The 62,127-nt window shown below is 33.9% G+C and overlaps 2 protein-coding genes across 7 annotated transcripts; both read right to left on the reverse strand.

Annotated features, from left to right (window-relative positions):
* Positions 1-8,892: 8,892 nt before the first annotated feature.
* Positions 8,893-20,775, reverse strand: LOC106761938 (paired amphipathic helix protein Sin3-like 4). Of its 6 annotated transcripts, XM_014645566.2 has the most exons (25): positions 20,460-20,772; positions 20,079-20,367; positions 19,537-19,689; positions 19,217-19,403; positions 19,026-19,124; positions 18,723-18,884; positions 17,955-18,267; positions 17,409-17,545; positions 15,554-15,629; positions 15,442-15,474; positions 15,032-15,315; positions 14,775-14,929; positions 14,453-14,580; positions 14,082-14,336; positions 12,909-13,604; positions 12,699-12,769; positions 11,883-11,997; positions 11,365-11,810; positions 10,740-10,840; positions 10,494-10,632; positions 10,258-10,410; positions 9,990-10,153; positions 9,797-9,902; positions 9,493-9,675; positions 8,893-9,291 (listed from the first exon to the last, which is right to left on the reverse strand). In XM_014645566.2, the coding sequence occupies exons 2-24, from the start codon at positions 20,153-20,155 to the stop codon at positions 9,517-9,519; spliced, it is 4,209 nt and encodes a 1,402-aa protein (XP_014501052.1). In that variant the 5' UTR covers positions 20,156-20,367; positions 20,460-20,772; the 3' UTR covers positions 8,893-9,291; positions 9,493-9,516. The 6 variants fall into 6 exon arrangements, with proteins under 6 accessions (XP_014501052.1, XP_014501051.1, XP_014501050.1 ...); XM_014645565.2 differs by having other exon boundaries at positions 11,365-11,997; positions 18,003-18,267; XM_014645564.2 differs by having other exon boundaries at positions 11,365-11,997.
* A 19,186-nt stretch (positions 20,776-39,961) lies between these two features.
* Positions 39,962-48,285, reverse strand: LOC106760264 (casein kinase 1-like protein 1). Its single transcript, XM_022780220.1, has 7 exons — positions 47,576-48,285; positions 47,425-47,495; positions 47,034-47,118; positions 46,771-46,938; positions 43,179-43,317; positions 41,649-41,737; positions 39,962-40,021 (listed from the first exon to the last, which is right to left on the reverse strand). Exons 1-7 carry the CDS (start codon positions 47,600-47,602, stop codon positions 39,962-39,964), a joined length of 639 nt encoding a protein of 212 aa, XP_022635941.1. The 5' UTR covers positions 47,603-48,285.
* Positions 48,286-62,127: the final 13,842 nt, after the last annotated feature.

Raw genomic sequence — 62,127 nt, forward strand, 5'->3', positions numbered from 1 at the left:
TAAAGAAGCCTACCTATTTTCCTAACAACTAGGAATCCAAAACTTTGTTAACTGGGACTCCTTATTAAGTCTAGTCTTGATTTTAGGACAAATGACCCCAGACAATGATTCACTTTTTGTTCTGTTACTTGCCCATCTCTTCATCAAGTAAAGCTGGATTTTCTCCATCATGCTTATGATTGGCTTAGACCTTGTATGCACCATAACACTATTGAATGCCTCTAACATGTTGTTTACTAATGTATCACATTTACATATTGTGGTAAACCTTGATCTGGACCAGTATCTACATGGGATCAAGTTATGCTATATTAATATCAACTTATGAAATATTAGAACTATGCATTGCATCAAACACAACATATATTTAAAAACAAACCTGGGAGGTATTTTAATCAGATATTTATAAGCCTCATTGTTGACCTCTTTTATAGTTCTCATTTCTTTTTCCCATGTTTCTGGATGGGTTGTTGTAGCTGCCTTCCACATCAACCGCTTGAGCTGCTTGCCAGAGAATTTTTTTTTTTGAAATTGTCGTATAAGTGCCTAACGCAAAATCGTTGATAAACTCCTGGAACCACTTCTTGAATAGCTTGCAATAGGTCCTGTTATTTCAATAACAATGTAAATAACCATATTGGGGAAATAATCATATGCATTATTAGAGGTTTTATTTCAATTACCTTTTGTTGATCTGATATGAATGTAAAAGATGCACATACTGACACCCCACCGAGGTCTTCAACCAAAAGTTCCGTAAACCATTTCCGTGTGGCCTTGTTCTCTACTTCCACAACGGCGTATGCAATAGGTAGCATTTGGTCGTTTGCGTCCTTCCAATAGTAGTTAACAATTCACCACCATATTTACCTTTCAAAAATGCACCATCCAGCCCTATAAATAGGCCTGCAGGACACGAAATTGTCCTTGCAGGCCTTCAGAAAAACATAAAACCTCCTGAATATAGGTCCACCCTCATTTGGTTCAACTTCAACTCCATCCTCAATGCCTTCGCCATGAGGATTCTAAATAAATGGCGTTCGGTATGGTATTTTTTGTTCGGTTTGTTTTATTTAGTAAGTTGTTGTTAACTTAGCTAAGTTTATGTTTGTTTGTTAGGTATCATGTCTGCCCTGCCTCTCCGCAAATCCATCTTCATGTCTTCGAGACCTAACAAATAGACAAAAACTTAGCTAAGTTAACAACAACTTACTAAATAAAACAAACCGAACAAAAAATACCATACCGAACGCCATTTAGTTAGAATCCTCATGGCGAAGGAACTCGACGAGGCCGCGGACAAGAAGGCGACCGGGAGACCGTTGATGATTCTCACGACCTCCAAGTCTGTTGAGTTCAAAAGGTCGACCGGATAAGCCTTTATCTTCTTAGGATTCCTCGTCCAATAAAAGGGGAACAAAGGAAGTTCGGTCTCGTCGTGAAATTCGGGATGGCCTACCTCCCTTATGATGACCTTGAAATATTGGTCTTTGAAATTCTTGTACAAATCAAAGAAGGGCCTAAACAAACACCTATCATTGACGGACGTTAAAGAAACCCAACCTCCTTTAGAAAGAGGACGAACATCAAAATAATGTAAGAAAATGGGGACGAAAGGGGTTATCCCAAGTGTTAAACACATCGCCACGAACGCCTCGACCGAAGCCCAAACATTCGGGTTTAATTACGCGGGAGCAACATTGAGCTCACGGAGGACGGCTGATTGGAATGCCGTAAAAGGCACCCAGACAATGGTTGAAAAGATTGACATACATGAAAAAGAAGTCATCGAGACTCGACTCTTTCCCATTGAAAACCCGCTTGTTCTCCCTACTCATGCCTACCCTTACTAGACGAGCGTCCTCCATGCCTTTGACGATATACGACCGATCAATCCTCCACTTTAACTTCCTCTTCATATAATATTCTGACACTTACAAACTCACATCGTCTGGTGCCCAGTCGTACCCTCGGACGACAGGTAAACCACAGGCCAGTACTAGGGGAACGTCGTCGACATGAATGCCCCCCCCCCCCCCCCGAGTAAGTGGATGACCACCCCGTGGATAACCCTTTCCCCTCCATATATAGGGCACTAAGGCCCCGAATCCTCTTCCCCACTATTTACAGGAGACAGAGGCCTTGAATCTTCATCCCAATCGGACCTTTCGAGATACGAGGATAACACCGAACTAGGAGAAGAGGACCTTGTAAGTCTTATTCATATTACAACCTACAAATTTCATGCTCTAATATAAGTAACAATAATATCATTAACAAGATCCATTGCACTTCAAGCTTCAAGGGAATATATATGAGGTTACAAATGAAGTTTAATGCCAAAAATATATGAGGTGATATCACCAAACTGGCAAGTGGCAACCGACCTTCTTACATTCATCCTGCCACAACAAAAGAAGATCAAACAATGACGGGAAAGGGAAAAAAAGATTTCATAATCCTTGAATGGGCAGCTGAAACATAGAGCTAAAACTGTATCAAAGATCAAAAGTTGCATTGACAAACCTAAAGTGAAATCCTTGAGGTTCTTCATTTGTGTAGAGATTCTTCATCTGTGTATAGAGGATTTTACCACTTCTTTCTTCTGTATCCACTTCTTCAATTTCCTGGAATAGGATTGTGGAATAGGATTGTGAAACCATCAATATTAGCTTTAATTATGAAATCTAGTGTTGATTTTGGACAGAGTCTGTCTGTGCATATTCACATGACTTGGCATGTTTTCATTCCTATATATGATGTTACTGTCTTTAACCAATTTATTCATATGTCAAGATAAATATGGTACTGACTTCTATAACCATTATGGCTTATGCAAATTGGTGAATCTACTAATAACTAAACAGAAAAAATTATTTAAAATGATATGCAAAACCTTAGCCAATAGGAGTGGGAAAGGACATAACCAGAAACAAAAGAAAAGGAAAAATAAAAACTGAGCATAGAATATCATATGTGATAATGAGAATTAAGCAAATTCAACCACTTGAACAATATCCTCTCCCTTGATGACTTAGGCAAACACAATAAGCTTTTCACTTAGATCAGATATTGGTGCAGTTGTGATAAAAAGATCAAATTCTTTGTTGAAGTAATTACCCTTCGAAGTTCCAAGCATGAATGCTTCATGTCTCATACTAGTTAATCATCACAACATTTAGTAACTAGAAAAAATTATTCAGCTCACAGGTAGATTATCAATGGTCTAATGATATCATAAACATAAAATTGCAATTAAACAAAAAAAAATAAACGTTGCATATTTCTTTCCTAAAAAGTTCCAATCTTCAGTAGCTCTGGGCCCTTTGTTATGACCAACCTGAATTACATAATGCTTAATTACTTAGTGAAAAAGCATTCCTTTAATGAAATCTGACATTACAAATCATATTCATACCAAATAGGGTAGAAAAGTCACAGGAAAAAGATGAACTGATGATGCCTTACATTTTACGCCAAATCCATATTCAAACACATTCCTTAATTTTGAAGTCTCCACTTTCTCTCATCAGATAACAAATAGAAACATTGAATATAATTTCAAATTTCAAAACAGAATTTGTGTATGTGTAGGCCCTGCACTACCACCTCAAAAGCAACGCTAATTAGAAGACTATTCATGAAATACCTCTTTATGTTAACCTTCAATATCAGCCAAATCAATCACCATTCCAACACATCTAATGCTAAATCTAAACATAAAACACAATGTCACATAAAATCATTAAACAAATTAAACATTAAAAGACATAAACCTTAAATTACCTATGGAGCAGACCTAATTGTTATATGTTGAAGAAAATATGGCTGAGTTATTTAACTGTAAAAGGATTTTGAATTCAAGAGTCTGCCAATGAATACAAATTTATTAGTGTTGGTTTTCGCATAAAACGCTTGGCAGATATAATCGGAACTGAAAGTACAAGGACAATTAGAAGTAATGTCAGAAATCAATATTTGAAAAAAAGGCACTAATGGCTACACTGTAGTAATCTGCTTCACTATATAAAGAAATAAAAGAATGCTATATATTAAGAAAGAAATGAGAATTATCACTAACCATACCCAGGACGTCGACCCACACGGCGTAAACGACGAGCATGCCTAGGACGCCACTGGGATCGGGGCGCCTGAAATGCGAACCCTTGAAATACGTGATGAGCTCGAACCCTAAGAGCACAATCACCACCACGAGGAAGACGCAGATCGCGCGGTAAAGCCGCGACGAGTCCACGATCCGACGATGTGCGGTGCGGGCGAGGTGGAAGAAGCCGCCGTAGAGCCAACCAAGCGAGGCAGCGAGTTGCTGGCATTTGAGAAGGCATACCCAGGAGAGCTGGCGGGCGCTCTAAGAGCGTTCTTTTTTGGATGCAACGGAGGAAGAGGAGGAGTCAACGTTGAGGGCGGTGAAGGGAAGCAGAGTGGGAGTTGTTGATGAGACGAGGGAGAGGGAGGGAGCGGAGGCATTGGGAGCGATAGTCCGAGCTTTTCCATTTGATGATGTTTTGGGGCTTGGGGGCTGATCCGGCCCTACTTCGTTTACATCTCCTTTGATGGGGTTTTGGAGGCAAAGGGCTTTATAAAAAACCCCTAGGATATGGGTCAATAAAAAATAGGCTAAATATAAACGAAAATGTTTCTTTAACACCCTTATTTGACACAATTTTGACACCGGCCGGGTGTCAAAATTATATTGGGTTTTTTCTTTTAAATGGAATTGCTTTTTCTAAAAACTGACGAGGGTAGAATAGGAATTGTGAGTATATAAAATTTCATTTGGCGGTTTGGTTTTGTTCTTTTTCACTTTGTTTCTGAAGCTTGTTGGCTCCTGACTCCCATCACTCTTTCCATTCCCCGTTGCTTCATTTCTCCCATCCTTTGGTTTCTCCATTGCATCGTTTGTATCATCTCTACCCAAAAAAGCTATCTTTCGCAAGATAAGCTCTATTTCGCGTTGGCTAGTTTTGGGTGGCTTTGGCATTGTGTGGGTGTGTCGTCATTTCGTTCCCTTCTCGCACTGTTTGGGTTCTCTTTCTGCCCTTCTCGCATTGTTCTCTTTGACGTTATATATTCATGTTGTGTTTTATGAACCCTAAGCAAACATTATTTTTTGGTCTCTTTCGTGTTTTCATTATTCGTCTCTTTCGCGTAATCGTTTACAGCTTGTTTGTAAACGATTACAAGCCTCATTTTCACAGCATCCATAGCACATCCTCACTTCAATCAACATTCTGAACTTGGGTGGTCCACCCCTACATCATGAAGGACTTAGAACCTTAACTTCAAGCCTCTCCTCACTCAAGAACCTAAAAACACACTTTAAACCATTGGATTTGGTAAAAAATTGTGGTCTCCTATGTTACCACTGATGGCTCCTTCAGTTCAACAGGATGTCCAAATGCTTGTTCAGGCTCGCGTAATCATTTACAGATTGCTTGTAAACGATTACATGCCTCATTTTCACAGCATCCATAACACATCCTCACTTCAATCAACATTCTGAATTTGGGTGGTCCACCCCTACATCATGGAGGACTTAGAACCTTAACTTCAAGCCTCTCCTCACTCAAGAACCTAAAAACACACTTTAAACCATTGGATTTCATAAAAAAACACATTGTGGTCCCCTATGTTACCACTGGTGGCACCTTCAGTTCAACAGGATGTCCAAATGCTTGTTCAGGCTCGCGTAATCGTTTACAGATTGCTTGTAAATGATTACAGGCCTCATTTTCACAGCATCCATAGCACATCCTCACTTCAATCAACATTCTGAACTTGGGTGGTCCACCCGTACATCATGGAGGACTTAGAACCTTAACTTCAAGCCTTTCTTCACTCAAAAACCTAAAAACACACTTTAAACCATTGGATTTGGTAAAAAACACACTGTGGTCCCCTATGTTACCACTGGTGGCTCCTTCAGTTCAACAGGATGTCCAAATGCTTGTTCAGGCTCACATAATCGTTTACAGACTGCTTGTAAACGATTACAGGCCTCATTTTCACAACAGAGGTACCAGAACTGCAGTTGTGGTCCCCTATGTTTTACCATGTGGCTCCTTTTGTTAAACAGGTTGTCCATAATCTTAGTAAGATTCACGTAATCGTTTACATGGCCATTGTAAACGATTACATTGCATAGTTTTCCCCCATTATCTTCTCCAATTCACTTATATTCATCAAAGCACAACAATTACTTCATTATTTTTCACAATCCTTATCACTTGCAAATCAAAAAATAAAACACTTCAATAAAAGACACAATCAATTTGCAATTATGAATTAAATAAATTGATTCAACCAAACATGGAAGTTCTATTATATTGAACCAAATATGTTAAATTACAATGTCCTGTTCTTGTCCTAAGACTCAAGTCAAATACAATAATTACTCATTTTTCTTTCTAACAACTACATTTGCGGTGTACGGTGTCCTAAGTGTCTGACTCTTAAAACGCCTTCTTGAAAAGCCATTTACCTTCGTCCAACGAAGGTCAAGTCCGGAACTTCCCATATCACCAAAACTCCGACAACGACAGAACGACAGAATGCAATGGAGAGGATGAGAACGCTAGGAGATCGACAGCACCAAACGGAGAAGACGAACGGAGAGAACGAAGAGATAACAAAAGGAGACGTCAAAGAGAGAACGAAGTCTGCAATACAAAAGGTTAAGAAACTAATAAAGGACACAATTTGAAGAAATAAATTTTGAAACCTTTTTCATTTCACAAGCCAAATTTGAAATAAAATAAAATAAAATAAATCAACCAATTGGAACTTGACACGTGTGAGTGTCAAATGTGTGTAAAAAATTAGGTGTCAAAATAACGGGACCCAAATATAAAAGGGTCCGGTTAGCCCAAGCATAACAAAATTTGACAACTCTATTATTGTTTTTATATCCATAGGGTCTGACTTGAGGATATAAACCTTTGGAGGGATTGTCTTGAGAGGGAGGTTCGAAAGCCTTTCCACCATTGCTAAATGCTTCTTCTGTTTCTCTGTTTTGTCTTCCACGGAGAGTGAGTGTTCTTGTTTCTGGGATTCCTCATACTCAATTCATAACAGAGTTATGGAATTACATGTTTCTTCTGCTCTGTTCCTTTTAAGAATTTATGTTCCTTAAAATATAAATCCAGATAAAAAATTAATTGTAAAATATTATTCAAATAATATTGCATAATAAATCACTAGTGCAAACAATTTGGTCCTTCTTAAAAAACAAACGTAAATAATCTTCACTCGTATAAGTTTTAAAAAATCAACATTTCTAAATAAAAAAACTTTAAATTTTTAAATCTAAATAAGAAAAATAAATAAATATAAAAAGTGAATTCAATAATTAATATTTCTTTCATTAAAAAGTTAATTTTGATAACTTGTTTTTTTTTTATATGTCCAAATAAAAAACTTAGTAACAGTAATTAGTGAATAATAAATATCCAGGAGGTATCATAATATGTCTATTTAATTTGTTATCCAAATTGCTTTCTTTTTACATTCTTAATTTGAGTAATTTGACTTAATATTAAGAGTTCATAAAAAAAAGTAAAATAAAATATGTAATTTAAAATATGTTTCATCAATTCCAGTATTTAAATCTTGTATTTACTAGTCTACTGACCATCAGTTGACTAACATAATTAGTTTTATTAAATTGCGTTTTATTAAGAATGACAAATAAATATTTTTTAGTCAGTTTTATTTGAACATGTTTTGATTTTGACAGATTATTTTTTAATTGACTGGATAAATGTGTACGGATAATATATATTTTTAAAATTAAATATGGAAACTAAAATAATATATATATATCCTCTCTTCTCAACATTTATCCAATACTCATCCTTATACTCTCGTTTTAAATTTTTAAAATACCTTTAATTTATTTAATAACTTAAAAACTTATGTTAACTTTAATTTAATTTTTAATTTCGTAATTTATTTATACGAGAAACATTTAGTCAGTTTTATTATTTTTATAATTATTAAATTTTTATTCAATTATTATTTGATGTTATGATTTAAGATTTGTAATTATGATCTCTTTTTTTATATTTTGATATTGAAAAAAAATGGTATCTTTAGTAAATCTTTTATAATATCATATTTTCTTATTTATGGTTTTTATTTTTTATAAGATAGTTATTTAATTAATATCTAGGTTAGTAAAGAGAGAGATACAAATATACATCCATTATGACAAATTTTATATTTATTAAATATGAAAATAAGAATGAAGTTTTATTATGAGAATAAAGATGGAAAAGTATAATTCACGACCAATTTGAATTTAGATTGTGTGTTCACACAACTTGTCTGTTGTGCATAACTCAATGGCAACAGTGTTGTTATACAGTGAATGGAAAATTAACAAGCTAATCTATCACACATATACAGGAAACTCAACACTTGCTTGACTCATCAATTAAAAAGCAAAGCAAGAAGCCTGTGATCTAAATAGAGTTTATCAGAAATTATCATTACACAAGTTCATCAAGCAATGCAAATATCAACAAATTAAACAACATATAACTAAGACATAATGTTGATTTAAAAAAAATTATGTAAATTTTAATTCTTTCATTGCACCATCACACACGCTTCTAACAAATGATGAAACTTGTACAGTAAAATTCATTACCTTTTTAACTAACTCCTTTCAGAGTGATCCTTCTAGCCTCATTAGCTACTACCAAAAAGTCCAAATGTACCATATTTTTCAAAAAGAATACTCTTGTAGCAAGTTGCCCTATTCAATTCATCATTACACCGACCTCCTATGATAAGTAGCTTTCAAGACAAGCAAAAATACCCTCAGTATGCTACATTCTTCTCATTTTACTGTATCCATACCAAAAGAGAAACAAAAAGAACAAGGAAGTTGTGGGCAGACTCTCAGTCTACGCTTTGTATTTGAAACGGCAGGCCAATTGCAGCCACCGAATGTTCCATGATCAATAACCTCAATATTTTTAGCAGCTAAAGTGAAAGGGGTAAATAAAAAACTAAATAACAAAAATATTGATGAATGAAATAAAAAGTCCTCTAGTTACATCACAAATTACCTTTATTTACATTATTGTGAGCCATCAGATTACACAGTATACAACAATCTTTCCTCAATTCCACGCCCCCATTCTGTATGATTTATTAGGTTGCTCAGAAAAAATTTCAAAAATAATTTCTGATAAGCATCCCTAGATCATCTTGTATAGGGTGCTGTTTTCATGCGCCTCTGCCAATGACATTTGGCAAGTATTACTGAAAAGGGCAACCATACAACTGTTATCAGTCAAACCTTTTGTTTATTACTACATCTAGAAAAGAACAAATGATAGATGAACTTTTAGCTTGCATTATATTATATAGATATAGCAGTAAGGGATATTATATTGGTTGGAAGTATGAGTTCTGCATGTTTAAAAGCATGACACATTTAGCAATATATAGAATTTTGCATACCATGTCCAGCTCAAAATGGACAATTCATGTAATGGTAAACATGTTGCGGAATCGTTGCAGTCTTCTTGAACGAATGTTTGAAGACTGTGCCTGTTCATGGGTGCCTGAACTCCTCGGATGCAAGACTCTTCGTTTCCTTCTCACCCGATACAAAAAGTCTTCAGTATCTAAAACGTAAGAGACCTGAAAAACAGGTACCGAGGAGAAATTGTAAGGCTGGAAATTCAGAAACAAAATCCAATAGGCATCATACTCTAGCTTAAAGTGGGTAATACAAACTATGAAATCTTATTATATCAAATACCTTCGATGAACTGCAAGCTATCTTGCACTCCAGACCATTAATAATCTGTAGTCCTTCCATAGCCTGGCTTGAAAATTCATCACCACCAGCATATCTACGTTTGTTCCTGACAATATGAATAAAATAAAATAAATTCACAAAAATAAACAACAGAAGGCAATTAAATTTATAATTCTACTGACTAATCAAATACCTTTTCAAGAAAATCCCTGACTTCTCTTTTTTGTCAGGGACAACAGACAGGAAGTCATTATGTAGATAGGTTGAAAAATTAGGGTCCATCGAAACAGCAGTCACTTCAGGTTTATCATGTCCAGAGTCCATCAGTTGAATAGATAGTTTCGTTGCTCCAGGTGACTGCAACGGAATAAACAAGGTTACCGCTACAGAACTTGTAATACTATTTAAAACTTCATTCAGGAGCAGACCTAGGTAGACAAGAAGGCAAAATAAAAGCTTACATATTCAATACGATATATGTTCTCATCATGGAGAAGAACACGGGCATTTTCATGATAAACTATGTCGACAAATTTTCCAGGTTTTCTTGATTTCTCATATGCATGTAGTTGTAGAAGTTTACTATCCATCTCATCAGCAGCAACAGCTTGAAGCTGAAATAAAATACGAGATCTTTTAATGGTAGGAAAGATAATAAGCTTTGCAAACGATAAAAGGTGGAATTTATGTATGCGACCTGTTTAACGAGTTTATATATCAGCTTGTCTAATGTGAATAAGACATATGACTGAATTCCAATTATAGCTCGACAATCATCCTCAAATTTTGTATTATCAGAAGAACCATCCAGCAAACTGAAAAGGGCATTCATGAATCTACAGCATAAAGGAGACACATCAGTCTTGCATAGATAGATATTTACGTTTATGTTCAAAATTGTAATTTGTAATTTGTAATATAATAAATTTCATAGGTTTATCACCTGTCATATTGATCAGTGGAGCTTGTATCACTCGAAGCCTTCCATTTCCTATCAGCAGATGATGAGTTAATCTTTGCGGATTGTATCCTCTCATACAATGTCTGTCAGATTAATAAGACAAAATATTATAAAATGAATATACAATAGATGCACACACGTTCACATTAATAAGAGGAAATACTTATAAACTAAAAAACATCTATTTTGTCCAAAACCATACACATACGCACTGATACCCAAGATTGACATGCATCCATACACATAAAATGTTCCTCTCACTTCCTCAAATTTCAATTAGTACAAACACCACCTTTCCAAAGACAGTCATCTGGCCACACTCAAACACTTTGGAATGAATCTACTGGTAACAGATACCCAATCACTTAGAAGTAGTGAGAATTAAACTAGAAAAAAACAGAGAAGCAAAGACAAAGTGAGAAGAGTAGCTTAGACACCACTACATTTCTGACAAACTATTCCTAATTTCTTGTTAATAATAGAATAACACAGATTAATAATGCTAAATGAAAATTAACTTTGGTGTTTGTACAACAGAAACTGCAGAGATCCACAGTGTAGGTTATGAAAAATGAGAGGGTGTATTTCTAAATAGATATTTTTGTACCTGATGAAGTCTAAAAAGAACATAAAAGGAATCATTTCCATAGAAAACTCGTGAATTCCTATCCTTCTCATGTAACACGGGAAGAACATGCTTTGCCAGTGGCTTCACAGTTAGGAGAAAGCGTTCAGAGTACGGCAATGACATTCCATCTCCTTCAACGTCATGGGCATCAGCTATTCCTTCAGCTTCACCTTCACTCTCAGCCTTGTTATCATGTTCTCCATCCTCATGCTCTTCTCGAGAACACTCCTCACCATCAGCAGACTCGCTGCCAGAAACATCAACATTTTCAGATGCATTTTCACTGTCCTCTGATGACCTGTGAGGACTTTCTTCACCTTCATCATCAGCATCAACATCATTTTCTCCTCTGGTTTCACCACAAACATCGTCCCCATGTCTATCTTGATATGGCCGACTCATACCACCATCCTTTCCTTTATGCACTGCATCCAAACCATTACCTCCATAAACTGCAAAGTTATCTTCTTCAAAGTCTCCATTAGGAGATAACTCACCCTCTTCTCTTTCACTTTTGAAGGGTCGAACTGATTCCTCTTGGTATCGGTGGACTTTGGTGCCTCCAGTGATGGCCCCATTTGTGGATGTACCTGGTCTTGCAGAATCACCACCCTAAGTCATGATAAAGAAACACAAAAATCACCAAATTAATCCGTATGATAACTGGTGTATAAAATTAAACATTATGAGTAACAATGCATAGAATTACAAGTTTTAAAAGGAGAACTAAATTAATATTCAGTCAACAGCTTTGCTTTCATTATAATGCAGAAAAATATTTGAAGAACAACGGTAGTCATGAACTTTGCAAGGATGGAAAGCACTATAGTTCTTTACATAATACAAAGGAAAGAGTGTTTTTCACACTCTGTTCTGAAAAGCTAACAACTTATGGCTTACCACTCAGATCTTCATATTTACAATCTGAGAGATCAATTCATTTCATCAACAATATATATTGCAAGATGTTCATGAACATATTTCTATCACAATCAACTTGATCAAATTAAAAGAGAGAAAAAACCACCTACTAAAAATCTTGTTTGCAATATAATGCTTCAAGATTTCTAAGGCAATTGGTGTTGATGCTAATGACTGAGTAATGCCAGTCATATACCGTAAAACAGCCTCTTTGCAAATGAAAGGACAAGACTGCAAACAGTGACCCTCTCATACCTTCACAAAGGAAGAGGCCTCTAGCACCAGTGCATATTAGTTTAATGATAAAATCTCAAAATTTATCCTAATGATGAATGTACAACAAGAAAAATTTAAATTGAGACTGACATAAGCTGTACAGAGTTAATCCGTACCTCTGAAGGTGGTATATCAGGTCCTCCTTCAGCAGATGCATTAACAGGTCTAGCAGGAGTGGCAGTGAGTCCTTGTACAAAAAATTGCATCTCAGTTCCGCACATTCTCAAAAAGTAACAGTTGAAGATTATGAGAAATAATTGACAGATTACATTCAATTAACGGAAGGGTAACTATCAAGAAGTAGCATCATTGTTTAAGTTGCTAACCTGACAAATTATCTATGTTTGTCCTTCCATTGCTTTGTTCCATTCCAGATGCGGGAGAGACATTTGCATTCACTAACCTTTCACTAGACTGGTCTTGCTTATTATTAAATCCTGATAGTTCATTAGGTGGGAAAGCAATATTATTCATTTTACCATGCTGTGTATTATTTCCCAAAGTTTCAGTTTTAAGTAATACACGGTCGTCAAGATACCTATCCTCTCTAACCCCACTATCACCATTTGATTGCCATGCTTTACTAGAAGTTGACTGATCTATTGGCATACAACCATCCCCATTTCTGGAAACATTTATATGCTTTTGATTCATGACGGTAGCACCCACAACAGGGCTACCATCACTTTCAGCAACACTTGCAGTGCCATTCTTGACACTATTATTCTTAGTCTTGACAACATCTTCTGTATCCTCTGCACCCTGGGGTCGAGAAGGAACACAAAGCATGGGCTCTAAAAATGTTGTCCAAACCTTCATAACTTTATCCACATGTTCGGTTGTGCAAATTTCTCCACAGGAATATTTTATGAGCTGATACAAATCTTCATGAATATCTAGATCAGAATACTTAAACTCCAAGTTTGGTAGAATTGGTCGTCTGTTTCCAGCAGCAATAGCAAGAAGAACATCATCTTCTTTGCGTTTTTTTTCACTAATTTCTTTGATTTCTGCCAGCAAGGCTGTAAAAAAATTGATAAAAGAAAGGTGTCAAGAAAATAGAAAGGTGTCAAGAACATGGAAATAATTGTTGTATCATAACCACCAACATATACTTAAAACCCCAAATAAGGGAGACAACTCATGAAATTGCACCCAAAATAGACCTTAAATGACGCAGTATTGTATGGCTAAACAAGGGCTTTCAACCATTAGTCAAGGTTAGGCATTTTAATGCAACAAATAACCCAAATATGGCTATGATTTGTGCCACCATAGCTGCCACAACAGCAAGCAGTGACTGATGGACTTTAACAAAGTGGCCCAAAGCTGCAAGGCCCACATTGCAACAGCAGCACTATAGGTTAGATTGGCAACTCATGTTTAGGTATATCCACAGATTATCTCACATAATTAAAAATTTGCAAACATAAGAGAATATTCAAACATTAAAAGCTTTGAGAAATTCAACATAATCGAAATGAAACATTATTTGTTACCTTTGGTGCTAAGGCTTTTTGTATCCTGCTGCTTAAAGTAGAAGCTACGATGATCAAGAGATTTGTGATAGTTCTTAGAATATATTTCAGCCCAAACTTTACTAAAATCAGCACGGCACCTAGCCCACTCTTCCTGTTTCTGCTTCAAGCGTGTTAATATCACTGGCAAAGCTAGAGGTGCATTCTTCCTTAACACTTCCATCACATCAAGCCCATGATCACCATATAATCGTTCAATACACCTAAGATTTATAGCTAAAACAACAGACAGAAAAAACAATCACATAAAGATATGAAAAAGTTCAAGAAATTACCCTACACTGTATATCTGCTGTAACCAATTCCCCTGATTAATTGAAAAGACCATATACCTGTTAAGTGCTCCTCAATACGAATTGGGATGTCTCCTTTAATTGTATTATTATTGATCTTGTCTAACAGTTCTTCTACTCGTTTGGTTGTCACATTCACTGACTCTAACAACATGTCAAGTTCAAACCTGCAAAGCAGTTAACATAATATCAGCAAGTGCAAGTGATAGACAACTTACTGAAATCATGTTTTAATCAACCCAATGATGGCAAAAACAAAAACTACAATAATATGGAAACTGTGACAGTGATCACCCCTAGAAGATTAATCAAGAAAACAGGTATTTTAAAATGTGCTTAAACATCACTAAAAAGATCTTACCTGTCATCTTCGCATCTAAACAAGCTCTCTTCATACTGATTTTTGCGCATATGTTTGAAGGAGTAATCCTCACTTCCTGAAGTGACAGACACCCAGTGATCATTCAACACTTCAGCACCAAGTTCTGTTTTCTGGCTAGCTATAGGTATTGGGTACTGCGTAAGCACAGACAATATACACGCAAAACAATCAGCAAGAGGATCTCAGAGATTCCATCAGAAAAAGACAATATACAAAGAGACAGATAAAATAACTACATTTTTTGGTAAGAGCCGATAACTAGGTGTACACTGGTCGCAGTTAGAAAGGTCCAGCTCATTTATAGGTTTTGATAAATACTTATCCTTGCTGGGATATAGAGACATCTTAGAACCTAAAACATCTTTGTTGGCAATCACAGTGGATTTATCCCGTTCTCGAAACTCACGGTCCCTTTCTTTCATCCCATCATCCCTATAACGGTCTCTATCTCGATCCCTTTCTCTTTCCCTGTCTTCAACCTTCATTTGTTTCAGTCCATGTCCATCATTCCATAAGGACTCTAACAAACACAAACGAGGACATTTTGGGATCAGACAATAAAACTGCACAAGTTCCTATGAACCCAGATCATTTCACATAAAACTAAAAAGGGGAGCATATATCAGAAAACTGAAAAACATCTTACTTTTATTCATAACACCAGCAAGAAATCCACCATCTGTATCATAGGATCTGATTAGACATAAATTTAAAAATTGAACTTCATGGAAAGTAATATACTATTAGTTTGAATATACCATTTTTTTCAGATTGTAGCAAAAATTCATTAAACCCCTCCATAAGATCTGGATAGCTTCCCAGTAAATCGCCCACCTGGAAGAATAAATGACCAAGAGTCAATCATATAGCATCGCACAAGGAGTACACATCAAGGTAAATATATAGTATGAAATACAGTAAAAGCAGGTTGAGCTGTTTCTCATATTGATCAAGAGAAAAACCATTTATCGTCATGTTTTAACATCATATTCTACATATAAGTTTTCAGGAGAGGAATGAAGTTCCAGAAAGATATCAATGAACTAGTCTATTATAGTTTCTCATAAACAAATTCAATTAACACAGTGTAGCAAATTATTGAAGTTGAAGCAGCAAGGTTGTCATATTTTATAGATAGACAAGGGAAGAAAAAGGGGATTTAGAAGGAACAGTATGCCAGATCTGTCAAGAATAAATGGTCAAAGACTGAAACTACACACAAAGAAACTAATCACTTTATAAATAACATAAACCATAATTTATTCAACAGCAATTGTATCTGATGTAAACATTGTGATTGAAAAGCTAACTCTAACACTTCGTAATCTCTAGCAGTTAGCTGTGTAGTCCTGTCATTTTATAGACTCAAAATAAATTTGGTCTGGCCCAACCATTCAAATCAGGTTGGTCATCCCTATCTCGCAAGAAAAATTAACAACTGCATTGTGGGCCAGAGGATTTGAATGTTTGACTGACAGTCCAAGGTTTACATTACTGTTACAATTACAAGACAGGAACTGTAGTCTTTGGCCCAAAATTTGTGTCCCCCAATTACAGTCTCAATCCCAAATCCAGGAAACCCCAATTTTGTGGTCTTTTGACAAATGTGTTTATCCATTCCAGCTGCTCCTTCTGGAGCTACTTGTCTTCACTCTCCAAATCAGAAAGCAATCTTGCAAAATGGTACCAAACATCTCTCTCAGATAAAATTATTAAGATAAGCTAATGCAAATTGAATGGAATATCTTAAAAGGATTGAAATCAGGGTTAATGTCAGATCTATATTAATCTCGACCTCGAATGTGACTTCTGTATAACGCACAAGGTGATTTGGGCAAAAGCATATCAAGATTCAGGCCTAATCTGGTTGAAGGAAGTTTCCTGGTTTTCTTTTTTATTCTGATGACATTTGGAAAGACAACTTTTATGGGGATGATTGGGAGCATACAGACATGGTGCAACTAAAAGGGGATAAACTCTCTTGTTCCAGATTTCCTATCCAAATGAATTACAAAGTGAAACCCACTAGAGTCAACTTGGGTGTGGCATGGGTCATAGATTCTAACTTTGATACAACCTCTGTACACAAAAAAACTATGAATGGTGCCTGTGAAATGAGCATTGCTACTGAGCAACCAAAGCATACTACTTCGATAAACATGCTAGATTTTTCACTGTCGACGTAAATTTCTTCAAAGCCATTGAAATCCATTCCTTCAATAGCTACTCCAACACTCTGCTCAAAACGGTCTTCCTTCAACATATTTCCTTAATAGTATTAACATTTATTGCATGGAAATTGATTATTTCTTCAACTTTTTTATTCTATTCTAAGTCCTGGGACTTCATTATCCATGTAGATTTGTCCCCCTGGTCCAAGCCAAAGTTTGCCTGGCACAACTTTATTCTCCGAATTGATAGTTCACAACACACCACTTGTTTCATGCAAATAAACTCCGTAGTTTCCAACACACCAATTTTATAAGGAATTAAGGTCAATCAATGTTCATTGCCAGCCAAACCAACATAGATTAATAAATTTAAGTCACTCATCTTGACAGAACTTATCACTAAAATCGAGTATCTAATAAAAGTAAATATGCAAACCCATACCAATGACTGCAACTCATGTCGGGTAATTATTTCCCTGCTGTAAATATGTAAGCACTTCAAAAATTCCTGATAGTCATCAGGATTTCGTAATTTTTCTTTGACTTTTTCGCAGAAAGCAAACTCTTGACTGTACATACCTGAAATCACAAAATTTAAGGTATGTAACAAACCACAAAAGGAGGGGATGAGTTTAAAATATTTGGAATAAATTAGGTCCTTCATTTACACAAAATAAGGAAAATACTTACATAGCCCTAGATAATAAATATAAAGATTCAAAGCACTTTTTTACTATAGATGATTCCATCACCAAAAGAAATCAAATCTTTTTCAGTTTAATAGTTTAGCATTGTATGAGGCAGAAAAGTGATGACAATTATTAGCAGTAATTGATTAATTTTAAGTTCACATGTTTTTTGGATTTTCTTTTCGTTCATTTATTTCTTACCCGATTAAACAGCAAAACAGGTTCCACAATTAGTGATTAATTAATTAGGAAAAAGGTAAAATTACACAAAATAAGTTCATAAGTAATGTCATACTCACTTTTCAGAGAATTTTTATCATCACAAGCTGTTGACATAGGACGCATACCAAAATTTTCATCAGCATCAAGCAATGGTTCAGCTCCAGAGTCCTCAACCTTACGATTCCGTTTGTGAGGAAATCGCTCCCTATCATGCTCATAATCTCTGTCATCCTTTTCACGTTCTCTCTTGTCTCTATCTTCTCTGCGTTCCTTTTCCTTCTCCGCACGTCTCCTCTCCTTTTCTATCCTTAACAAACCTCTGTCCTGATCGGGATCAGGACGATCAACACTGGGGTCACGATCCCCATGTGAAGCCATGGTCCTTTCTCGCTGGCATGCAGATGAGTAAAATGTTAACTTGATAAGCAACCATAAAACTCATAGGGACAAAGCAACAAAGGTCATCAAAGACAAAAGGTGGGCTCTCAAATAATCAAAGACTGACTGCTAAGCATGACATTTTCAGTAAAAAACAAATGATTTAGATGTTCAATTTACAAAACCTATCAGCTGGCAAGACTTCCAAACACCAAGTGTAAATTTTATTTTATTTTCATCATAACTCTTTTACCCAATTTTGGCATTTTAGGTTCATTTTCAGATATCAGTAATATGTAGAGGGTGTGCTTCACTGGAACCATAAATGCACCAGAGGCAAGAACCTCACTGAAGGGGCAGCACTTCAATGTGCAAGGGGTGCTGACCCCATCTGCCACCTCGCCTCATCTCCTTAGGTTTAGGTATTCCTTCAACAACAAAGAGGGGCACAACAATTGGAGTCAAACCTTTTCAACATGCATTGGCCGTACTGTTGGCATCGAACTCCTATCACGGAGAAGAGAATTTCTTGCAGACGCATAATGTGTAGAGGCAGCTGCAGAAGCGTCTGGAAGAAAATGAGTAAACTCATCAAGAAGATCAGGATGGTCCTGGAAAATAGCAGCAACCTGAAGAAATCCAAATGATTAAAATGAGAGTCAAAAGAAATATTAGCATTACAAGAGGAACAAAAAGAAAAGAAAAAGGATAATATAACATATTTACAGGACAATAGCATTACAACACATCACATAGGCAAACACACATACCTCCTGGTAGACCTCGGTAATAGACTTGTTTTCCTTTCTGTACATATTCAATATGTCAAGAAATGATTTGTACACATGATCGTCGCCTTGAAAACGAGTCTGCATGATAAGAAACCATCAGGCTCAAAACAAAAACAATACATTGGTTGAAAACAAATCAGTAAAGGAAATATTAATAACAGTGCACTTACCTTTATTTTGTTCACAAAATTTATAGCTTCTTCAAATTCAACAGGTTTCTTTGGAGCAGGTTGTTCATCCTCTGACGGAAGTGTGATTTCATACCCCTTAGGCAAGAAGGTGTTAAATCCCAATATAAGATCTCTATGGCCTTTAAACAGTTCCTTCACTCTTCCAATGACACCCGCGGTATCAATTCTACAATGCACCAAAGGGAAACACAACTCAAGTTCCACTAACAAAACCATGATCCTCTTTCCCAATATGATACAAAAATAATGAACAGGCAGAAGGCGAGGTGGACAAAGAATATGTTACAACATGATCAAACCTTTGAGCCTTGAAATCTTTCATAACCTCCAAAAAGTCGTCATACTTGTCCCTCTTATCTTGAAATATATCCTTTACTGCTTTAAGATATGCTAGGGCATCATTAGTTGTCAATTTCTGAGCACCTCCATTTGCCATCTGCGGTTGCCCAGACCTTCATTCAAAAAAATTCATAAAATTTTTAGAACAATAACTCAAGACACAAATAAAACCTAAAAATCAACTAATGATGAGAACGATTCAAACATTATCGCAGACAAGAAACATCCGATCTCATTTCACAACGTCAAACAATTCAAGGAAAACAAAACTACACGCTTCACTAAAGCCTAAACCCGCAAAAACAGATTATAAAGCAGAACAACCATTGAAACTCCTTCGATTTCACGTAAGAACACGAAAACAAAAAACTTCACGGTACCAAAAAATGAAAAGCCTCACCACTCGATTGAAGAGCCAAATGCTTCATCAAGTACGAAAAATAGCAAAATCAAAACACGAGCACAGTCTAACAAAATTGAAGATAACAAAATAAAAACTTACGCTTCTCCTCGGGCAGACACCACAGGCCGTTTGAGTTGAGAACAACTCGTGAAAACTTCATCTCTAGACCTCTTCATCTTCAACAACAAAGAGCAGAAACAGCACACTCTCCCTCTTCAACTTCAAATCATATTTCCAAACTCCAAAAGAATTCAAAATTCTAGAACCTCAGGCTTCTCATTCAAACAAGAGTAATTAGTACACTTCAGATCTATCCCCGAGGAATCAACGAGAAGCGAGAATCCTAACCGCTAACTCCACGAAGAGATCACCTCAGAGGAGCCAAATCCTGAAATATAAAGAGAATCGCAAGCAAAATTCGCATTACTTCAATGTAAAGCAACGTGAGGATGAATTAGAGCGAAGGAAACCGAAATTTACAGAGTGATCGCCAAGTCCCCGAACTGCGAAGTCCTGAGAAAAAAAGATAGAAAATCGAAAGAGAAAAAAAAAAAGATAAATAGCAAAAATGCTTTGTGTAACAAAGCTTTTTCCTGTTGCCTTTGTGATTCCTCAGAAAGCGTCAACGTTGAAGTGCTGAAGAGAACAGCATGGCTTTCTAAGAAGAAGTTTCTCTTTTTTTCTCTCTCAGTTTGAATTTCAAAGAGGATTATTTTTTCTCTCTGATTTTCTGGGCAAACAAAGCGAGAGAAAGAAGAGACAACAACGCGAAAATAAAAGAGAGAACCAAAGAGAGTTAACGATGTGATATAAGAACAAGAGAAAATAAGGGTGGCGTGGCGGTAGTAAAATTTGACCTTCATTTCCCGGTCACCGCACTATTTACCGCCTATAAGCGGTTAATCCTTTTCCCTAAACACGTTTTCTTAAATTAAATTAGGGCAATTCGAGATTCTATTGCTAGATTGCCTTCCTATGTAACTATTTAAAAGGAAACTATGAAAATCATGCAATGGCCATTCGGAAATTTTTGGTAATAATGTTTATAGGGTTATTTATTTTTCTCTTTTTTCTGTTTGGTATGAGTTTGTGAGTAGTAGTTGTTGTTGGTGAATAGAATGTATTACAAGACTCATTCTAAGTGATTGATGATGATGAAATTAGGTCTAACAGACAGTGAGAGAATAATTAAAACTCTTAATACTATGGTTTTTCCGCATTTTATTAAATAAAACTTGGTAATTGCCCTTATCCTTATGGTAATAACCTATCAATATTTTTATTTACTATTAATGATTATTATTATTATTATTATTATTATTATTATTATATATTATGGTTCAAAAGTAGAAAATATAATGCCTCTAGGTATAACTTATATTTGTAACTTTTAAGGTCAATTTGTTGATATTTTGGTTATTGGGCTTTGCAGGATAGAAAAGTGGTCACATTTGCAAAGTTCAAACCCAAATAATCCCTATGTCAAGGCCCACTTGGTTATGACCATAACACAAAGAAAAGTTCACTCATTTTTTACTATTATTTGCTTGAAGCCATAAACGAACATATCTTAGGGTTGTTTGTGCGAACAATGTCAAGGTATATCAAGGAACAATGTTCATTTATGCTTGTTTTTATTAATGATGGTGAAGCAACACGACCGTTCAACACATTCAAACATGCACGATTTATTATGCAATAATTTTAATGCCCGATAATTAATGTTAATAATTAATACCACTACTAATAATTAATAATGATTTAATGTGTATGTATGCATAATGCATTCATTATTTTTCAAATTGGGAAATACATTTAGTTTTAATTGCTATATTTATCCCATTTTTACTTCTAAAATCTTTTGCTGGACCTCATTAAAAAAACTATTCAAAAATATATATCTAAAGTATTTTTAGTAATGTTAATCAAATTAACAATTAGCTTATAAATTAGTTTCACCAATAAACAGATATTTGACAAATTATCTTAAATTAATATATCTTAAAAGTTTATAGTTTATAATAATTGGTAAATTACTTCGACTCAAGTTTAACTTGCATTTTGTAACTATTTAATGTTTTTAGTGCCTTTTTTTTCAAACATTAATATATTTTGGTTCTTAAATTTAAAAAATAAAGGAATATAATCATTTTAATCTAATAAAGTTAATTTTTTAATTTGTAAAACAGTGTTTCGGAGAATTAGGAATAATCTATAGAATTAGGAATAATTTTGAGGATTAATCACTAGAATTAGGAATAATTTTGGAACATTTTGTCGGAGAGGACGTTGTCAAAGAGATAAAGGTTTTTGAGACGAGAAAGGTTGGTGTTGAAGAAATTGTCATCGTGAAGAAAGGGAAAAAAAGACGATGGAAAGTGTAAGAAAAAAAAAACAATCATTTTAAAAGAAACCAAGTTGAAATGGGAAAAAAAAATTAAGAATCATATTAAATAGATTTCACAAATATCCAAACTAAAAAAACTGAAGATTTAATTTTGTAAAAGTAATTAATTATTATATTATTTTTAGCCTTTTTAAGTTATTTTTTAATTTTTTATGTAATTTTTCTTAAAAAATATTTAACATTAACGGTTGAAGTAATTAATGTTTCCTTACTTGATACTATGTGAAAATTATAGGTGATAAAGTTTTAAAAAATGAATGTAACGTCGGTTTAAATTATAAATAAAAATAAATAAACTTATAAGCATAAATAAAAACCAAAGTTGATTAATACTCATTAAATCAACTCATTCAAATAAAATTATTTGTCAAAGTAAAAAACATATATAATATTTAAAAAGTAAATAGAAGTATTAAAAAAATTAATCAAAATTTAATTATTTAAAAGTTTAAAATTATAATTACATAATAATATTCCTAACAAAAAATAAAAAATTCATTTTATACTAAATTTTCTATAATTACATTTTTTTTTATATTATTTTACTTTTAACGTGTAGTTTATCACTTTACTAAATACTTCAAATTTAATATAATAATTTATAAGTTATAAATTAATTTGAGATATCAACTACTTATAAATTACAGTTCTGTGACAAATTATAAGGTAGTTGAGATAAAATTAAAAATTGAAATATTTTTCTTTTAGTGATGGAATATGATATGAGTCAATTATCTAAGAAAACAATATTAGAAATATGATAAGACACAGGTTTTTAGCTATTTATTATTTAAATTTTTCGTCCTCTCTTCTTCATTAAAGGTGACTATTTATTTAAGTCTTGGTTCTTCAACCTGTATTACTTTTCTGGTCCTTCATCTTCTTATTTGATCATTATGGCATTGAAGTTTAGGTAATTAAACTTGTATTACTTGGTTCCACTTCTTATTCTTTTTCTTCAAAATTTGCTCTTCTATGTCTTTTTGGATGAGTATCAACTTGAAGGTTAGGTCTTCTTCAACCATATTTCTTTTCGTCTTATGGTTCTAAAAGAAGTTGTTTCAGGCTCTTATTATCTTGTTTTTCTTAGCTTCAGTTTTTAGTTTTCATGATATGGGTTTTTAGTTTTTGTTTGGACGGGATGGTCAGGCTGAACGAGCTAGATTCCAAAATCTATGAGCTTGGCCTTGGTCCTCTGACCGTGACCATGATTATGAAATTACAAAATTCAAAGAACTGTGAAGTTTCTTTGTGACCTGAAATCTTCAATAGTAAGTGCTTTTTGCTTTTTGATTTTGAATGATTATATCAATGGAATGTAAATATTAGGGCTATGTACCAAAATAGGTTCATTTTCTTTGAAAATGATGTATATAGCATTGACGACTATGATAGACTATGGTGACTGTGAATTCTCGATTATGCTTCTGTTTTAGGTTACTATCTTTCTTCTTTATACTATCTCAATTCTTCTTTCTTATTTGTGATGGAAGAAGGGAAATTTTTGCTTCCTAAATTTGCAGAGTTGAGCTTTATCATAATATTTTAAAATTGTAATTGAACACTAGCAGGATGGAGGAACGGTGAAGCTTATGGGCTTATGATATGGACGGACTTACAGAATGGTTGGGATGGCTGAGATGGATAGGCTAGCCGGGCTGATGGAATGATTGGTTCTAGCGGTCTCCGATCTTCAATATTATTAAGAAGTCGTTTGTGCCATTGACAACTTCTTCAGATGAAATCGTCAACCCCATGTAAGACTTAGCTTAGATACGTAATAAATTCAAAAAGCGACCTAGATACGTAAATTTTAAAAAAAGATTGACCCCCTTCAATACAAAAGCCAAATATTAGTCACTTTTGTTTTGGTGTTTGATTGAGTGTGTGTTTTGGTTACATATGTATTTTTTGTTTCAATTCATTTTATGGATTATTTCCTGGTCTTACGAGATTTTGTTTTGGTGCCCGACATTGACATTTTACTATGTTGGTAACTGATTTAGCAGTGTGAAAATGCATCTATTTCTTTTAGCTTTTATCTTTGGTTGCCTTTGAATTTAGCTTCTGTTAGATTAAAATTTTGTTATAATGGTGAAATATTTTGTTATCAGTGAATGTCAGTTGATTGTTAGAGACATTTAGTTTAGAATTGTTTTCTCCCCCACCCATTAGTGTCCTTAATGAACTTATTTATTTCTCATCCTTTGGCAGAGCTAGATCTGAAACATGTTTGCAAGTTTTAAGTTAGCATATCTCTTTATATAGTGATGATTCCTAATTTATCTATGTTTTATTTTAGTAGTTCATCAATATTTACTACCATATGGCTCTTCATGTAGTTTTTGGTTATGAACCACATTCGATTTTATCGATTGGAGTCGACGCATTAACTAACAACACATGTTTTATATTTTCATCCTTTTTTGATGACTAAAAATGTTTATTATTTTAGATATAATATCATAACTAATGTCAAGTTACATACTTTTGATTCATTTTATACATGTAATAGATCTAATTCACGATCACTAATGTGATATGTGGCAAGTTGACTTCCCAATAACACTATTAAGGTAAAAATGGACTGTGATGACCGCGAACTCTCAATTTTGTTTCCAACATGTTAAGTTGGTATCTTTCTTTATATTATCTCAATTCTTTTTTCTTCTTTGTGATAAAAGAAAGGTCATTCTTACTTCCTAAATTTGCAGAGTTGAGCTTTATGATAATATTTCAAATTGTAATTGAACATTAGCAGGATTGGAGAATGGTGGGGCTTACAGGCTTATAGGTTTATGAGATGGTAGAGATGGTCAGACTAACAAGATGACTGAGATGAATATGCTAGTGGGGCTAGCCGACTAGCCAATCAGCCTGGTCCTTTTTGTTATCTCTACTTAACATGAGTTCTACCGGAAAAATATCTGATTTCTTAAATAAGATGTAATGTTAATAAAATGTGTTGATATACACTGAATGACAAACAATGATATATTTAATTATTCATGTAATAATGAGTATTGTCATTAACTTTTATGTCATTTACACAAATTAAATATTTAACAAAGTATTTTATGGAAATAAATTGGAAAATTAGAAAATAAGTGTGTAATCAAACAAATATATTTTGGTCTGTTGAGATTAAACTAAACTCTCAACTATAATAACTGTCTTATGACTATTAGTTTTCTTACTTCATTGCAACATATATTGTTCATACATTCTTTCTTCAGTTAATGAGAAACTACCTCCCTTTCTCGTCCTCTCTTTCTATACACTATTTTACTACCCTTCTACATAATTCCATCAAGCACGTTGGGCTAACAGTGGTATCCAGAGCGTTAGGTTGGGAGATCCAGTGAAGAGTGGTGAAGTTCAAAACACATTAAGAAGAAGAAAGTTTTGTGAGAAGCAATGGCTGGAATGGTTCATAGCAATTTGCCAATGTTTGATGGCAAAGGTTATGACGATTGGTGTGTTAAGATGGAAGCAATTTTAGGCTTCCAAGAAGTGGATGAGATTGTAAAGAAAGGTTTCAAAGAACCTTCAAAGGGTGACTCAAAAGAGATGAAGAAACTATACAAGGAGAACAGGCAGTTTGACTGCAAAGCAAGATTTCTATTACATCAGTGTATCTCTACTGCAATCTTCCAGAAAGTTTCAAAAGTTGTCACGACCAAAGAGGTTTGGGACATTCTGCAAGAAGGTTATGGCAACTCTGGAAAACTGAAGAAGATCATATTGCAGTATTTACAAAGGCAGTATGAACTCTTGTGCATGAGAGAGCAAGAAATGATTGTGGAGTATATTGGAAGAATCCAAATATTGGTGAACACAATGATGGCCTGTGACAAAATCATGAAAGATAGGAAATTTGTAGAGAAGATACTTAGAACGTTAACTTCTCAATATGACCATATAGTCATGGCCATAGAAGAATGCAAGGATCTTAAAACTATGAAGGTGGAAGAGCTGCAAAATCCTCTGGAAGCACATGAGCAAAGACTGATTGAAAGGAATAATGCGGAGAAAGGTGTGGATCAAGGCACAAATCAAGCCTTACAAGCCAGAAATGATCAAAAGTTCAAAGGTCGTGGAGTTGGAAGGGGCAGAGGACGGTTATGAGGTGGACGAATTGGAGGTAGAAATGCAAACTCCTCTGAACAATCTACTGAAGATAATGGCAGTGAGCAAAGAGAGGGAAACAAGAGAGGTGGTAGGTAGTCAAGAGGCAGAGGAAGAAAGAACTATGATAAGAGGAACATTCAATGCTACACATGGAACAAATTTTGGCACTATTCTGCAGAGTGTTGGCATAATGAAGCTATGAAGAAAAGCAAGAATGATGAAGCGGCGAATCTTGCACAAGACACATGGGATTCAAAATCTGATCATGTGCTATTAATGAGCACTATGGAGCATGTTGAAGAAGATTTACGCTGGAGGTTGATGCAGGACAAATATGAGCAAGAACCAAACCATGCGTTGGACTAGTGTGATCAAGGTTTGAATCATGTGCTGAACAAGTGTAACCATGAAGTAGACCACGTGTTGCTGTAAAACGAAACGAGCCATGCAGAGGATGAATCATGTTGGTACTTGGACATGGGGTGTTCAAACCATATGACGGGTAGGAGAGAATGGATGATCGACCTGGACACAAGCATAAAAAGTAGTGTGAGATTTGTAGATAACAGTGTGATCATGGCTGAAGGAGCGAGCAAGGTTTTGATCACTCGCAAGGATGACAAATCTAGTTACATGAATAATGTGTTGTACGTTCCAACAATGAAGAGTAATTTGCTGAGTCTGGGACAACTTTTGGAGAAAGACTACACAATAACAATGCACCAAAGACACAAAAAGATGTTTGATGAAAGGCAACGTCTAGTGCTCAAGGCCTCCCTTGCCAAAAACAAAACATTTAAGGTGAATCTCAATGCTACTATTGTTCAGTGTTTAGCTACTTTTAATACTGAAGAGGAAGGATAGTTATACCACTATCGTTTTGGGCATTTGAATTTCAAAAGCTTGAGTCAATTGAGAAGCAAAGAACTGGTGAAAGGGCTTTTAATGATACCTATTCTTGACAAGGTATGTGAGGGTTGCGCTATTGGGAAACAAACCAAAAAAGAATTCAAGAAAACTATATTCAAAAGAGCAAAACAATCTCTTGAAGTTGTCTACTCTGATGTGTGTGGCTCTTTGATGTGCAATCACTCAGAGGTAACAAATACTTCTTGATCTTTGTAGATGAGTGGACTAGGAAAATCTGGATTTATTTGCTGAAAGAAAAGAAAGAAGTGTATTCATGTTTTGTTAAATTTTGTGCCATGGTGGAGAGGCAATCTGGTCTACAGGTCAAGATATAGGACCAGTGGTGGAGGAGAATTCAACTCTAGTGAGATGAGCAAATTCTACAATGATAAAGGAATTGTGCATGAGGTGGTTGCTCCTTATACACCCTAGCATAATGGCCTGAATGAAAGGAGGAATAGGATGTTGCTTGACATGACTAGGTGCATGATCAAAGGAAAGAAGTTGCCACACTGTCTATGGGGAGAGGCTATTTCCACAGCAGCCTATTTGCTGAATAGAAGCCCAACAAGAGCCCTACCGAATTGTACTCCAGAAGAGGCCTGGTCAGGAATCAAGCCAGCTGCAAACCACCTAAGATTTTTTGGGTCTGTGTGCTGCAAACACATTCCATATGAGAGAAGGAAGAAGCTCGATGATAAAAGTGAAACCTCCATCCTTGTTAGCTACCATCCAACAGGAGCTTATATGTTGTACAGTCTAGAGAAGAAACAAATTATTGTCAGTAGAGATGTGATAGTGGATGAAGGTGCCACATTTGATTGGAAGAAGACTGAGGCAGATGAGAAATCAGGATCAGTGCCTAACTGGTTAGAAGACAGAAACTCTGGTGTTGAACAGGCTGCTACTAATGATGAAGCTAATAGTAGAAGATCTCAAAGAGTAAGATTTCCCTCTACTAGACTCGTAGACCATGAGGTGTTTGCAGATAGTGATATAGCAGATTTTGGTGATCATGTCCACCTTGCTTTCTTGGTTGATGCAAAAAAACTCTTACTTGAAGGCAAGAAGTTGTTGTAAAGGAGTGGGAAGAAGCAATGATGTGAGCTGAAGGCAATTAAGAAGAACATAACCTGGGAGATGGTAGAGCTACCTCAACACAAACAACCCATTAAGGTAATTTAAAACCAAGTACAAACCGAATGGAGGTATAGCAAAGCTTAAAGCTAGATTGGTTGCAAAGGGTTTTTTGCATAAACCTGGAGTTGACTTCACTGTGTCTTTCACCAATTGCAAGACTTGAAACAGTACGATTAGTGGTAGTAGTGGCCAGTTTTAAGAGCTGGAAAATTTGTATAATAGATGTGAAATCAATGTTTCTGAATGGTCCACTAGAGGATGAGTTTATGTGAGACAACTCCCTGGATTTGAGAAGAAAGGCAAAGAATATAAGGTATATAGGCTGAATAAAGCCTTATATGGGTTTAGACAAGCACCTCGGGCCTGGAACAACCACATTAATGTGTTGCTTCTCAGATTGGGATTCCAGAAATGTTCTGTGGAGTTTGGAGTATATGTGAAGTCAGTTGGACAACAAAGTACTTTGTTGATTTGCTTGTATGTAGATGATCTTCTTGTGACTGGAAACTCTGAAGGTGAAATTGAAGAGTTCAAAAGGAGAATGAAAGAAGAGTATGATATGACTGATCTCGGTAACTTGAGTTACTTTCTTGGGCTGGAGTTTGTGTAGACAACGAATGGAGTGTTCCTTCATCAAAGAAGATACATTAACGAGGTTTTGAAAAGATTCAATATGAAAGACTACAACAACACCTCAATTCCAGTCATGGAAAATCTAAAACTGTCTAATCAGGAAGATGAGAGGTGGATGCAACTTTGTTTAAGCAAATAGTAGGATCACTCAGGTACATTTGTAATAGCAGACTTGACATTAGCTATGGAGTTAGGCTGGTGAGTAAATTCATGAGTGATCCAAGGCAGTCTCACTTTGCAACCCAAACACATTGCGCTTCTTAAAAGGGACACCAAGCTTCAGTCTTTTCTTCCTTAAGAAGTCTGACAGCATAAATGGAGTATTGAGGCATGGTTTGATTCAGATTGGTGTGGTGACAAGGTAGATAGAAAGAACACATAAGGTTACTTGTTAAAGTACATGGGAGCACTAATTTCTTAGTGTTCTAAGAAGCAAAACGTGGTTGCTCTTTCCTCATGTGAAACTGAGTATATTGCCTCTGTAGAAACAACATGTTAATGTGTGTGGTTGGAGACAATCCTTGATGAATTGAAGCTTGAGTATAGAAGACCAATGCAACTTTTAGTAGACAATAAATCTACTATTAGTTTGTCAAAGAATCCAGTTTTCCATGGAAGGAGCAAGCACATAGAAACTAAGTTTCACTTCTTGAGAGATGAAGTCAGCAAATGGAGATTAGAGTTAATACATTGCTCTACAAAAGAGAAAATTGTTGATATATTTACCAAAGCTTTGAGGAAAAACATATTTGTAATGTTGAGGGAATCACTTGATGTTAAATCTTTAGAGAATTTAGTTTAAGAAGGGTGTGTTGAGATTAAACTAAACTCTCAATTGTAATAACTGTCTTATGACAGTTAGTTTTCTTACTTCACTGCTACATATACTATTCATAAATTCTTTCTTTAGTTAATAAGAAACTACCTCGCTTTCCCTCCCTCTCTTTCTATACACTATTTTACTTTCCTTGTGCATAATTCCATCAAGCACATTGAGCTAACATGGTCTATTCGTGTGTTTTTGTAGTAAAAAACATCCATGTGTTTTTAGAGTAACTTATCAAATCCATTTCAAACTCTTTAAATGGAATTTTGTATCTTAATTGCTAGATTATCCTTACATTTCAAAATTAGAAGAGTAAGCTTCTTGATAACATAATCTATATTTCCCAAATAAGTCTAATTGAATGCAATTTTTATAAGTTTATAAGTGTAAAATATTTAAATTGGTCAGGAAACCATTGATCCAAGATTTCAAATTTAAGCAATAAAAAATTTAAAATTAACTACGACAATTTGTACACTACCTAATGAGTTTGAAATGCCTACATAATATAAAACAAGACCTTATTCTTTTTCTTCTCTGTGTATCCTCAATAGAAAAAAAAAAGTAGAAATGTAAAGTTATTTAAAAAAAAAAACTCTTACATTCTATATATAGCTTTCTATTAAGAATAAATAAACACAAAAGAAAAATTATTATACAAAACACAAATAGAAATAATAAAATATATAGAGGCTTAATAGCACTAATGGTCCATATTTTCGTCACGTGCGTTCGTTTTGGTCCTCATATTTTTTTTTGTTCAATGTTGTCCTAAAGAATGTAAATTTCGTTCAATTTGGACCTTTTTGCAAACACCGTTTAAATCGTTAACGGCAGACAGTCCAGCTGTGCAGAACAGTGTTGATGTGGCATTTAACTGCCCACATGGAGTCCTTCAGCCATATTGAGGTGGATTTTGAAAGAAATGTGATTTATTTAACGGAACCCAATTTTTGACGAGGGTGAAGAGTGAAATTGGGGTTAGGGTTTCGCGGTTTGCCAATCTTGTTCGCAATCTTGGTGGTTGATGAGTGATGAAGGTTGAAAAACAATGATTTTCATATGTCAATTTGGACCAAATTACACCCTTTACTACTCGGAATGAGCTTAGAATCAAGCAAAACTCAATAAATGAGTCTGGAGAGAGTCAAAAGTTGTTTTTAGCGATTTTATGCTTATTTAGCATTGTTTTGCAGCTAATTTGAGAAAAGTAAGAATGGAGTTGAAGATACAGGTCGTTGACTCAAGAAATGCGCAGAAAAATGAAGTTTTGAAGAGTCGACGTACCGCCCAGCGGCACACTTAAACCGCTGGGCAGTCCAGGACGAGGAGCCGACAGGGCATTTGACACTGAGGGAAACCGCCGGGCGGTGGCGGCAGGTTATGGGAAACTGTCGGACGACACACTTAAACCGCCCGGCGTTGGCTCGCTGGACTTGGGCCTGATTTTGACGCGCTCCTCACCTATATATACCCCTACTACGAATTCAGAGTCATTCTTTTGACAGGGGAGAACGGCCAGACCTAATTTTGCTCTCTGGAGAGGATCTCTTGGATGCTTAGGCTCCTTTTCATCTTTTCTAGGGTTTGCTCTTCCATTCTTATTCCATTTTTCATCTAGTTTCACCATGTCTATGGTGAACTAAACCCTATTGTTGTTGGGGAAAACAATGTAATCTTTTGATGCTCTCTCTTATTAAAACTATTGAATATTTATATGGTCTCTATATGTTTTGATTGATTATTGTTGGGTTATCATCTGTGCTTAAGGCCTTTATCGTTTAACTCATTCGGTATATTGATATTTGTCGTTATTGATATGGGGACGTACAGTAATGACATGAACTGGTGAGTAATCTCTTGATTTTGCAATACCACCTAGGGATAGGGGTAGGACGATCGATTGCGCTAACTTCTGTTTATAATGCGGTATTAATTACTAGGGGAGGCTAGGGATAGTAAGCCAGTAGTTAATATTAGGCCCTTTTCGCCGAGGGATCGGGTTAAGAGGAGGCTAAGAAAGTCGCATAACAATTGAATCAATCTAATATTCAAGGGTAGTATGTAAGAGAAAGCGGAATAGATGAAATTGTTAGTACCCAACAACATCCATTCATCCATTATTTTCGTTTGTCAATTGAATCAACCTTTATTTTGCATGTTAATATTTTTGCTCTCAAACCCAATTTATAAATTTTAATTTCTTAAGTCTTATTATTTTAATTCACGCGAACGAGGAAGCCATACGAGTCTCTTGGGAAACAATACTTGGTCTTACCATTTATATTACTTGTACGATTTTGTACACTTGTCAATTTGTCAACAAGTTTTTGGCGCCATTGCCAGGGACTCGAGGTTTATTTTTCTAGTAGTGTGGATTGATTGAATTTGACTTGATTTTATGTTCATTTTTATTTTTATTTAAATAAATGTTTTCTAGGGTTTTGTGCCTAACGTTTACAGACTGCAGTTTAAACAAGAACTTGATTATATGGGCACTCAATTCTTCCAAAAGGATTTCAACCACTGTGGGGATATATTTTCAAATATATATCGAAACCACTTAGGGCATCAGTCCTCCTCACGAAAAGAAACTTTAGGGGAAGCTAAAGAACGTTTACAACAGGAATTATTCTCTGTACCAGAAGAAACGTTGGGGGAAGTCCAAAAATTTTTGCGGCAGTACGTAGTCTCTTGACCAAAAGAAACGTTGGGGGAAGCCCAACAACATTTACAACAAAAACAATCTCCTGTACACAAAGAAACATTGGGAGAAGCACAAGCACTTTTATTGCATGAACAACACTCTCATGCCCTGAAGGCATTGGGTATTATTAAGGTTGATATTGAAGTCAACCCTAAAGAAGAATGTCAAGCAGCTATCTTTGCATATGATAAGGTTCTTAATGAGGAAAAGAAAGAAGAAGAAGAGTTGGAGATGTTGGAAGAGAAAACAAAACTAGAAGAAGTTGTTGTTGAGAGAACTATAGAAGAGATAAAAATAAAAAGTTTGAATGAGAGTGAGAAGAAAGATGAGCTAGGAAAAGTCATGGTTGAGAAAAGAAAAAGAAAAAAAAAAGAAAAAAATTGAAAATAAAGAAAGGGAGGAGAAAGAAAAAGATAAGGTCAAGGAAAAAAAATTAAGAGAAAGAGGAAGAGAGGAAATAAAAGAAAATCATGTAAAGAACCATCTCCTCATAAAAAGAAAAACCCTAGGAAGGAAAATAGGGTTAAGCATTTCAAGGAGATCTTTGAGAGATTAGAGTTCAAGGCTCCTATGATTGATGCTTGGAAACATGTGCTTGGCGTAATCAATTTCTTGAAGAGGTTTAGCATAAAGAAGAAGAAGAAAAAAATACCGAGCACTAAGGAGTTTGACACCTACTGATGGGTGTTTGGGGAGACTTTCTAATTTGCTAGTTCATTATTTGAATTTTTGTTTGTTTTCTGTTTNTCAAATTCTGTTTATTACATTCTGTGTGTGCACATGCATTTGAGTGAGGAAAATCTTGTGTTTGGAAAATCTAGGGCATAGATCAGGGGTCACCAAGGGATACCACAAAGAGGCAAACAAGAAAAAGGGGAAGGAAAATTTTAAGCCATCGTCGGGCGGTACCACTTTGCCGCTGGGCGGTGGCGGCGGACAACAAAACCCGAGCTCTTTAAAAGCTGGGTATTTTCAGAACTTCCTCACTTTTTCTTGCCCCTTTGAGTGTCGCCAGGCGGTCTCCTTGCTTCCTTGCTCCAGATTTGCACTTCCTAGAGGGTTTTAGAGNGATTTNTATACACTTTCTCAACACCCATTCACAAAAANGGTTTTGTTCTTGCTCATTTTTGGGTTTTTCTTGGTGGGAGTGTGTATTTTGAGTTTTCCATCATCTATTGAAGCAATTGTTGCTAGCATTCATTTCTCCACTCAAGTAAGTTGTAAAATTTCAATTGTTAAGTTCTTGATTTTGAAAATTTTGATGAGCATGTTTAGAACTTAGGTAATTTAGGGTTTTGAGATTCTTTGCATAAATTGTTGGATTGGGAACTGTTTTGGTACAATTAAACTGTTTGGAATCAAATTGCATGTTAGGGATTAGTAGTTGAGTGGAGAGTAGGTGTGTTTTGTGGAAAAATTTTGAAAACCCCCTTACCGTCGGGCGGTATTCAAGCTGGATGCATACCGCCGGGCGGTAAGCCTCTATATAAATGTAATAAGTAAGATATACAATAATAAGTATCATATAAATGTATTTGTGAATAGTAAGATATACAATAATATATATATATATATATATATATATATATATATATATATATATNATATATATATATATATATATATATATATAAAAGAATAATTAAATAATTAAAATATTATATTCACCTGGGCATATGTCTGAAATTTTTTAATAAAATAATATAATTAATATTATATATATATATATATATATATATATATATAAATTATATATTATTATATAAATAAAGAAATGAAAATAATACTTACATGATTATATTATTATATTTTAACATATTTAATATAAGATTTTTTAATATTAAAATGTATAATAATAATAATAATAATTAAATAGGTGTGTGATTATGAGTTTAAAAAATTGTTTTAGATTAGATAAATGAATAATTGAAATGAATATTTATTATAATTAAAAATTAAATCTTATTGAAATATAATACCTATACCATAGGTTGAATATAAAGATGAGTATAATTGTTGAAATGCAATAAGTATCATATAAATGTATTTGTGAATAGTAAGATATACAATAATATATATATATATATATATATATATATATATATATATATATATATATTATTGTATATCTTACTATTCACAAATACATTTATATGATACTTATTGCATTTCAACAATTATACTCATCTTTATATTCAACCTATGGTATAGGTATTATATTTCAATAAGATTTAATTTTTAATTATAATAAATATTCATTTCAATTATTCATTTATCTAATCTAAAACAATTTTTTAAACTCATAATCACACACCTATTTAATTATTATTATTATTATTATACATTTTAATATTAAAAAATCTTATATTAAATATGTTAAAATATAATAATATAATCATGTAAGTATTATTTTCATTTCTTTATTTATATAATAATATATAATTTATATATATATATATATATATATATATATATAATATTAATTATATTATTTTATTAAAAAATTTCAGACATATGCCCAGGTGAATATAATATTTTAATTATTTAATTATTCTTTTATATATATATATATATATATATATATATTTAAAAATCCATTTTAAATTTATTATTATTCAAGATTATAAATTAAAAAAAAAAAAAGACGACAGAAAAAGCCTGTGCATACGCACAGTAAAGAGAGTAATAAACACTTAAAATTATTATGTTTTGTCATTTTGAAGAATATTTATCTCTTGGAGTGAATACCAGGACGTAGTAATTTTTCCTCCTTGCATGTTACTACTATTAATCTATATATAAAATTTACTAGGTATATGTTTTCTAGATTATAATATGATTAAGTGTTAACATAACATAGAGACATGTACATGTGTATAGTACACAGATTATAACTATTCAGGAGACATGATTTGAAACGTGGAAAACTGACCTGAAATTTGAATTCCTAAATATCTGTTTCTATAATATCATAAGAAAAAGAAACTGTAAGGATTGAGAAAATTTGACCATGAGGGAGAGACATACGTGTCAGCTTGTGAGTGGGAGAATAATAATAAAACCAAAAATTAAAAAAAAATAAAAATAAAAATAAAACATAAAACAAGTCACTTCCAAATTCATTTTTCAGAACCATGAAAACTTTCTCAAAAACTAACTTCCTCCTTCTTCGCTTCCTTCCATTTTATTGTCACCAATTTCCTTCACTGATCCAATCTGTTCCAACAACAGAAAACAACTAGGAGCTCCAGTGTTTCAAGCTTCAACACCATCAATTCATCGTCTTGTTCTTTGACCGGTAAGTTCATCTTCTTCCTCTATGCTTCTTAAATTGGGGACTCATGCATCAATTTCAGATTGCATGTTTTCTTGACACCATTTTTCTTCAATTTCCCTTCAATTCCAGTTTTTTTTAAAACTGTTCTGATCACAAAATTGTGATCCTTAGGGTTGGGACAGAATTCTGAAAAAAAAAATTGGGGAACCTTGGTAGCAAGCTTTGAGCTGTTCTGTACAAAGCCAGGTAAGGGAAGCTTGATTCTTCTAAGTTCGGTTGTTTAGTGATAGATTATTATCTCTAGGTGTAGGAAAATTTGTTGAATTGAAATGCATGTGTGAGTTTGTATGACATTTTTTAGTTCTTGCTTGTATCAATGAAAACGTGTATTGAAATTTATATTATTGGTCTGTGATTGATGAGAACTGATAATAGATAAATTCTGAGTTGTATGATTGTGTACGTGTTGCGAATTTAAAGTCTTAAGAGCAGAATTCAGTTCTGCATATTTTCTGAAAAATGGTTAAGTTAGTTTTCAGCATTTGAGTTAAAACTAGGGAACTTGGGTAGTGAAATTTTAATTTAGGTGTTCAGGTATGAAATGGGTATTTGGGACAGTTTAGTTAAGTCACTTGTGACTTATAGACAATGCATAAATGGTCTAAAAAGGTGTCTAGGTAGTAGAATTAATATTTGATTCTTAAGTTCCTCATAATAGAGTTTTAGATCCAAATTTCATGCATATCTCTTAGAGTTTTGATTTAGGATGGTGTGTGAGACTTCAAACAAGTCAGATTCAACTTGTATTTCGAGTTAGGAGTGTCCAAAGTTCACCCAAAAGGCCTAAAACGAAACTTAGGGGGTAGAGTTGCTCAATTATGCAGAAAAATCTGCATAATTCACGCCGGGCGCCCAAAAAGGGCGCTGGGCGCCATTTCCTGCTGTTTTCTAGCAGAAATTCACGCTGGGCGCCCATAAATGGCGCTGGGCGCAGGTTTCTGCTGTTGCTTTTGTTTTTGACAGTTTGGGGGGTTCCGGACGTCCGTTTTGGACGTTCTTTAGGTCGTGTTGGGGGTTTTAGACCCTTCCGGAGCTGTTGGTGATGGTTTCGGAATCGTTTGAATTACTTAAGTATAGGTAATTATAGTTGATAAAGAAATTGGTATTAATAAATGGTGTTTCTGTGAAAATATGTAATGTATGACTTATTTCTAGCATTGTATAATTCTTTTTAGTATTGTATGAGTTAATTATGTAGGATTTGTATGGAATTGAATCAATCTAAACCCAAAATGACTGTGTATCAAATTAAACTAAGTTAACACCAAAACTTATAAAAACTTAAGAATCAAAGTGAGTGAAGAATANTATGGTATGAAGTGTGAATCAANGANTTAANTACATCTCTTGGTGAGATATAAGTTAAGTTTCTGGAATGAATATAGGTAGCTCAGTCTTGGGGGTTGCCCTTAAAGCTCTAATGACTATTCAATCTCACTTAGAGAAGATTAGTTCATGTGGTGAAGAGCAGTAGGGGGTCCTAGTCTTGGTTGTCTCCATTTTATATGGGTCAAGGTGAGTGATAACGTACTAACCTTGTGTGTGGTAGGGTGAAACCCATTGGCAATGGCTTTGCAAAGCAGTAGAGGCCACCACAAGTGCATAACCCGCCATAGCTCGATATTCATCCCGGGTCCGGACGAGTCTAAAACTAACACCACTTAATCAAACTAAAATCCACAACTTAATATCATTGTCCTTCCATGATTAGCTTGCTTGTATATTTACTTCTTTCTAATTGCTTGTATGCCTATTCTACTATGTTTAATTGTAATTGATTTGTTTTCATTTGAATTCTAGCTTACCCTTGCATGTGTGTTGTCTGTTTTGTTTGTGGTTGTTCCTTCTGCAATGATCATCCAATTATGGATGTGAGCAGAGGTAGGAGAGGCACCTTTGGAGCAGATCTTAGAGGACCCTGATGTTCCAGTCACTGCTGATGTTGTAGAGTAGTGTAGCTCAGTTATTTTGTTGTATANAGATCTTAGAGGACCCTGATGTTCCAGTCACTGCTGATGTTGTAGAGTAGTGTAGCTCAGTTATTTTGTTGTATATATAACTTAGTTTCCTTTACTCTTTTCTTCTTTTGAAAGACTCTATGCCATATGTAGAGCTTTACTATCTTATTTTATTTTGGATGACTGTATATCATATACACTTCATCTGCTATCACTTTTAACTGTTTTACTTTATTACGCATGTTGCATTCCACTTGATATGAAATTATACACATATTTTTGGGATGTTACAGAAACTCTTGAACATAAATTGGAAAATAATCTTTTATACTGTGTAAATAAATGTATAAAATATTTAATAAAAACCTTTCATTTTTAAATGTGAAATAATGAAAAAATCATATGACTTTATTTAGAAAAATAAATAGATAAATATTAATATATTTATTGTTATCAACATTTTCAGCTAATATGCTAATAAAACAATTTGATATATGATATTAATTAACTATTTAATTAATACGAGTATACTAAATTATTTTCTTTTAAAAGTATCTAACAAACAAGTTAATATGAATGTTTTAAATTATTTTTTTAAAAGAGGTATGTATGAAATAAGTAAGTTTTAGTAATAATAATTTCTTCCACATTTAACGAGGATAACATCTAAAAGATGAAATATAATTAAGACTGTTTTTGTGTGAAAAATATTATTTACACATCTAAAATATTCAATAAGGTTTAAAAGAAATTGTTTTTAAATAAATATTGTATTTTCTTTTAGAGAAGAAATTGTTATGTTTTTTTAGATATTGAGTTTGAGAATAAGAATAAGAGAAATAATCAGTGTTAACTTCATATTCGATTTATATAGTTATCTTAGATGAAACAAGTTTGTCACTTTTAAGTTCTTAATTTCTATAAAAACAAACTCAAAATTCTCAAGAACATGTATTTCATGAGTCAGTATCCTTGTGGAGATCCATGAGAGAAAGGAGAAATGTCTTTCCAAATGATTGTATAGTATTTCTCCAAAAAAATGAGAAAGTTCAGTGTATGATGAAAGATGATCCTATTACCATTCATCAAGCTATGCAAGATCCTAATTTAAAAAAATAAATTGAAGCACTGAATAAAAAGTATAATTCCATGCAAGACAAAGGTTTAGGAACTTGCCCACCAGAATGTGTAAAGCCCATTGGATGCAAGTGGATATTCAAAACCAAGAGGGATTTTAAAGGTAATATGAAGAAGTATAAGCACGTCTTGTAGCAAAGGGCTATACTCAAAAGAAAGGGATTGATTTCAAAGAGACTTTCTCTCTAGTTTCATCAAAAGACTCTTTTAGAACAATCATGACTCTTGTTACATATTATGATTTGGAGCTCCTTCAAATGGATGTCAAGACGACGTTTCTCAATGGCAACATTAATGAGATGACTTATATGGTGCACCCAAAATATGGTTTGCAAACTGACAAAATCCATTTATGGGCTAAAATAACCATCTTGTCAATGGTACCAAAAATTTCATCAAGTAATTATCTCATTTGGTTTCGAGATAAATGTGGTCGATGATTGTGTGTATCACATGTTCAATGGGAGCATGTATATCTTTCTGGTCTTATATGTTGATAACATACCACTTGCTACTAACAATATAGACATGTTGCACGAAACCAAGAGATTTCGATCTACAAAATTTGAAATGAAAGATCTTAGTGATGCCTCCTTTGTATTAGGAATTCAGATACATCGAGATTGATCTTGAGGTATTATAGGTTTATCACAGAGGAATTACGTCGATAAGATGCTTAAAAGGTTTAGTATGCGGGATTGTAAAGCAGGAGATACTCTAGTCGCTAAGGGAGACCAGTTCAGACTCAATCAATATCCAAAAGAAAATCTAGAAATTTAGGAAATGCAGAAGATTCCCTATGCTTCAGCAGTAGGGAGTTTGAATAATGCCCAAGTATCTACCCATCCAGATATAGCCTACATAGTTAGGGTTTTAGGCAGATATTTAAGCAATCCAGGAATGAATCATTGGAAAGCAACAAAAAGAGTTATGAGGTATTTACAAAGAATAAAGGATTATATGCTCACGTACATGAGTTCAGACCAATTAGAGATCACTGGATATTCTGATTCATGTAGGATGCCAAGATAGTTTGAGATCCACTTCGGGTTACATTTTTATGCTGGCTAGTGGTGTAACTTTCGAAAGTCGATTAAGACTTCACCAACTTTCGAATATCAGTTAACATTTTGCCGACATTTGAAATACGTTTCAAGATATTTTATCATCCCTTCTTCTCGATCTCTCTACGCATCACTCAATACCAACAATCAACATATAATACGATGAATACGATTTTTTGCACGAGGAAGACGAATTGTTGCACCACCAACAAGACACTACAAACAATGATAACCACCAACAACCATTGCAACGATGTTTCAGGCACCAACAAAAATTGGAGGTTGAGGAAGAACGAGGCAAAGGAGAAGGCCAAGAACTCACGATGGAAGAAGAATAAGGCATGGAGGTGGAGGCTATTGCACTAGGATTTTTTTAATAAATAGAATATGAGAGAAAAGAATACGAGAGAATAAAAGTGGTCAAATATTCCTCATAAGGACAAATCTACTATTATTTGAAAAATTGGGTGTGCAGAAAGAAAAGAATGAGATGTAGGAGAAGTACTCTATAAGACTAAAACTTGGAGTACTAGAAAATAAACTCCCGAGAACTTGAAATATTAGAAAACAAACTCTTCTTTTACTTTGTTAAACCCCTTAATATTTTGACAACCAAATATCTTTTTGAAATTGGTGTAAATCTATTTCTTGATTAACATAAGTTGGCCTAATGGCTATCTACAATTAGAGTTTTCAACTTAACCCATGGTCCGTGGGTCAGTCCTAACTCATTCTTAAAAAGCTCCCTTTTAGAAAGCCCCTCTAGTTGGGTAAAAAAAAGCCTTAAGCCCTAGAGCCCCTTCTTAAGTGAGTTAAGGTCAGTGTTAAAGTGGGTTTAGCCCTAACCCTACAAAAGTTTGTATTCCCTATATTTGCAAGAATGATTAATTTTTTTTTCTATTTATTTGATTTCTATGTTTTTTAAAAGTATTTAATGATCTCCTTTTGTTATTGTTTAGATACTATTTTGATACAACGTTTTACAAGAAAATATGTTTGACCAAATTTATCAGAAATGCCTTCTCATCAAAGAAGTGAAATTTTAACTTTTTTTAGTTAAAATTGTTAAACAAGATATGCCTTATATCTCAAACCAAGAGGAGGGTGAATTGGATTTTGCTTTAAAAAATTGATCTTTTCAAAAACTTTGTAAAATCTTTAGTTTTCTTGAAATCAATAGAACAACAAATGATGAATAAATAATAAAAGAGAAAAGGATAGAAAAGATTAACACATGCAATTTATACTGGTTTGGCCAAGTCTGCATCCAGTTTTCCTTCAACAACTTAAGTTGAAGAGAATCCACTATAATGATAGAGTTACAGGAATACAAAGATATCCCCTCTCAATGTACTTTTCACACCCACTCAAACTCAAATTCACTATAGTAAGCAAGAGGTGAGCACCCTTACACTCTTACCATACAGAGAACAATCACAACTCTCTTAACACCTTGAGAACAATCCCAGCTCACAATGAGAACACACTCGATTCTCTCCCCCGGCACACCTGCATAGGAACACAATCCACAAATTATAAATGATGAAACTGATCTTCTAAGTACACTCCAGTAATGCAAATTCAATTAGAACAATTCAACCTAGTTTCTTAATAGAATCTTGATGTGTAAAACCCAAATTTGATCCTTGATTCTTCAAGACACTTCTTGGACGCTCGTGTAATCAAAACTCAATGAAATAATTAGTTATGAAATTGATTACAATTGAATTGTTTTGAAATAGCGTGCAAGACAGTTATTTATAAGATTTTCTGAATCTTGACGCATTTGAATCGATTATAGAAGTTATGCAATTTGTTAAGCTTTTCCTTCTGCTTTAACAAATTTGCTTCAATTTTGATTTAATAGATTATACAGCGCATGCTATCGATTATACAATTCTCATAAGGCAGTAATAAATTCATTTTACCGTAAAAAACAGTTCAAGCTTTAAATGAAATTGATTTTGACATATGAAACATATTTAACCGATTATGAAACTTATGTAATCGGTTATGTCAACACTTAAGCAAACTTTCAAATCAATTTCCATTCTAAACAAATCAATACACTAATGAAACACATATTGGCATAACTTCGTATTTTAATCGATTATACAACTTATGTAATCAATTATTACACATTTATTTGTCCTGTTAAGCATACAAGTGATCTAGAGAGATCTAAAAGATTATATACATTGCTTAACTGATTATTTCTTCCAGAAATGATATGTTCAATATGTTTAATGCATGATTCATTTATAAACAATGAATTCATATATCAAGCACAAAAATATTAATGATAAAGCAATTGTTATGTCATTTGTTGTACAAGAACAAATAAAATCATTTTATTGTTCATCATAAAAAACATAGATTTGTAGGGTAAGTATAGCTCCCCTGTCAACAAAAATAACAATTTTAATAAAAAAGCAATATTAATCTTATTAAAATATATAATATGATACTAAATTTTTTTAATAAAAATATACACTGTTATGATGTTTTTAGAAAACCTATATAAATATTGTAAGCAATATTTTTCATAAGCAAATAAAACTTAGTTATACAACAATTAATAATGTCTAATAATTGTTTTTTAATCTATCAAACAATTGTCCAACACTCTTTGAAAGAAAAATAAAAAGGCACTAGAGTCTCAAATGGTCCTCATATTTGTAGAGAAATCTCAAATGGGTCCTCTTGTTTAAAGCAGTCTCAATTGGGTCCTAAATTTTGAAAAATTGTAACAATTAAGCCCTTTGCGTTAAGTGTTGACAGACGGTGTTAATAGATGCTGGCGTGTTTCACTATTAATATGCTGATGTGCATTATTTTATTATGTGAACTTTTTATTTATATTAAGGAATTTTGACATGGCAAAATTTAAATTGGTCTATGTTAAAATAATAGTTTTACACCTACTAACAAAGATCCAGCTCAGCGTTACCCGAAGTAAGGGGGTCTGAGAAAGGGAAGCAGAGGCCGTTGAGGGAGGCAAGGTGGCGGAGGAGGAGGAGGCGGGAGATGCAGTCGAGGAGGTCAGGGGAGGGAGGTTTGGAATTGGAATTGGAATGTTGAGGAAAGTTCTGAAGAAGGAATACAGAGATATGGAATGTTCTGTGTAAGGGATGGAAAGGGAGAAGGAAGAAAGGTTGGATGTGAAGGTTTAGTGAAGAGGTGAACAGTGATGATTGGTTGGAAGGAAGAAGAAGCATAATTGTCGCCATGTGGAAATCATGATTAAAACACATCACCCACTGAATTTAATACACAATGATACGTCCTCTAAACAAAATTACAGCTCATATATGTTAACTCGTCTCTCAACTTCTAACGAAAAGAACTTAATTATTACAATTTTTCAAAATTTAGAATCCAATTTAAACTATTTTCAATAAGAGGACCCACTTGAGATTTTTCTACAAATTATCATGCGAGGTTTTAAATCTATAATTTATAATTTATAAAGTAATCATTAAACATCCATATTCAATATTCAAAACTGGTGTTATCATTATAGCTGAAAATACCACTATCAACTCTTTTATCAATTTGTTAAAAAAAAGCATATTAGATTAAAAAAATTAAATAAAATATCTTCATTGAATAATTAAGCTAAGTGAATATTACTATACTTATACCTTATATAAACTTCAATTTTTTAAAATCAATCTCACTCAATTAATTAAATTAGAAGCCCACCTGAACATAAAAGAAAAATTGTAAATTAAATCTGATAGACATCTGTAATTGATTCTTAGCTCTTGTATTATGTTAACATGAATTTTGAGACACTTTTCGTATATTGGTAATAAACTATATTTAACAACCTATTTAAACAATAATACTATATTTAACTAATAAAATAAATATAAATAAAATTTTAAATCTGTTTATAAACTATATAGTGATAAATATAGGGTTTAATATGTTATAATTTTATAATATAATGATAATTTAATATGATGTAATTTAATTTATGTAATAGTCTAGTAGTTTAATATATTGTAAATTTTTGTATTCAAGTAAATATTTTTTCTAAAAAAAAAAATTATGGGTTAATCTGACCCAGAAAATTTTTATAAATATTTTGATCCTGTAAAAAATATTTGTATAAAAGATTTTTTGGTCTTATAAATTTGTCTGACGCCAATTATTATATGTTAGAACCAAACCATATAATATGAATCAAATTGACGGATTTATCTACAATGCAATCAATTATGGTACAACTTAATCATATATTTCAAACTTATTTAGGTTGTGAACGAAGATCCCACATCTTGAGGTATCAAATAACATATGTTAAAATATCCAACTATAACCCTTTTATCTAATCTATTTTATCATGTCATTACAATTTTATTCTAAATTATTTTAATAAATATATTAATAAGAAAAATTACTCATACATTATGTCAGTTTATATATAGTTACTGCATTCTTTTTGCTACCTCTTTGCATTAAGCACATTTTAATGTCTGCTAAATTTCACTATACACCACCAAAGCCCATTATTTAGCAATGGTAATTGGTTCTTTGCTTCTTGTACCCCACATATTACTCCCTGCACCACTAAAATTTCAATATGCACTTATTGTTTATAATATAAAGAATACTAAACCAAGGAGCACAATTTGCTACATAGCCTATGACTTTGCTAACTCTTATTTAGAATTTAACAAACTTGTGATATTCATTCTGATATGAATTGTTGAATTGGATATGTATTACTTAGTTAAAAATTATAGTACATCAAATTTTATTTATTTATTAAAGGCTTAATACCTCTCTTGGTCCTCGTATTTGTGTGAAAATCTCAGTTCGGTCCTCAAGTTTTGAACTGTCTCAATTGGGTCATAATTTTTGTAAAAATGCACACATTTTACCCCAATCGCTAACTGATCTCACTGTGCAACAATTATCTTCTGCTATTAGTGGAATAAATAGCTTAAAGGCTGGTGATGAACCTATAGGTTACCAAGTTGGTTCATTTGCAGAAAAGGCTGTGAGACTGATTGCACTGGTTACGCAAATTTTCGGGTGACTTTAATTTTTGAGCGACGAGATAATTTGTGTAAAATCCCTGATTCTCAGAGAGATGAATAAAATCCCTAATTCAAATAAACTAAATAATAGGCATTGTATCACGTGAAACACTGCTTATTTTAAAAAATAATTCATATAATTAAATAATACACGTCAACATGTCCTCTGGCTACCACGTCAGCTAAACTTAACGCCGTTTGAGATCAGTTAACGGTTGGGGTAAAATGTGTGCATTTTTACAAAAATTATGATCCAATTGAGACAGTTCAAAACTTGAGGACCGAACTGAGATTTTCACACAAATACAAGGACCAAGAAGGGATTAAGACAACACGTCAGCATACCACGTCAGCTAAACTTAACGCCGTTTGAGATCAATTAACGATTGGGGTAAAATGTGTGCATTTTTACAAAAATTATGACCCAAATGGGACAATTCAAAACTTTAGGATCGAACTGAGATTTTTACCCAAATACGAAGACCAAAAAGGTATTAAGCCTTTATTAAAAGTACAACTTATTTCACTATTCAAGAGCGTAACAATTACGATGTCTTTTAATTATAATTTTTATCCACCTATTATATTTTAGAAGACAATTAATACAACTTGTAACGAAAATAACAAAAGTAAATTTATATTTTGTATTGGCTCTTGTTACAAAATAAAAACACACAACTCTCTTTTGTTAATTTTTTTAGAAAACTTAACCAGAAAGATGTTTCTGTTAAGATTATATGAAAAAGTTTAGCACAACACGGACAACTTTCGATGGTGTATTTCAATTGATATAATTTATCCTTTTAATAGCAGTTAAATTAAATATGTATAAATTGGATTTTTTTTATTAATTCAAATTAATTACAAATTTAAATCTATTAACAGTAATTGAATTAATGGTTATTATTTAGGATGAATGGAGGGAAGTGTTTATTTAAAATAATCTTCATGTCATATTTAAGCTTTTTTTTTTCTTCTTTTCAAATCTTCAATTGATTACATATACTTGTTAAAGATATTTTAATGTTTAAATAAGTTGAATAATTACTTAATTATGATAATCAATTATCAGTCTCCTCTGTATTAAAATGATCGACGGAACAGTTTGAATGGTATGTATTTGTCGGTATCTATATCATTATTTTTAAAAAAGGCTTAATTATCTTTTAGTCTCCAAGTTGGGAGTTGAATTTCTGTTTGATACCCGCTTTTAAAAGTGATTTAATTTGGTCCCCAAGTTACTGATTTTGCTTTTAATAGGTCCCTTCCGTTAAGTAGCTTGCAACGGCGTTAATTTCACACTTACATGGCGATATTTTTCTTCTCTCTCTTCTGCTATTCCTGACACTTCTTTCTCTCTCTCTCTTCTCTCACCTCACCATTATAACATCATTATAACTACCTTTCTCACATTTTTCTCTCTCTTCTATTTATCTCTCTTACCATTATAAATGCCTCTCACCTTTTTCTCTCAGGCCTAAGAGACTATGCCTGAGCTCGAAGAAAGAGAAACAAAAGAACAAGGCTCAAACCTTCACGAATGAAAAGGTCACACATAAGTCTTTTCAAATAAGCATAATCTAGTTTGTCATCAAACCTCAGTGACAGACAGTAATGGAAGTATGAAGCAAATTCTGAGGGATAGCCATGATAGAGAGACTAACAAAAAAGCAATCCACAATCAGATATGATTTGGAACCAAAATATGGACATGTGATAGTAAACAAAAAACCTTCTTAACTACACAATCACACCTCAATAGAAGTAGAAACTTTCTTCTCACTAATCTTCTCGTACTTCTGCTTCTTAGTACCAGCTTTCAATCCCTGCCAAGGCAGACTGCATAACATCCAAATGAAAAAACAGTACGTGATAGAAATATAAAAAGTTAAATAACCAAGGAGAGAGGCTAATGACCTTCCTCTTAAAAGGTACATAAGAACATATCCAAGTGACTCTAAATCACATAAAAGGTTGCAAGGACACACATTGTATTGATAGTTGGAACATAAGCATTGAAGGTTCTCGTGCAAGCCGGATTAGCTTCACAACTTTCAATGAGATCAATTCAAAGCTTCTATTTTTTAACAAGAAATCTCACATAAATAGTTACCAATTTTATAAAGTCAGATAAATGTAAAGTACCTGTATGGGATATGCTGATGTGTAGATGTGTCTGTATATTTCTTAGCAAGGCCAAAGTCAATGATATACACCTTAAATGAGGCAGATGCGAAGATGATACATCAAATATATGACAAGATAAAGAATTAAAAAGCAACAATTGACTACATACTTGATTTGCACGCCTTCCTAAACCCATAAGGAAGTTGTCTGGTTTGATGTTGTGATGTAAAAAAGATTTGGAATGAACAAATTCAACTCGATTTATTTGTAAGCAGTTAAAAATGTATAAACAACATCACTTAAGGTGGGTCAGAATTAAGAAAGATGTCTCCGCAATAGGGAAAAACCTACCATCTGATCAGCAAGCATAAGAATAGTCAGAAATTGTCTCTCAAATAAAAATGGTCAACCAAAAACATTTAAGCTAAGTAAGCATCACAAACCAACAACAAATACAAATTTCACAAAAACAATTTCACCAAGAAGAGAGCCTACTTCCTCCTTGCAGAATTTTATACAGCTTCGATTCATACAACAGTTGAGGGTGCTTGGTTTTCACAGTTTCCTGAATCAAAAACCAAAATAAAATAGTAAAACATCACCCCGCACTCAATAATTTCAATCTTGCAGCAGAAAGAAACAAAAAACCTTAACTTCCAAGTACTTATCAACGATGCCCGTGTTAGAAAAAAAACTAAAACACAAAGGAAAAGATATTCGATATCCTATAACTCCAATTTCAACTCTATAATACAACGTCACTGAAATTCTCCAATTCCTAATTTCTGCAACTTCTTTATTTTCTCAGCACCAAATAGGAGTAGCAAAAAACAAAGACGTTAAACTTTTTTTTTTCAAATTAGGGTACGTCGTAGGTCCAAAAACTCACAAGCTTAATCGCAACCTCTTCATTCGTTTGAAGATTAGTTCCTGCGACAACACAAGCAAAATAAGCAAAACAAATTAAAGAAAATAGGAAAATTCGCAGTAAATAAGCAAAAAATGAAAAGCAAGTGGAAGCAGAGCACATCAAGATGCAAAGCATACTTTCTGTATTGGTTTAAAGGTCAGAATAGGTTGCGTTATGCTTCTTCAGCGAAAGGAAGCTAGTATACCAGCTTTCATATTCTTCATGATCTGACGTTTCCTTCATGCAGGGCTCTCCGGACTTGAAATAATAATAATACTATTATTATTATCATTGATTATTGAATCTGCAAATGCAATGCACCAGAAAAAAGATAGAAGGTCCATAGAATGATGTTATAATGGAGAGAGAGAAATAAAATAGAGAGAAATAGAAGAGAGAGAAAAAGGTGAGAGAGGTAATTATAATGATGTTATAATGGTGAGGTGAGAGAGAGAAACAGGAGAGAGAGAAAGAAGTGTCAGGAATAATAGAGGAGAGAGAAGAAAAATATCGCTACGTAAGTGTAAAGTTAACGTCGTTGCAAGCTACTTAACGGAAGAGACCTATTAAAAGCAAAATCAGTAACTTGGAAACCAAATTAAATCACTTTTAAAAGCGGGTATCAAACAAAAATTCAACTCCCAACTTGATAGAAAGGTAATTAAGCCTTTAAAAAAAGTTGATTTGATTACTATTAAAGAGTAACTTGTGCCATTATCCGTTCAATTATACTTTTAAAAAATAAAGAATGCAGTTAATTTGATTTCAAATATAAAGCAAAACTATATCATAATTACTTTATTTACGTTAGATTGTAATTTTTTATAAAGTAGATTTTATACTTAATTAAGCATTCAACATAAGTATTTTGCCACTGTACCCATGTGACTTTAAGCATTGTTATTCGAGTGTTTTTCCTGTACTCTTCATCCTTTTCTTCCTATGCATCCAACTTTTTTTTAATATTATCAAAATATTCTTTTCATATTTAATCAATTTATTTGACCAAAAGTAAAAGAAAATTACTTTTAATATGAATGAAAGTTCCTATTTTTCGTTTTCGTCTATAGTGTCTTGTTCATCGTTAGATTCCTCCAAATATTTATTTGTTTTAAGAGCTTTGGTAGAAATCTTCTTGATGGCTTTAAGAGCAATGTTTTTCTCTTTCTTGATTGAGCCATATTGTTGGAGTTCAAGCTCTTGCATCTTTAAAGTCCCGATCAGCTCTTCCAAGCTCATACCATCGAGGTTTTTTGATATTCTGAAGGCAGTAACTTGTGGCCTCCATTCTCTAGGGAAAATGCGTAGGATTTTATCGGTATGGTTGAAGTTGTAGTAGGACTGCCCTAGAGATCTGAGCTCGTTGAGGATCTTCTAAAATCTACTAAACATGCTCTGGATATTTTCATTTACCAGCATTGTGAATATCTCGTACTGCCTAGTCAATAGACTAAGCTTGTTTCTTTTGACCTTGTTGGATCCCTCATACGTGATGACCAAGGTGTTCCATATTTCCTTTGCTCCTTAAAAGGCGTGAATTTTTCGATACTCTTCTTTAAGATAGCACACATAAGTGAGTTGCGAGCTTTAAAGTTTAGCAAGTATCATTGTTTCTGCTCATCTGTCTATTTGCTTCTTACGAGTGACTCTCCTCCTTCATCAATAGGTATATAGTTTTCCTTTCCAACGAATTTCCACGTATCAATGTGACATGATTCAAAGAATGTAAACATTATTTGTTTTCAGTAGTCGAACTTTTTTCCTTTGAATAGAGGAGAGCGGTTGACAGCATAGCCTTCACTTTCCATATCTCATGATTGTTTCCTCGAGTCATGTGAAGAACTAACCCTATGAGGTTAGCTTTGATACCAACTGAAGTACTGAATATTTTCTCTCTCCTATCTTCTTACAATAGTAAGCTTATATATCAATAAAGCTTGACGATGTTTCTTTTCTTGAGTTTTTCTTTCTCAGACATTTTCTTTTGAGTTTATGTGCTTTTGAGCTTTATCTCGACATTGTTCGGTTGAGACTTTTCTTTCTATATGTTATTCTATTGATTCTCTTTTTGAATTATCTTCTATTTAAAGGCTTCTCAAAAAAATATATGTTACACAAAGTTTTTCCTTGATCCTTGAGTCTTCTTAGTCTTGTTGTATATAGCAGTCGTTAGTTAAAATTAACTTGTCAAATCAAACTCAATTTTTCAGTACTTCGACAAAAGTAGGTAGTAGGATTTTTCTGACATGACTTTTGATGAAGAGAACATTCTGCAAATGTCTTCTTTGTTTCTAACGTCAACTTTTGATTTGCACAGGATGAAGCAGGTGGATGGGTGTAATAGGCAATCTGCACAAAGTAAAGTAGATATGCATGCAACAAATATGTGTTTTCTCTTATCACTTTTGATGTTTTTAAACGTTGAAAATTTAATTACATTTAATACCTCTACAGAGAAACAAAGTGCTTTTTACGTTTTCTATTGTCCAAGAAAGATTTGGTCGTCTGAGCTTTTTATTAAGATACCAAGTAATTGATGAAGACTTCATCGTTGGATGAAGTAGATTGTTTGACACATGGTATCATCTAGTCCATGTAAACGCTTCTTTAATTTTTTCTTTGTTTTATTAAAAAAAATGTATTTAGCAAGGTGTCTTTCAACACAAGTTTTTGGAATATCATTTGAGGCTTTTAGCGTGATTTCCAAAAACATCATTTGACACTTCTATCTATTAATATATATTGAGAGTTTGTTTGATCATTGCTTAGCGATGTATATCATTCATTATATTCAGCAAGACTCTCATTGACCCATTAATTAAGGAAATCATTTAGTGATACGTCTGTTTATACCCAGGTGTTTTTACTGTGAATTTGCTTAAGGGGTTTAGATTTCTCAGTGTATTTTCACAAATCACTTATATCTTAGCTATATTTTTATTCTAACGATAACATTGTCATATGCTCATTTCATTTAATGTTGTTTGTTAACCTTTAAAATATATGAGAGTGTTTAGACAATTCGGTCTTATGAACGATCTTGTCTTAACAACTCGATCTCTAATTACCGATCTTTTAGGCATGGACCACACTAGTGTTGGAGTTAAGATGACAAAGGATCACATGGTCCCAAAGTTAGGTTGAGCTAGTTGAGGGATGTCTAGCAGAAGTGTTGTCATAGTAACACTAAGAGTTCATGACACCGACATACTTGTTGCATATGGTTGGATGCACTATTTTCACAAATAAGAATGTCACCCTTATATGTGTATTGTACTTAATGTTGTTTAGAGACTTGCATGACGAATATGCTTGGGGCGTTGCTGCACTTGCTCATATGTATGAGCAGTTCGGGGATGTTAGCTTTGCTAAGACGAAACAAATAGCTGGATATTCTACTCTTCTATAAGTACAATTTTTTCTACCAAAATCATTGTCCTTTGCTCATTCAAACCAAAATCATCATAACAATTACCACTCACATATGTCCAAATCGAGATCAATTCATTCTGAACAAAATTTCATTTAGTGTTCATTAATGTTATCTGCTAAATTCATACAAAATATTTATAATAATTATTAAATTTGGTGACCATGTCACCCTTACACTAAGTAATTAAATTTATAATATAATTTGAAATTAGACTAGTTTCCCTTACTTGTACTAAGCTTCATGATTTTAAAAACATTTCAAAGAGCTTCCACTTTCACAAGATACTAAAAACACATGAAAAACACTAAAGAAGGGTCAGGGGATGAATAATGTTTTTGAAATTCTTTTTCAAAGTAGTGTCTAATGACTTGTAAAGAGAATATATAAAGATTGTAAGATCTTTGGACGCTGATTTTTATAAGATGAGTAAATGGAAAACGTTTTGAATAGCAAAGCAATAACCACGGATTTTTATACTGGTTCACTTAACCTAAGCTACATTCAGTTCTCTTTTAAGAACTCTTAAAGGATTCCACTATTTTTTTTCCAAGATTACACGAGTTTTACCTCTCCATATTTACAACAAGTATTCTCACCACTCTTGGTTCTCTAATCAACACGACTAGTCTGAGTTTAACCGCTCCTCATTTACAATAAGTGTCTTACCACTTCAAGTTCCCTAGTCAACACGACTAATTCAAGTTTAACCACTCTTGGTTTACAAGTATTCTTACCACTCTTGGTTCCAAACCTAGACATCACGTCTAGACAACTGTTTTAATTCTCTTCAAAATTTACAACACAAATAATGTTAAAAACAAAGGTACAAATGATAACTCTCAAGGAGAGGATATCAACAATATGAGGTGTTATGTATTTTGCTAAGATTTTTCTATCAAAAGATATTAAACTTTAGACGATATATGAGTCCAACAAGCCTAAGTTTACTGTTCTTTATTATCCTTTTTACGTTGTTATTCCTTTTGTCTTCTCTTCAAACTTTCTTCTATATATAGGTTCTTTTGTAAAATGACTGTTAGACAGAGAAGTTGACTTCAGGAGAATAGGTAGCCTTTAGGTGGGAAGTCAGGCTTTAGTCTACTTTGTAGCGATTAGAGCTTTTTCTCATAATCTTAAGCGAAAGTGAACTTGTACGATGTGACAGAGAAGAGGGCTTTAAGAGAAATATTTCCATAATGTGCTTCTTATCTCAACGTCTTTTTCTTGGATGCAGTGATTCTGATCATATCTTTCTACTTTATTGATCAACATGAATATCAAGATAAAAAGTATAAAAGTATCAGAGTATTGTATCATACATGCATTAAATGTTTTGAACGTCGATAAATGTTAGACAATGTTGCATGTTCAAGACAATTTATCATTTGTCATGCCATTTGTAAATGCATCGTTTGGTAAGACATAACATGTATAATCATCAGATGGTATCAAGATAAGATGTTTTTTCAAAGGCTATAACGTTTAGCAATCACTTCATCAGACGTAGTATTCTTTAAAAAGCTTTGCAAGATAACACTGTATTAAATAAAGACTTCTTTTAGCCTTAGTATTTTATAAGAGATAGACTTTTGTTTTCATAAGACGCTAGCTTGTTTTGCTCATATAGTCTATTAGATTATTTTAAAGAGAGATACTTTCTTTAAGACGTTGTTTATGATTTTCTAATTCATTTAGACAATTTGGTCTAGAAAACTTTGTTTATAAGCTTAACTTCACACGTTATAAAGTATTTCTTCTTTAGACGTTATTTCTTTAACTAGATTTTCATACACAATAATATTTTATTTAATGCTTTTTGTTAAACTTCAAAACCTGAATTGTTTTAACGGTTTATTCTCCATACGATTTTGTTTTAACAGATAAAAAAATATGCAAGTTTCACCAAATATATCACTTGTCTTCTTAGCTATTTTTTCACTCATGTTATGAAATAAGATATAATCATGTTAGAAAGATATATGCTTGTATGGTGGATATGTATCCGTGTATAGAACTCCTGTATAATATTTGTATATAGAAATAAATGTAGAATACTTATATATAGAAATAAATATAGAATACTTATATATAGAAATAAATATATGTATAAGTAAGTCTATTTTGAACTTGAGATATTAAATTAGTAAAAGTAAAAAATACTTCTAATTTACAAAAGAAAATATTAATAAAATTTATTAATTACAAGACGATGTGAATTACATGTCACAAATTGAGCATGCATTTGATTTAGTAATTGATACATGTGTTTACTAAAAAGAAAATTAATGTTAATATGGAATTAATTTTGAAGAGAATCATAGATTTTAAATATATTAAATTTAATTTTAATCTTTCCTTAATAAACATCTTCAAGAGTTTAAAGAGCTCAATCATAACTAAAGAAATTAAAGCTTTTACACTTATACTCTTATTTTTTTTTTATTATTCTAAAAACGAAATATGTGAAAATTAGGAGTGAACTTAAAGAAAAAAAGAAGTGGTGAAAAAGTAACTCCAAAATTTAAACTTGTTGGTAGGTGCTTGTGTGTGTGGTCGGTTCATTATAGAAAAAAAAAAAGTAGATGTACCAAAATAAGGTATCCAAAAGTCATATGTATTATCTCATAAAAAAAATCAATCTAGTAAATCAATTTTTTATTTAATTTTTCAAAAAATTTTAGTGTATAATTTTTTATTGGGTTAAATATGTTTTTATTCCTTACTATCAAGCGGTTTTGGTTTTAGTTCCTCACGATCTTCTAATTCTAATAAGAACAAGAAATCTTTCGCGATCAATCCTTTTGCCCCATTCTTCAATAATCAGAAAGATCCTTTTCAAACAAGTTTGAATTTTTTCGTTTGGAATCAGGACTCTTCTACTGCATTTTTATTTACTTTCTTTTTTTCTTTTCTTTCATCATTCCTTAACTCCCACAAGGTTTGGTCCTGTAGAATCTGACCCATTTCATCATTGAGCGAAAAGTACGAAAAAAATCAGATCGATTTTTCGATCAAAAGTACTATGTGANTAATCGATTACAACATGTTCATAATCGATTGTATCAGTAAAAATTACAATATTAATTATTTTCCTACTACATTCAAGATACTACAAGTTGCTTTTAAATATTCTCTTATTACAAACAAAGATTACAATTTGCAGCATCATCGAAACTTGTCTTCAGGTTTTACCAATACCCCTTTATTGGTAACAATCCCATCCAGGATCGTTACTGTTACCATACTGAGCAGGGAAGAATTTATACAAAAATGTATGCTTAAGATCTTCCCAAGAAGTGATGGATCTTGGAGGAAGACAATACAGCCAACCCCTTGCCGCTTCTTGTAATGAATGCGGAAATGCCCTTAAAAACACTTCTTCATCCGGGACATTGATGAAGGTTCAAAAATAGTTATTTTCATGTGTCATTTTAGACCTAATTACGCCCTTTACTACTTGGAATGAGCTTAGAATCAAGCAAAACTCAATAAATGACTCTGTAGAGAGTCAAAAGCTGTTTTTAGCGATATTATGCTTGTTTTGCATTGTTTTGTAGCTATTTTGAGGAAATGAAGAATGGAGTTGAAGATAAAGGTCGTAGACTCAAGAAAAGGGAAGAAAATTGAAGATTTGAAGAGTCGACACACCGCCCGGCGGCAACTTACACCGCCGGGCGGTCCAGGGCGAGGAGTAGGCACCAGCGTTGGCGCTGGGCGGTTTTGAGGGAAACCGCCGGGCGGTGACGACTGCCGCCGGGCATTTTGAGAATCAAAGTCAGCAGAATATGCACGAGAAGCAATATCAGAGTTAACTGCCGAAGGAGAATCAAAGTCATGGACATAGGCAGAACAAACAGTATCCACATAACCAAAATAGGTAGACATGGGAAAGAAGGGAAAAGAAGAATGCAATGAAAATATGCAACTAAAGCTACCTAAATGCAACACACAATGACGAACACACAAAACAGAACAATGCACTCACAACACAAGACAAAACACAACACACACAAACACAACAAAAGACCTAAAACTGAACCGTTGGTCCCCGGCAACGGCGCCAAAATTTGATGGGTGTCGCGGCCTATACAAATTTGATTGCATATGAGAAATGCAGTATAGCTAGGAAGTTACTCCTAGGTCGTCTCTCAAGGACCAACTACGGTTCGAGAATTAGGTCAGACACGAAGTGGGGGGGTTTGAAAGGTTTTGTGACTGCAAAAGAACTAAATTAAGACATAGATGCAAACACAAAAGCAAACACAGATGTAAAAACTAGTTCAAAGACAGAATGAAAATGGTCGGTCATTAACTCAATTAAAATGCTTTCAATCCCAGATCAAAGACAAATACCCACTACTCTAATCCAAATCCGACACGAATCACCCAACTAAGCGAAGGTTAATTCGATCTTCAAAATTGCAAACTAAGCGAATGCAATGCTCAAATTTAATCAGTCATACACCATACAGTCTAATCAACTAAGCGAAGATTAAACACCGACTAGGCAACTAAGCGTATACCGAATCGCAGGCAGACAACAGATTAAATATTGAGCAGAATCAAAGTAGCAGTATGGCAATTAAACTGCAAGAATCTCATGGAAACTATGTAATTTTATTAACGACCAACCAAATAACCTAAGCTAACATTGTAGTTAAATTAACACAATCAAACAGAATAAACATCATGATGAATGCAACTTGAACTCAAACATCCAATGCAAAAGTGTTGGAACCTATTTAAGTGCAACTCATAAATCAGCAATGTATAAGTTAGAAATTAGAAATAAAGTTTAAAATCATTAAACCCATTTTCCGTGATGGTGAGCCATTAAAGACATGAATAATGGTGGATGTGATAGCCATGAGTCTAGCCATGAGTCTCCAACCAAGACGTATGCTTTTCCAAATGGATAAGCGTTTTTCACTAACAGAAAAAAAAAAAAAAATTGGTGCTTGCTACAAGAATGAGCTCTTCCCTAATAAAATCAACACCTTCTCCGTTCCAGCAACTTCTAATAAAACTAAAACCTTGTGCAGCTCCAAATAAATTCACGGTGTAAGTGCTTTAATGCCACACTTTCTTCCAACTTCATGATATAACCCGCAGCCACTAATAGCAAAATGGTAAAGCACGACTCCAATTAAAGAAAGGAGAAATAAATCTCAGTTTTCAGCTTCAGCGTGTGCAACTTATGGTCGTGACACCTCAGCTTCCCAAATGAAAAATGCATCTATCAAACCACGTACACACCCTTCAACAGTGAAAGCTTACATACATTCAGGAAATAATAAAAAAAACGTTAAAAGCAAACTCAAGGGAGAGTGGCGACTGCTAGCTACAAGGCACCGTTCTTCATTCATCCATAATCGTCCAGTGTAAACATTGTTCAAGGCTTTCTAAAAAAAACATTAAGCACCCTCCCAGCCGAATGCCAAACTAAATGATGGTTGGATACATTTCCAATCCCTAGGCCATGTGTCATGTAATGAGGGTGGGGTCCACCCAAAAAAAAATAAACCCAAGGGTGCCAAGTGTCTTCCTACCAATTGCGCTCAACAACAAATTCCAAAAATTGGCCCACAATGTAAAACTTTGTCTAAAAAAACTAAACTTCTAAATTACAATTTTGATTAATTCTAAACTACTAAATTAAAATATAACTAATCACTACTGCAAAAACACTGTTTAACGTCGGTTAATTTGGGCATTTTACGTCACCTTCACATCCGACGTTTATACGGGTGACGACTATGGGACGTCCCAATTCCTCAGAACCGACGTTCATATAAACGTCGGATAACGATATACACTGACGTCTATATAGACGTCTGCTTATACTCACATCGACGTCTAATTACTCTATATAGACGTCCACCTATGACTAAACCGACGAAAACATGAATATATAAAGAGGTTTAAAATGACACTAACCGACATCTATGTTGTTCTAGACGTCGGACATGGCTTTAACCGACGTCTAACAACAATTTTGTATTTTAGTGCAGTTTTGATCCAAGCTTTCGGTAGCATTGTGTAACACTCTCCTCTCGCTAGTTTCCCCACAAAAAAAGCTTGCGTCTTTTGAATCTTCTACTGCTTTCAACCCAAAACTAAACCTGGGTCCATGGCTACTTCCCATTATTCAACCGCAACAGAAAAAAGTTGCGGTGTCGAGAAGTAGACAAGGACCCAAGTTCCATTTTGGGTCGGAAGAACTAGAAAACTCAAAAGATCGCCACTCTTCTTGTGAGGAAACCAGCAAAGGGAGAATGTTACACTATGTTACCCAAAGAGAGATCAAAACTGCACTAAAACACAACACAACGAAAGCAAATTTTAATCAGTTGAACGAAAAGATAATGGATAAAAAACTAAAGAAAGTTTAAACAATAAGCATAAAAAAAACCACGCACCTGGGATGCAAAAGAGAAAAAGGAGATGACGAAGACAATATCTTTATGAGAAACGATAATGCAATGCCGCAAGAGATAAAAAGTAGAGGTGCGCAAGCGAGTAAAAGAAGAGGAGAATCAGAGAAAAAGGAGAAGAAATGAAGACGCGATCAGAAACTGAATGGCGTAAAGAGTCTGCGGTCTATTTAAAATGAAATGGGGCGTCGATTGCTCCAGAAACCGACGTCTAGGAAGCTAAAAAGATTGACGTTTTGGTTTCCTGTCAGGGTAGTTCACGTCGGTGCCCCTCAAAGCCGACGTCTAAAACCCTCGAAATTGGTGAAAATACAGGAACGTAGATGTCAGTGCCCCTCAGAACTGACGTCTACATTGAAGAATTTTTGTCTTCCCGCCTTCCAGACAGGCCTTAGACGTCGGCGTTTGACTACGTGATGTCTAATTGCCTGGGGCATTAGGTGAACCGCATTGATTGTAGCCTAATTGACATTGCTTTTTCACGGGATCCGACATCTATTCGATGTCTAAAGCTTAACCGGTTGACGTTTGATTTCCTGTCAGTGACGTAGACGTTAGTGCCCTTGCTAGCCGACGTCTAAGCTCCTGGGAATTTGATGGGCAACATTAATTGCAACCTAGTAGACGTCGGTCCCCTCAAACACCGACGTTAATGGACTATCTTATCACATACCTCAGGCAATTAGACGTCAGTTTGCGGCAAGTGAGACGTCTATGATGTGATAGACGTTGCCTGATATCGAAACGGACGTCTAGTTTCCCAATTTATTTACGATAATGCCACCGTGCAGTAATAGACGTCGGATTTTCACGAAACTGACGTCTAAGGGGTGACGTTAAACAGTGTTTTTGCACTAGTGAATTCTAAATTGTCCATGCGGGGAGTCTTGAATTAATTTGTCTCCATCCCAATGCTCCAAAATATATCTCCAAAATTTTCCTGCAATTAAAAATGCAAATAATAAGCTCAGAATATTCAAATTAATTGAAATTAGAATTTCCGATCAAATTAAGCACAATTAGCATAAACGGGAAAATATCGGACATTTAAGCACAATTCCTTGATTAATTCTGGCACAATAAACTAAGTGAAGTCGAGAAAATATTGACTCATCAATAGTAGATATAGGAGAGTGGATAAAGATGAAATTGTAAACCCCAACAACTTCATTAATTCATAGTCTTTTTTTTCCAATTGATTCAATTTGCATTTGCATGTTTAAATTCTGTTTTTGCATTAACACTATGATGGGTTGTCGCGACCCACACAAATTTGATTGCAATTTAGAAATGCAGTATAGCTAGGAAGTGACTCCTAGGTCGTCTCTCAAGGACCAAATGTGGTTCGAGAATCCGGTCAGACACAAAGTGGGGGGGTTGTGAAAGGATTGTGAATGTGGATGAATTAATTTGAAACACAGATGCAAACAGAGATGGAAACACGGAATCAAACACAGAATAAAAACGGTTGGTCATTAACTCAATCATTATGTATCCTATACCAGATCAACGACAAGTACGACTCGAACCTCTAATCCAACACAGCTAACCAACTAAGTGAAGGCTAACCATGTTTTCATAATCGTGAACTAAGCGAACGCAAGACACCTATTCCATCCAATGTGTTCTATACAGATTGATCAACTAAGCGAAGATGCAACCACCAATCGGGCAACTAAGCGTATACCTATTGCAAGAACACAGTTAGATTTCATAGAATGTCAGGCAGAGCAATATAAACACAAGATCAGTTCAATAAATCTCAAGGAAGCAATGCAATATCGCTAATGACCAACCCGGATAACCTAAGTTAACATCACAATTAAATTAACACGACTAAACAAAATAGACAATATTAAAGTAAATGAAGATGCTAAACCTAACACTGCAGTAGATAAATATCCAGACATAATCAGAATTATCAAAATGCCACACTAAATTAAAAAGATCAAAAGCAACTCAAGATACTTTGTGAAATAATTTAAAGCTAAAGAAATAAACAACATAATTTTTCTTCTACCAATTCACATGACACATGCACCTACTAAATAAATTAAAATTGCAAATGGGCTAAAATTGACCTCTTGGCCGTGACTTCCCAGTAGCTGTCACATCTCCATCTAAATTAAAACTAAGTGCAAGCTTTCTAAAATCTCCATTTGAAAATTAACTAAAATTGCTATATGAGGATGGCTGCACCCTTTCTCCCAAAGAAAATTAAAACTCATGTCGTACACACCTTCCAAGACCTCTCAAAACTTGCAAAGAATTTTTCCATAAAACAAGTGGCGGCTCTCCCTCCAAGAACGTAATGTGCTGCACTAAATGAAATAGAATAAAGTGTGTTATCTCATCCCATCATCACGTAACAGCCCCTTCATTTCTTAAAGGAAAAGAAAAACAAAATATTTGATTCTCCTCATTCCATTGTAACAGCGTGAATAACCTTCAAGGGTTTGTCTCCAATAATCATTCAAAGCAAAAGCAAATTAAATAAGTGAGGGATGGAATGAAAGGATGAAATGCACATTCTAATTGAAATCCAATTCAACATTTTCCAAAGCAAATAAAAAAAAAACGTGCAGCTTGCTCACAGAGAAGAGCAGAAATACAGTCCCCACTAGCGCTCTCTCTTTGCAACCAAATGTAAAAAAAAAAAAAAAAAGTGAAGCATAAGAGATTGGTTCATCCAATGCCCATCACCGAGAACATGTCAAAGCTCTCTCCCCTGTTGGCTGCTGCAGTTGCCTAATATAAAACCACGTTCCAGCAAAATTCCCACACCAAGCACAAGTGACGGTTGTTCACTTTGCTAAAGCCATGTGCCTCCAAAATTAGCGTGGGGTCCACCCTAAAAGTAAACCCTAGGTAGTGCCATGTGTCCTACAATTTTGGGCCTTCATATTTTTGTCAACAATGGCTCATTGTGCACAAGTTCAATGAAAAATATTCTATACTACTAAGTTACAATGTAATTAAATTTGAAATGCCCAAGTGGAGAGTCTTTAATTTATTTGCCTCCTTCCTAATGCTCTAAAATATGTCTCTAAAATTTTTCCTGCAATTAAAAATGCAAATAATTAGCTCAGAATATTCAAATTAATTAAAATTAGAATTTCCGGTCAAATTAAGCATAATTAGGAAAAACGGGAAAATATCGGACAATTAAGCACAATTCCCTGATTAAATTTGGCACAATAAACTAAGTGCAGTCAATAAAATATTGACTCATCACACTACAATTTATTCTTCTTTCAAGTCTTATGCAATCAAATCACACGAACGTCTAGGTCACTAAGTCCTTCGGGAGAACGATACTCGGTCTTACCGTTTATATTACTTGATAACGATCTGGTACACTTACCAGGGCTTAACAATCAAACAAAAATCTACAATAGACATGAAATATATCTTCCATTATTATCAATCCAAGAAAGGAATTTTCTAAAATAATAACTCTAGAACAAGGACTTCTTATAGTTTGTTTTGAAGTTTTAAGAATGTTTAGAAGTCCAAAGTCAAAAGTTATTTTGTTTTTCTCTTGAGTTATTTGCCACCTCAAGGGCAACATTAACTCAAGTGTCAAATTGTCAGAATAAAAGAAGAAAAGGTTTTAGCACAAGGACGATGCGAGCGATCACACATGTGCTTAAACCATTAAAACATTTTTATTCATTTTTTAGAAGAGAAGAAGAAAAGGTTTTAAAGGATGATGCGAGCGATCACACATGTGCTTAAACCTTTAAAACATTTTTTACTTGTTTTTTAGAAGTGAAGAAGAAAAGGTGTTAGCACAAGCACGATGCGAGCAATCACACATGTGCTTAAACCTTTAAAACATTTTTTAATATTTTTTAGAAGAGAAGAGGAAAAGGTTTTAGCACAAGGATGATGCAAGCGATCATACTGTGCTCAAACCTTTAAACATGTTTTATTTTTTTTTA

This window comes from Vigna radiata, chromosome 5, assembly GCF_000741045.1.
Source record: "Vigna radiata var. radiata cultivar VC1973A chromosome 5, Vradiata_ver6, whole genome shotgun sequence".
Classification (NCBI taxonomy): Eukaryota; Viridiplantae; Streptophyta; class Magnoliopsida; order Fabales; family Fabaceae; genus Vigna; species Vigna radiata.

Coding starts and splice junctions, on each gene's coding strand:
- LOC106761938 (XM_014645564.2), bottom strand. CDS start 20,155: ATGAAGAGGTCTAGAGATGAAGTTTTCACGAGTTGTTCTCAACTCAAA. Junction 18,885..19,025: donor TTACCGAGGTCTACCAGGAG/GTATGTGTGTTT, acceptor GGATTTCTTCAG/GTTGCTGCTATTTTCCAGGA. Junction 14,930..15,031: donor ATCGGCTCTTACCAAAAAAT/GTAGTTATTTTA, acceptor GTGCTTACGCAG/TACCCAATACCTATAGCTAG.
- LOC106760264 (XM_022780220.1), bottom strand. CDS start 47,602: ATGGGTTTAGGAAGGCGTGCAAATCAA. Junction 47,119..47,424: donor CATCAGCATATCCCATACAG/GTACTTTACATT, acceptor GATGTTATGCAG/TCTGCCTTGGCAGGGATTGA. Junction 46,939..47,033: donor AAGTTTCTACTTCTATTGAG/GTGTGATTGTGT, acceptor CTTTTTTGTTAG/TCTCTCTATCATGGCTATCC.